The sequence below is a fragment of the Schistocerca americana genome, chromosome 8, assembly GCF_021461395.2.
Source record: "Schistocerca americana isolate TAMUIC-IGC-003095 chromosome 8, iqSchAmer2.1, whole genome shotgun sequence".
Taxonomy (NCBI): domain Eukaryota; kingdom Metazoa; phylum Arthropoda; class Insecta; order Orthoptera; family Acrididae; genus Schistocerca; species Schistocerca americana.
This window is the reverse complement of record NC_060126.1, coordinates 160,747,469-160,819,557: the sequence shown is the minus strand read 5'-3', so window position 1 is coordinate 160,819,557 and position 72,089 is coordinate 160,747,469.

The following is a 72,089-nucleotide window of genomic DNA, read 5'->3' as shown; positions in this document are numbered from 1 at the left end:
AACACTGTTAGGGGAAGAACATATTTCGATATGCTTGAGAACTTTCTTTTCCCACAGCTGGAGACTGATTCGAACGACTTCATTTACCAACAGAATGGGACACCACAAAACTGTTATCTGGAAATGCAGGAATTTTTAAATCAAAGGATTACTGAACTATCGGCTGGCCGCACTGGACCAAATTATTCAATCTTACATTAATGACCTCCAAGGTCACCGGACCTGACTGTATGTGATTATTTCCTGTGAGGGTTTACAAAAGGCTCTGTTTATGTGCCTCTGTTACCGACAACAAAGTCCGCCCCGGTAGCTGAGTGGTCAGCGTGACAGACTGTCAATCCTAAGGGCCCGGGTTCGATTCCCGGCTGGTTCGGAAATTTTCTCCGCTCAGGGACTGGGTGTTCTGTTGTCCTAATCATCATCATTTCATCCCCATCGACGCGCAGGTCGCCGAAGTGGCGTCAAATCGAAAGACCTACACCAGGCGAACGGTCTACCCGACGGGAGGCCCTAGCCACACGACATTTCCATTTACCGACAACAATGAATAAAATGAGACATCACATAACAGCGGCTGTGACTCAAGACATGCTCGCCGAAGTGTAAGAACAATTTGAATAACGCATTGAATACGCCGTGCTTCTCAAAGGGAGCATATTGAACACGTATGAAAAGATATGAAAAAAAGGTTTTGAGGTTCCTGCTAGTCAAACAACAAAATTCATTGTATATGTTTATTAGTTTCAGAAATATAGACATGCCAAGTCGCAAGATTCTTTTGAATACACTCTGTAGCCTACATTGATTTCATGTGGAGCAAGCATTAAACTGTCGATTTGAAGCGCTTTCGTTTATTGTCTCGATGGCTTACTGAGTGATAAATGAAATTAATAGCAAATAGCGAAAAACTATTCGATGGTTACTACTCAACCGTAATTTTTTTCTGTCTTCCAATGGAAATCGATAAACTTGTGAATGCACTTATAGATTTCGTTGAAATAACTCCGTTCTCTGTTTCAGTAGTTTTTCCTTCGCCAGTTTAATCAGACTGCCTTACTCAGACATTATATTACTGAACAATGAAATATTCAGTATCCATCCCAAGAGATTGCAGACTTATACTGCAATGAAGATCCTTATTTTTAAAATCATGCAATATATTGCCTCTAGGGGCGAAGTAATTTTCCAGCCTGCAGTAACAGATTACTTGGAATTAGTTTCGATGCACATAGAGAAATCCACTCAGATACTAAATACGTCCACATTCGTATCACGTGCCGATACCGTCAGACGTGAACGCGGAGAATTTAATTTCCTTTAACGCATTATTCTTTCGGACATTTGAAAGTGCCTCCATCAGCGCTTCTTGATGAGATGAGCGTAATCTGAGCAGGTACGCTCTTTAATGGCCCAATTACAGAGAACGCACAGCGGTGGAGAATTTGCACAGCTCTCTGCAATCCTCTCGTCACACCCTTTACTCCACGACTGCTCCGCTCGGTACTGGAGCTCCGCACGTGCGTCATTTGCAAAGCACATCACTTCGACCATGGCACTAGTGCTGCGTGTTAGCAGCTCAGCAGAGAGAAATGAAAATTCTGGTAGGTCTCTTTATTTAAGTTCTACTTCACGTCAGAATTAATCATACCAATTTCGTACAATATCAGAAAGAATGATATTTTACAGACGTTTAAATTCTACGCAACGCTAGTGGTTTCCTGGAGCGAAACAACAGCCTCTTCAGTAGATTCAAAAATAATTTTGCATCGCAACAGGACAGTATGTTCTCATCGATTTTCACCTAACGCAGTCGCCACAAGATCTGTACATCTACAAGCAATATCTCCAGTAAACTACTGCACGCTATGTCAATATCGCAATATGGAGTATTTCCACCCTTCACCTTTATGACTTCTTGAACTCTGCTGGGGACACTTTGAATGAGGTGTCGGACTGCGTGTAGAAAAAGGCATCCATCCTTCCTTGAGAGCCGAAACCAGAGAAGGTAGTGGTGTAAGATGCTGGGGTATGGACCTAAGTCGGCGTCCTGACTCATCCCATAGGTGTTACATTAGGTTCAAGTCCGGACTCTGGGTAGACCATTTCAGGAATGTTATTGACTACAAATGATTGCATCAGAGGTTGTACTTCATGACAGGGTGCAATGTTGTGCTGACACAATCATACTCCATGAAACGACTACTATGTCAGTGCGCATTTATAAGAAAAAGGAAAAGGTAGGTCGTTAGAGACGGATCACAAGCACGGATTGAGTCAAGGACGGAGAAAAAAATCATTCTTGGATTTTCAAAGGAAAATTATGGCATTTGTCTAAAGTGATTTAGGGACATCACGAAAAATCTAAATGTAGATGGTCGGACGCGGGCTCGAACCGCCGTACTCGCGAATACGAATCCACTGTGCTAAACACTGTGTCACCTCACTCGGTATACATTGGTGTAAACTTTTATCATATCCTTCCAGATTTAGCGTTTTCTTAAAAGCAATAAGGGGTCCATGCCTTAACCACGGAAATCAGCCCTGTACCTAACACCACTTCCTCTTTACTTCAAAGTTGGTCCCGTTCATTTTGGCAGGTAACGTTCTGTAGGCATTCGCCAAAAACAAGAATAGCGGAGGGAAAAGTAACAATGGAAGACTAAGAACGAAGTTTTTGTATGGGAAAGAGTGTTACAGACAGCTGTAGTCTTTCGTCCCTACTGTTAAATCTACGTATAGCAGATGGAAAAGTTAGTAACGGAAATGAAAGTATATTTTAAGAGTGGGATTAAAATTCAGTGTGAAACGGTGTCAGTGATAAGATATGTTAATCACAATGCTGTCCTCAGTGAATGTTAGGAATAACTGGAGGTCCCATTAAACGGAATATGTAATATAATATGTACACAATACAGATTGAGAACAAAATCAAGAAAGACGAAAGTAATCAGGAATAGCAGAAATGAGACAACCTACAAGCTTTATATCAAAAATGGAGACCACGAAGTTGACGAAGTGAAGGAATTCTGCTGCGCTGGAAACAAAATAATAAATTACCACCTATATATCGCATTACTGAACAAAAGAAGAGCGAAACATTGGCCTTAGTTGCGGAGAGGAACACAGAGTCGTATCGAAGTTCATCGTGGACTGCAGAAAAACCTGAAAATTAGACAATCGAAGTTTTAACCCTACTGTCATCGTGAGGCCAATATAACGCGTAAAGGTGTTTGTTCTTGTATGATGTTTTTATTTTTAAACGCTAGCCATTGAAATTTCGTGTCTTGGTTCTTCTACACTTTCTACAAAACTTAAGGTTCAAATCAAAAGATAGTTTTTCCCCGCCTTGTTTTAGCTTAATATGTGTCTCTTGGATCTAAGTGACCTGGGCTCTTAAAAATTGACAACATGTACAAATGTCGGTATCAAAATTTTATTTCTTCGTGTCAGACACATATAGAATACTTTTTATAGCAACGTAGATCTTTTCTTCCTCATTGTTTTAATGTGTGAATTCACGCAACATTGCAGATGGCTGAATATGTTCAAGTTGTCAATACATTATCGCCACTAATAACGTTTTCCCCTATTGTTTGCTGCAGCTGTCGTGGCGCGACTATCATAACGAAACGATTTCTTTCTGTCAGGCAGCTGGAAGCATTAGTAAATGCATCTGATCAATGATTACCTGTTTAATTAATGTGAAAAAGTAGCAATGCTTACTTCAGTGTGAATGTGAGACAAACGTAGCTGTAGAATGAAACAGGATGAACGTAGGCATGGCTAGGGAAGTGTGATACGTACAAGAGGAACAATAGAGCAGAGTGGTTTGACTTGTACTGTTAATATTTCAAAGTGACTTTTTGATTGTTTAGTTAAATACTTTAATATTCACAACGTATAAGAGAAACGTATTCAATTTACTCAAATAGCCAGGTTAATTATGTAACGAAGCGTTATCTTTATGTATAGCTCCCATACCTGTGTCTGCTAGTACAACAGCAACAAAAATAAACACAACTATTAATCAAGCTAGGAGTGAGGAGCTCTATAGGTCGACAGTCGCGTCCGGATGCGTCGTCACCCAGGCGAACCGCTTTTCGAATGCGCTGCGCCGCGCACGCTGGCGGGCAGGGCAGTGTTATGCTGTGGGAGACACTTGCACAGGCTTCCATCGGAAGCACCACGACAGCTATGAACTATGTGAACAGTATTGCCGACAGCCTGCATCCATTCATGCTTTCGCATTCAAGCGTCCGGCCCTCCTAGTTTAGGTTTTCCTTTATTTCCCTAATTAGCTTCAGGCAAATACCAGGATGGTTCCTTTGAAAGGGCACGGCCAACTTCCTTCCCAATTCTTTCCTAATCCGACGAGACCGATGACCACGCTGTTTGGCCTCCTCCCCCAAATCATCCCCAACCTTCACGCTTGGTCTCTTACCCTATGCCAGTGGCGTCTGTCAGCAGGCTAATTTCCCGTGTCACAAGTCCGGAATAGTTTTACGGTGGTTTGAGCTACATATGTGAGTTAATGTCTCGGCCACCAAAATCGCCTGAGCCATCTCCTCGCCCAAAAAACACAGGCCCTCAGTTTGTGGGAGTTGCTTGAGCTGTGCGTGGACATCTGGTGCCACATGGCTTCGAAAAGCTTCCAACGAAATTTTGAATGCTTGACACGCAGAATTTATGCTTCATTCCGCTCCAAAGGTAACCAACACGCTACTAATCAGGTGGATATCCTGTTTCGGTTCGTCATTGGCTAATGAATTTGCGGAAGCCCTGTCTCTGCCGGTAGTCAAAGCGCTTGCGTATTTTGCCTGCAACAAGGTTGAATGTATAGTACTCCCACACCGGAGCTCTGTGTCGTTTCTGATGAAACTTCCCCTTAGATAAATTATACATGACTGTGCTTAAACTGACACACAATATTTTTTAGCGCAACGCAATCTGACATTCAATAGTCCCTACAAGAGAATGGCCCTGACTAAATTAACCTATACGTTTCACAAATCACTTACCTCACAAAAATCTTCGTTATTCGAACTACTGCAATACAGCGAGCGCCACTACCGCCAGCTAAATAAAAGATTCAAGCTACTGAAGGCACTAACTATTGATAGGCATAGTTAGCAAATGAAAGATTTTGATAGAAAACAAACAATGCATTTACCTTAATAGTGTTCAAAAGTCATAATATATATATCAGTCCACGATATCCAATATTACAAATTTATTCTTTCTGATGGACACACGTCCAGATCGTCCGCTCTCAAAATCCCGCCATCTCTCTCCCCGCATCCACCACTGCTGGCGGCTCTCCTCCAACTGCGCAACGCTACGCGCTGTTAACAGCCAACTGCCCAACACTACAATGGCGAGTATTACAACAATGCCAACCAGCCACAGACTGCACACAGCACAGCCAGTGATTTTCATACAGAGCGCTACGTGGCGTTACCAATATAAAAACCTAAACAGCCTACTTACACTGATACTGGCCTCGCACGACTGGTGCTTATTATATTGTTCTCCACATTAATTTGCAGCAATTTCTGTTTGTCGTCAGCACTAAAACTCCACAGACGACCCCGGATTTTATAAGGGACAGTGAAATGAAAACGTGATTTATGGAAAAGAAAGTAAACTGTATATTATTCCAAAAGTAATCGCTATAGCTATTGATACGTTTCACCCACTGTGACACAAAACGCTCAGTGCCTTTATTGTAAAATGTTTGCAGTTGTCTACGGATCGAAGAATTTATCTGTGCATGTATCTCTTCGTCCGAAGCAAACTCACGGTGACAAATCTCTTTCTTCGCTGCTCCAAATTATGGAAATGTCCTGGGCCGATTTTCAGCTCTCGTCTAATGCAATCCGCAACGATCTGTCTTTCCCTCTCATCCTGATGGATAAGTCTCCTCTGACCCACGGCTCTCGGCAACTTTTCCAAACTCTCCCCATTTCCCAAAAGTCAGCCGTACTTTTTCTACACCCCCCTTACTTCCTCATCATCTCTTTGCCAGAAAGTGTCACCGGCTCCAAAAGCTTCTAAATTTCCTTAACCTTGCTAAAAGTGTGTTGTCCTGTCGCAGCTTTGTGAGTAGATTTTTTATCTCTCCATTTCAATTACATTTCCAAAAACTGACAATTGATTACTTCTGAAGATATAAATTTTTGAAATGATATTTAGATTTTATGTACATACTACAGCTCAATACATACTGCTCCCGTAAGAACCAAGAATTGAGAGGTGAAGTTTAATCGGCCACGCGCGCACTGTGGTTTCAGTAGTCATTCTTCCGGCACTAGATACTCGAATAAAACAGGAAGCAACCCTAATATATTCTCTGTATGCAATTCCCTGTGGTCGGCAACCTATGGATGTAGATAAGGTATTCTGCTGCTCTATACATGCAACACCCATCTGGCGATTCGGTCATAGATGTAACAGCCCACGATTGGGTTCACTCCCCTTCCTACTTTACTTTCAACCGAGACTTGATGGTAAATGAAATGATAATAAAATAGACACCCTAGCTGCAAACAGGCGTTGATATACTTCATTGGGGACAAGTTGAAGATGTGTGCCCTGACAGGGACTCGAAACCGGGATCTCCTGCTTACATGGCAAACGCTCTATCCATCTGAGCCCCCGAGGGCACAGAGGATAGTGCGCCTGCAAGGACTTAGCCCTTGCACGCTACCCGTGAGACGCACATTCCCAACATGTCCACACCACTACATTCGTAGTGCGCCTAATACTGAACGGGATAGTACTTCAGGAGGTGAACAATCCTTCATCACTGTAACAGTGATGCAACTAGGCTATCTGATTCTCGAGAGGCTTGAGCATCATGTAAGAAAGAATCGGAGCTTCTTAGAACTTCTCTCAGACGACCTAAGAGAAAACCATCTACCAGGATCATAGAGCACCCACACTTTACTACATACTGGAAAACTTGATCAATTAATGGATGTGTTAAAAAGAAGCACCATACCCATACTAGCACTTCAAGAAACCAGACACAGTGACGATAACGCATACAAATCAGGGGGCTACAGGCTATATAAAGGAAAACCGGCAATAAAGAGTAAACAGAACGTCACTGTGTTTGAAAGAGCGCTCATAGTCAAACGGAATCTAATAGAATCCATAACAAAATTTTGCGTCCCCATCGGAGCGAATATCATTTCTCTTATTTAGATCTGCAAAGTATCATAAATGCACAAGTACCTTCCAACAGCGACATAGGAAGAAATTCAGAAGTCTATCAGTTTGGGAAACACTAGAAAATTAGCCATCAAAAGTATCAATGCACCACAGAAAACTACTCGTAGGACACTTCAGTGAAAAGATCACCAGAGAATAGAACCACAAAACAATACTAAGAAATTTTCCTGTACACAAACGCAACAGTAGGAATAGAGCTAGACCCGTCAACTTTTGAAGACAATTCGAATTAAAACAAATTTCAGCCTTTTTCAGAAACTGCCAAGGAGAAGAAGACCTGATCTACTCCTAATACTAGGCTCATATCAACTGGACCATATGGCAATAACCAAACAAAGCCATAGAGAAATCATGAAGGTACGGGTCACAAAAGGACTAGACATAGATTCGAACCATTTTTTAACAGAAATCAAATTCAGATTTCAATCTAAAACTCCAAATTACTAAAGTGCATAGAACTGACACAAAATTTCTCTCAGACAAAAGGAACGAAATCATTAAAAAGCTGTACCCGAAGAATATGGGAAATTACGATGGAATTGGAAAGCAATGGTAGACACGGTGAAAGAACTAGAACAACACCGAAAAGAAGGAAAAACAGGCGGCGGAATAAAATATGTGACGAAGCGATAGAGCATTGACTAACCTCTTGGAAAAAATGGAAAACCGGCAAAAAGAAAAGAGATTCACCAAAGAGACATAAAAAATTATTCGAACAGAGAAACGAAATGTAACGGAAAACACTTGGAGGAAATATATAAAAATTTCACACAGAACAATACTAAGGACTTCTACAATGTTTGTAAAGAAGAAATAACAGGGTACAAGCCCATGAGCCTACACTTCCAAAATTCTACAGGAAAACCGTGAGTTAGTAGCAAAATACTTCTAAATTCATCTGAATTGCGAGAAACCAACATAACGACTAATTTTGAGACATCCTGAAAAAGAAAACTCACTTTCAGGACCACCGTCACTGCATAAAAGTGAACGATACGTAGTCCAGCTGAAAAACAACAGAGCATCAGGTGGGGACGGTATATTAGCTGCTGGGAAGCGGGCAGCTGAAACCATTTATGAGGTTGTTAAAGAATGTTGGGAGAACGGAAGAATACCACACGCCTGGAAACAAGCCATAATCCATCCACTACACAAAAAGGGTAACAACACAGACACCAACTATTACCGAGGCATAACCGAGCGAGGTGGCGCAGTGGTTAGACACTGGACTCGCATTCGGGAGGACGACGGTTCAATCCCGCGTCCGGCCATCCTCATTTCGGTTTTCCGTGATTTCCCTACATCACTCCAGGCCAATGCCGGGATGGTTCCTCTGAAAGGGCGCGGCCGACTTCCTTCCCCATCCTTCCCTAATCCGATGAGACCGATGACCACGCTGTCTGGTCTCCTTCCCCAAACCAACCAACCAACCAACCAACCTAAAACCGAGGCATATGTCTCCTTCTTGTCACTTACAAAATTATATTCTAAGCTCTACTGAAAAACGTAGAAGATAAGACAGAACACACAATTGGTGAGTACCAAGTCAAGTTAAAAAATAAAATAGATCGTGCCAGAGCAAATTCTTAACTTGAAAACTATCCTCAGGAGCAGAAAAATACGGAACCTTAACACAACTGCTACATATATTGATTTTTTAAAAAAAAAGCCTACTATTCTGTAAACAGGCAGACAGTATTCTTAGCACTGGAGCAAGCTGGTATCGATAAAGCCACCAGACAATTATTCGAAGAGACACTTACATACACAACTTCAAAAGTTAAATTTGTAGAAGAAGTTAGTGAACCCTTCAGAATTAACACAGGTGATCTGTAGGGTGATGGTCTCTAACCAATGCCCTTCAATCTGGTCTCCGACGAGGTCACTAGAGAGTGATATAAAGACCTACAAGACAAAAACAATGAAGGAATCCATCTAGGGCCACGGATAGGAAGATTTGAGGTGAAATGTCTCTCTTTCGCTGACGATATTGCAGTAATTTCTAAGGAAAAAACAGATGCCATGGTAATGATATAAATATTTCACGAAATTGCAGCTGAAATCGGATTACAAATACCATATGACAAAACGGAATACACTGAAAGTAAAGAAGATAGAGAAAAATATATACAAACTCAACACTGAAACATCAAAGTAGTTGATAAGTTTGAGTATATGGGAGAATGGATACAAACAAATGGATTAGATACTACCAAAAGTAAAGAGAGATTGGAGAAAATGGAACAAGCATACAAAGTCACCCATCTACATCTACATGGATACTCTGCAAATCACGTTTAACTGCCTGGCAGAGGGTTCATCGAACCACCTTCAGCTTCACCTTACAGCGTGCGGAAAGAACGAACACCTATACCTTTCCGTACGAGCTCTGATTACCCTTACTTTATCATGATGATCGTTTCTCTCTTTGTGGGAGAATATTTTCGCAATCGAAGGAGAAAGTTGGTGATTGGACTATCGTGGAGAGAAGATTCCTCTGCAACGGAAAACGTCTTTGATTTAATGATGTATATCCCAAATCCTGTACCCTTTCAGTGACGGTCTCTCCCCTATTTCGCGATGATGCAAATCGTGCTGCCCTTCTTCGGACTTTTACGGCGTACTCCGTCAATCCTACCAGGTAAGGATCCCGCACCGCGCAGCAGTATTCTAGAAGAGGACGGACAAGCGAATTGAGTCTTCCAGTAGATCTGTTACATTTTCCAAGTGTCCTGCCAGTAAAACGCAGTGTTTAGTTAGACTTCCCCACAAGATATTCTATGTGTTCCTCCCAATTTAAGTTGACCGTAATTTTCATTCCTAAGTATTTACCTGACCGTACGGCCTTTAGATTTGACTAATTTATCGCGTAACCGAAGTTTAACGGATTTATTTTAGCACTAATGTGGATGGCCTCACACTTTTCGTTATTTTGGATCAACCGCCGACTTTCGCACCATAGAGATACCCTTTCAAAATTGTTTTGCAATTTGTTTTGATCTTCTGATGACTTAAATAGTTGATAAACGACAAGTCATCTGCAAACACCCTAAGATGGCTGCTCAGATGGTCTCCCAAAACGTTTATATAGATACAGAACAGCAAAGGGCCTATAACACTATCGTGGGGAATGCCAGAAATCATTTCTGTTTTACTCGATGACTTTCCGTTAATTGCTACGAACTGTGATCTCTCTGATAGGAAATCACGGATCCAGTCACGTAACAGAGACGATATTCCGTAAGAACGCAATTTCACTACAAGCAACTTGTGTGGTACAGTCTCGAAAGCCTTCCGAAAATCCAGAAATACGGAATCAGTTTGAAATCCCTTGTCAACAGCACTCAACACTTCATACGAATAAAGAGCTAGTTGTGTTTCACAAGAACGATATTTTCCAAATCTTGACTCCTTGTCAATAGAACGTTTTCTTTGAGGTAATTCATAATGTTCAAACACAATACACGTTGTAAAATCCTGTTGCATATCAACGTTAATGATATGGGCCTGTAATTTAGTGGATTACTTCTACTACCTTTCTTGAATACTGGTGACCTGTGCAGCTTTCCATCTTTGGGTACGGATCTTCCGTCGAGCGAACGGTTATATATGATTGTTAAGTATGGAGCTGTTGTATCAGCATACCCTGAAAGGAACTTAATTGGTATACAGTCCGAACCAGAAGACTTGCTTATATTAAGTAATTTAAGTTGCTTCACAACTCCGAGGATATCTACTTCTAAGTTACTGATGTTGACAGCTGTTCTTGTTCGAATTCTGGAATATTTACGTCGTCTTGTGTCATTCCGCTAGCATGCTTCAAATACGACCAGAATCTCTTTGGATTTTCTGCCAGGTTTCGAGACAAAGTTTCGTTGTGGAAACTATAACAAGGATCTCGAATTGAAGTCCGAGCAAAATTTCGATCTTCTTTAAAAGATTCTCAATGTAGGAGATTTTGCATTTGTTTAAATTTGGCACTTTTTTTAGTTATTTCTGCAACAGTTTTATGACCCGTTTCAGGTACCAAGGAGGATCAGCTCCGTCGTTTGTTACTTTATTTTATATAAATCTCTCAGTTGCTGCCGATACTATTTCTTTGAATCTAAGCCACATCTGGTCTGCAGTTATATTGATAATTTGGAAGAAGTGGAGATTGTCTCTCAGGAAGGTGTCAAGTAAATGTTTATCTGCATTTTCGGATAGGCATATTTTTCTTTTATTTTTGGAATATTTGGGATTACAGTATTCAGTCTCGCTACGACAACCCTGTGTTTACTAATCCCTGTATCTGTTTTAATTCTCGTAATTAACTCAGGACAGGATTATTTGTTGCTAAGAGGTCAAGGGTGTTTTCACAATCGTATACAATTTTGTGGGATCATGAACTAAATACTAGAAATAATTTTCAGAGAATACGTTTAGCGCAATTTCGGTTGATGTTTTATGCGTACTTCCGGAATTGAACATGTATTTGCGTCAACATATCGAGGATAAATTAAAGTCAACACCAACTGTAAGTGTACGAGTCGGGTACGTGTTTGAAATCAAACGCAATTTTTTTAACCTTTCAGCAACTGTATCATCTGAATTGAGAGGTCTGTAAAAGGATCCAATAAATTATTATTTTATTCCGGTTACCAACAATGACTTCTACCGATACTAACTCACAGGAACTATCTGCTTCAATTTCGCGACAAGATAAACTACTTCTAACAGCAAAAAACACGCCACAGCCAACCGTGTTTAGCCTGTCCTTTTATAATACGGTTAGGTTTTTCGCAAAGTCGGATGAGTTTATGTCCGGCTTTAGCCAGCTTTCAAATGGTTCAAATGGCTCTGAGCACTATGGGACTCAACTGCTGAGGTCATTAGTCCCCTAGAACTTAGAACTAGTTAAACCTAACTAACCTAAGGACATCACAAACATCCATGCCCGAGGCAGGATTCGAACCTGCGACCGTAGCGGTCTTGCGGTTCCAGACTGCAGCGCCTTTAACCGCACGGCCACTTCGGCCGGCTGAGCCAGCTTTCAGTGCCTATAACCATTTGAGTATCAGTGCTTTCTATTAGCACATGGAGCTCTGATACTTTCCCAACACAGCTACGACAGTTTACGAATGTTATACCGATGGTTCCTGTATCAAAGTTCTTCCTGTGTTCGGCCTGCACACTTCGTGACTGAAGCCCTGTTTGTGTTTTCCCGAGATCCTCTAACCTAAAAAACCGCCCAGTTCACAACACACAGCCTCTGCTACCCGTGTAAACGCCTGCTGCGTGTAGTGGAGTCCTGACCTATTCAGCCGAAACCCAAACATGCTATGGCGCAGGTCAAGCAATCTGCGTCCTAGACGGTCGCAGAACCTTCTGAGCCTCTGATTCAGACCCTCCACTCGGCTATGTACCAGAGGTCCGCAACGGTCCTGTCAGCCGGCCGCTGTAGCCGAGCGGTTATAGGCGCTTCAGTCTGGAACTGCGCCACCGCTACGGTCGCAGGATCCAGTCCTGCCTCGGGCATACATGTGTGTGATAGGTTAGTTAGGTTTAAGTAGTTCTAAGTTCTAGGGGACTGATGACCTCAGATGTTAAGTCCCATAGTGCTTAGAGCTATCTGAAACATTTTCGCCCCTGTCGACTATGCTGCAAATGATCAACTCGGCTTTCATCTTGCAAGCAAGACTGCCAGCCTTTACCACTTCTCGAAACCAGAGAGAATCTCTTCCGATCCAAAGTGGTACACATCATTGGTACCGACATGAGCCACCACATGTAGTTGGCTGCACCCTGTGGTCTTCATGGCATCCGGAAGGACCCCTTCCACGTCTGGAATGACTCCACCCGGTATGCACATGGAGTGTACATTGGCTTTCTTCCCCTTCTTGGCTGTAATTGAAATAAAAAAGAAAAAAAAAGCTATACGCAATCACTCGGTAATCAAGCGAGGTGGGGCGTGGTCAAGGAACTGGATATCCAGTCTGTTGGATTGGACATTCTAATTTAGGTTTTTCATGGTTTCCATATACCTCTTAAAGCAAATATGATGATATTTCCTTAAAGCGGGCACCAGTCTAATTTCCTTCCCCGTCCTTGCTCTGTAGCTACAGCATGTACTCCGTACTCGTTGTCGACAAACCTTAAAACCTGTCTTCATTTCTCTTTCTTTCTATTGGCGCGAGTAATTCCTGCTCTAACTATTAGCTTCACTGTTAAATCGCCCATGTCTCGCCAAGCCATCGACACAGCAACAAAGAGCCTGAATTGCAGCGCACAAACTACCAGTGTTATCGCCACGCAAACCCGGAGCGTTACAAAAGATACGTGTGTTCATGAGTCTGATAACCATTAGTGTGTGTGTGTGTGTGTGTGTGTAACAGAGATTAAGCCGATGACTTGCCCGGCACACGCTGCACCGGTCGGTGTAAACGGAGTGCTTACATTGCTGCTGTCAAAAGCAAATTCACTGCAAACTGCGGAATGGTGCTTTTCCATTAACTGCCACAGATTTGAAACGTTCGCAGCATCGCTAGTAGAATACTGGGCTGTTGTTTGCAGGCAGCGTAACTCTCGCCTCAGAACGAGTTCTGCATTCGCAGCCGCCTGCAGAAACTGCGAGCGAGCCGTGGAGCTCGGCTTTCAAAGCACGCTGGCGGAGCGTAATGGCTGCGTTCCACAGAGAACGCGACTGTTCTAATTGTCCTTTTCTGTCACCGCCTGCTAGCAGCCACTTTGTAACCATAAAACGTGTAGTACATTTTCACCAATACGAACTGAATTTTAACAAATACGGTTTTACTTCCGTCATATTGTTGGAAATGTATGTTTTTGTTTCTTGTTTCTATAATAGTTAAAAAAGCTGTATCTTTCGAGTGACACGGTAAGTGTATTCTCGTCGAAACTAACGTCTCCATTGTGTACCATCAAATACGTTTGTGATTTCCTGATAGCCATCAGTGACAGATATCATGGATCAGCATAGTAGATGTACTTTTCATTCCAATAGATTGATAGCGAGGAAATTCTCCAAGATGTAGAACAATCCAAAACATAAGACTTCAAAATACACATTTATAAAGAAAAAAAGAATGCTAATGTACCTCCCATAGCACCAAGCGAATAGGTCGCCGTGGATGTGCAGTAAGTCAAAAATTCTTAAGATATCCCGATTTACAAGATAATAACAAACTTGTCACAAGCAATGCAAATGGTGCATATCATATTTCTTAGGTTTTTATAGGCACGTATTATCAACTAGCAAAATCATTTTACAGCGCTTAATTACACGGATCTCCTTACTGCGCCGAATTTGCACAGAAGTTAGATTATACGTAATACAGTATTTCATGTTATTAATTACATGGATACATTAGTCAATTGTGCTAAAAAATTCGTCAGTGGAGGAGGAGAAGTTGGAATGCAATAAATCCTTTACTCTTCTCTTAAAATGATCTTTCATAATAGTTAAAAATTTGCGGATGCTGCATGTTCCTCAAAGACGGACACTTCTGTGGGGTAAAGTAGTGACTTTTAATATTTGTGAAGAATATTCTTATTTGTATTATTGATCTCATGAACTGAGGTGTTGGTTTGAAAAAGGTATATCTGAATGACGATTTCAGGAATAATTACACTGAAATCAGGAAGGAATTGGGAGACATAAATGAAAATTGATAGACGTCTTTCTACGTCTGAAACATGTCTATTCAGATTTCGCGCAGGACGCGTAAAAATGTTGCTAATAGGGTCACTTTGAAGATGCAGATCAGGTTTGCTTAAAATACACGTTGTAGTGGTAGTGGGCTTTAGTTACCTTTGAGACTGGACATCTTGACTTGATGTTACTCGAGAATGTCATTATTGACACCTCACTGAGTTTGAACGAGGTCATGTTATAGGGCTACGAGAAACTGGATGTTACTTCTACTATATTCCAGAAAGACTTGGGATAAATGTAACCGCTGTATATGAATGCTGGCAGCCCTGGTCAGGAGAAGGTACGGTCCCAAGAAGACCGGGTTTCGGACGGCCACGTGGCACTACCGAGAGGGACGACCATACTGTTCGGCGTATGCCTCTGGCCATCGTACGCCTGCATTAGCAATTTGAGCAACAGTTGGCACGACAGTGACATAACGAACTGTTGCAAGTCGGTTACTGGAAGGACATGTACGAGCCAGACCCCCTGTAGCATGCATTCCACTGACCCCAAACCACCGCCATTTACGACTTAAGTAGTGTCAAGCTCAGGATGGAGGTCTATTGCGTTATCTGATTGATCAGAAGGAGGCCAGTTGATGGCCTGCAGCCATATTGTATGCATTCTAGACAAACTGGACCTATACCCGCACTTATAGTCTGGGGTTCGATTTCTTATGACAGGGGGTCGTGGTCACCCCACGTACCTGATGGCAAGTTTGTACGTAAATCTGAGGAATCCATTATGTTGTGCTGTCAGTCATGAACAGCATTCCCGAGGCTGTTTTACAAGTGGATAACGCTCGCCCACATGCAGCAACCCAACAACGACAACTCTAGAGTCATCCACAACTAGCATTAACCGCCTCTGTATTGACCGTCAAGTGTAACAGGCATGGAACTATCCCGCAATCTGACAGCTATACAACACAATGCATGCACGTTTGCACGCTTGCATTCAACATTCTGGCGTTACTAATGTACCAGCATTTCTAATTTATAATGCCTTATCTAGTGCTTATATTAATCCGTGATCTTGCAATCACTTAAATTTATTACCTAGGCAAATGAATTCCCGATGTTTCATTACTCTACATTAATTATTTTTGATATTGCGATGTTTTCCATTAGTGCATTATTTTTTACTACGTATATCTCGCAAAGAGCTCATTTTTCGATCGGTGTATTTTGGAAATCAGCAGTAGTATTTCCAGTTCCTCAAACAGTCCCCTGCAGGACGTTTGTGAGGCCACAACACAAATAATTCGTATCACACGTCTTGCTTTTTTTAACGTCATCTTGATGTAAGAATATATTGGTATAAGAGAAGGTATGTAGCGAGAATTGGTAATAGTTCACTGTAATAAAAAGATTTTACTAGCTTTAATGTTTCTTTACCCTGAACCAATTGCTACATACTTACATCCCCAAAGCCTTGATACACTCCAGGGAGAGAGGAACGGTATCATAGCTAGCGTAGCCCAGAGACATTCAACTGGTCAAACCACCTGGCTGGAAGTCTATGAGTCCAGAGTTAAGAGCTCTAACCTTCCAGCCCACTGCCCTTTTCAAAATAATCTGATGCTGGAAACGATGACCGTGAAATGTAATGACATTTTGATAAGAAAGAGTAGGTGGTGTTTTTACCGGAAGACGACTATGTTCACAGCCTACCATCATTCCCTACAACTCGCTTTGCTTCTGGGATAATCGGAGCTGGAATGTGATCTGAGATAGGGACTGTTCCGGCGTAACACGAAGATGAAGACCGCTAGAGCAGAGAAGGCTGTGGGACGACGTCAGTCAATAGCCTGCCGAGTAGGACCGCACCACGACAGGAGTGGCCTCCTCAATAAGAAAATATAAGCGAAGCTCCTGCCAGCCACCGGCGGACAGTAGAAGACGGAGACTAGCAGAGAGGCCTAGAAGAGCAGTGATATTAACGATAGCAGTGACTTATGAGCGAGTGTGAATAAGCTGCATGGACATTCATTATAGCGAAGGACACTGTTTGCACATCGCCAGTCGCTTGCGACACGTTCTTGTACACCAGTAGTAAAAAAATCCAATAATGTGATTTGCTTGAATTGTTGTATCGCAACTGCACAACCAAGTGGATTACGCATGTCGTACGTCGTTTAAGTGTCGCCTTCACACAACTGAGGTTTCAGATTTCTGTTTCGCTACATACATTTCACCTAAATATAAAAACAGCAAAGTGTGTGTGCTTCTCATGTGGACTGTTGACGAGTGTTTCTAGTGCTATAAGCAGACGAACAGCTCCACCAGCGAAACAGGATGAACACGTGCAGTGCTGAACCAACGCCCATTGTTAGAAGTAAAAGACAAAAAAGGGCCTGAGCCAGTAGTGTTCGTACGTTATATGACAAATATGAAGTTAAAAGTGCTGCTCGTAAACTGAAGCTACTGCAGTAAGTTGACACGAAATACACATGGAGAAACGAAAAGTGCTTTCATTCAGTTGCACACACACACACACACACACACACACACACACACACACACATGTATATACAACCTCAAAATCATTAATGCGTTATTGCTAGTAATTGGTGATTCACAGATCAATTATATTGAAGAAATTTGAATGTTACTTTTACCTGAGGCGCTGCATTTTGAAAAAGTTATTTAAAAACAAACATCTGAGACGGACAAAGAGAAAAAAGTAGAGATGTATATTTGTGCTGCAGTAACAGGGTGAATTTCGTATACAATAAAAAGTTCAAAGATATAACTAAGTATATACTATAAATAACAGAGTTTACAGATTAATAGCAAGCAAGCAATGCGCCACAACTGAAATTGCAAACGGAAATTGCTCCTGGTTGCAGAGAATAGTGAAAACAAAGGGGAATATTGCACGATTTCTGTGGTGTCACCGCCAGACACCACACTTGCTAGGTGGTAGCTTTAAATCGGCCGCGGTCCATTAGTACATGTCGGACCCGCGTGTCGCCACTGTGTGATCGCAGACCGAGCGCCACCACAAGGCAGGTCTCGAGAGACTGACTAGCACTCGCCCCAGTCGTACGGACGACGTAGCTCTAGCGATGCACACTGACGAAGCCTCGCTCATTTGCAGAGCAGATAGTTAGAATAGCCTTCAGCTAAGTCAATGGCTACGACCTAGCAAGGCGCCATTAGTAACATTGCATGTATCTAAAGAGTCTCACTTGTATCGCCACAATCTCCAGATGTACCAAAAGGATGGATTAAAGTTAAGTATTCCAGAAGCTACGTACTTTTCTTTATAGCATTCATTACGTATCCTGTTTCAGACCTCACGCCATCCCGCTTTAACTTAGCGCGTGCCTTTCGGCTTCCTCTCATTGTGTCTAGGCTGTCTTGTCTAGACACAACAATTTCTGGATGAAACTTTAAGCAGATCACGACTTTTATTGTCATAACTGTGATGGTAGCGAAAAGCGCTTCTGGAGTCCCAATTAGAGTCTCTGTAAAGTAGATGTGTCTGATCTGAATTGGTCAGAGGTCGTAACTGTCTTTTAATTATGTCGAATTAGGAGTATTAACAGATTTTTGCTGAGTTGAGCGTTCTGAGTATTAGTATGACAATGGGAGCGTAGATTAACTAGACCTAAGGCCAGAAGTGCAACTCATTTCCTTTTTTTTAAATAGAAAATATTAATTGAGAACAGTTGCAAAATATTTTGCAGCACTTTATATTTTACTGAATTTTCGCAGGAAATCGTCTTGAATGTTGAATCAATGTCAGCGAGTAACGTAAGTTATCAGTCAGGGGCGTCCGCACGATATTTTGTAGGATCAGGTGGGGATGGGGTCTAGAACTAGAACGGTGTGTATGGAACATGGAACATATAGACCATTGCTGGGAAGACGAATGACGACTTGCAAGTAGCTATAAAGAAATTCCAGTTCCGAAACTGTTAAAAAAACTGCGTAATACCGACTTTTAAATCATTTTCAAACGTGTGTGAAATCCTAAGGGACCAAACTGCTGAGTTCATCGGTCCCTAGACTTACACACTACTTACACTAACTTATGCTAATAACAACACACATCCAGGCCCGAGGAAGGACTCGAACCTCGGCGGGAGGGGACGCGTAATCAGTGACGTGGCGCCTGAAACCACACTACTGAATCATTTTCTTGAACGAAAAACACCTTAGTACATAATTTTTTTTCTCATTAGCATGAGAGCTAGAGTGGAGGAGCTTAAAGGTTATTGGCAGCGTTCAGGATATTGCAGAGCGGACAAAGTCTTGAGGCACATCTGTAGTGATATGGAATATGGGACGATTGAGTGTTGTTTATGTTTACGTAAGATGGGAGACAGAGCGTTGCAGTCGCGTGTCCCATCCAAGATATCTGCACGCGTGAGAGTGCGGATAAACGTAGCACGGTTTCACGGAAGTTGCCGAAGATGGCCGATGCTGCCTCGTCTGATGACACAGCCGAGTGGGCGCTGTTCAGACCTTGTCGATGTCTCTTGCTCGCGTTCATTTGCGCGTATGCTGCGAATTTGCAGTGTGTGCACGGTTGATGGGTTTCTCTTGCCATTACATCTTGCACTTCTTTCCTCTTCGTCGTCAGTACAGTTAACATTATAAGCTGTAACGAATCCTATTAGTTCGTTTGTACGATTTTACGAAAGGCTTGTATGTACTGTATGGCAATCGAAGGGTTTTCTGTTGGTTGGTTGTTTTGGGGGAAGAGACCAAACAGCGAGGTCATCGGTCTCATCGGATTAGGGAAGGACAGGAAAGGAGGTTGGCCGTGCCCTTTCAAAGGAACCATCCCGGCATTTGCCTGGAGCGATTTAGGGAAATCGCGGAAAACCTAAATCTGGATGGTTGGACGCGGGATTGAACTGTCGTCCTCCCGAATGCGAGTCCAATGTGCTAACCACTGCGCCACCTCGCTCGGTGTGTTTTCTGTTTCTTGTAAATAAAGTTGTCAAACGTAATCAGGTGTACCGTTCCTCGACGTTTTTTTTTCTTTGTTCTGCCCAAAATGTGTATACCTGAAAGTTTGGTGTTACTTGCAGAGCAGATGCTTGCATTATTTCATCAGCAATTCATTAACGCAAATTTACAGTTTCACAGCTAATTCAATGACGTTTACTAACATTCAATACTCGATAGTCACTTTGTAAGTAGGCTGTTTAGGTTCTTATATTGGTAACGCCACGTAGCGCTCTGTATGAAAATCACTGGCTGTGCTGTGTGCAGTCTGTGGCTAGTTTGCATTGTTGTCTGCCATTGTAGTGTTGGGCAGCTGGATGTGAACAGCGCGTAGCGTTGCGCAGTTGGAGGTGAGCCGCCAGCAGTGATGGATGTGGGGAGAGAGATGGCGGAGTTTTGAAATATGTAATACTGGATATCATGAACTGCTATGTATATTATGATTTTTCAACACTATTAAGGTAAATACATTGTTTGTTCTCTATCAAAATCTTTCATTTGCTAACTATGCCTATCAGTAGTTAGTGCCTTCCGTAGTTTGAATCTTTCATTTAGCTGGCAGTAGTGGCGCTCGCTGTATTGCAGTAGTTCGAGTAACCAAGATTTTTGTGAGGTAAGCGATTTGTGAAACGCATAGGTTAATGTCAGTCAGGGCCGTTTTTTTGTAGGGATTTTTGAAAGTCAGATTGCGTTGCGCTAAAAACATTGTGTGTCAGTTAGCCGAGGATACCTCACTGGAATCTTATGATCTTTTTTCTTGTAGTTTGTGTAATTAGTGTAGCTTTTGTTTATTGCTAGCGCGTAATTGTAGAGAGATTCTCCTTTGTAGTTGCAGTCTTTCACTGTTGTACAGTAAAACAGTTGTGGCATGCATGTAGATTTTCACCAAGTATTTCGCAGTTGCGCTTGCAATTAACTAAATATTATTTTCAGAGCTATGTTAATGTGTTCTCTTATTTTTGCTCTTCAAATTGTGTTTTTCTGTGTTGTCGTGTGAAATATTGTGACAATAATGGCGTGTGAAAAACGTAATACTAGGCTCCAAAGAAAACCGAGAAATGACAGTGAAGACGAAAGCAGTGTGTTAGCGCCACCATGTAATGAATTAACTAATATTCAAAGTAGTAATTTGGTAACTGTGCATAGGGAAATGGAGCGGGCGTCAAATAATGGTGTAGGCAGTGAAACAGGTAGTGAACAGGGAAGCATTATCGATCGATCTGTCGGCAACAGCTCGCCTCAGGAATCGGGAATGACAGAATACAATATTGCAAATACTGTAGACTCAGGTTTTGGGTTCTCACCGTTTTCTCAAATGAGTCAAGACACATTTTCCGCTTGTCAAAATGTGAATGTTGCCGGTGCAAATCCACTGCCGAAAAGCACTGAGGAACATGTTTCAGACACCAGTGCATTGTTATCACAATTAATGCAACAAATGGGACAAAAGCTTCAAAAGTTAGACACAATGGAACAAAATCAGAGACAAACACAGCAAAAGCTTCAAAAGTTAGACACAATGGAACCAAATCTTCAAAAGTTAGACACAATGGAACAATACCAGAGACAAACACAGCAACAGTTAGACACAATGGAACAAAATCTTCGGAAGTTAGACACCACACTTGAACAAACACGTGAAGATTTAACTACTGAGTTACATAACATTGAATCGAAATGTCAAAAAGTCTGTAATGACGTAAAAACACAAATTTGTGAGCATTTCCAACCTATTTTTTCGCGTCATGAAAATGCATTACAGAATCACGAACTGCAAACTACTGTTCATGAAAATCACGACACCTTGCAAGCTAAAATTGACTCAGTTGCATCTACTGATTCGGTTACGCAACTTGCAAAAACTCAGGAAAACTTAAAGGACACAAAAAAATGGCTCTGAGCACTATGGGACTCAACTGCTGCGGTCATTAGTCCCCTAGAACTTAGAACTAGTTAAACCTAACTAACCCAAGGTCATCACAAACATCCATGCCCGAGGCAGGATTCGAACCTGCGACCGTATTGGTCTTGCGGTTCCAGACTGCAGCGCCTTTAACCGCACGGCCACTTCGGCCGGCCCTTGAAGGACACAGTAGATACGATTTCAACACAAATGGACACTCTGAAATGTGGTTCAGAAAAACACACAGAGGAAATAATTTCACTAACGGATAAAGTAGCCGAACTTTCAGATCAGTTCACTAACTTATCTACAAAGGTAGATGATGATCTGAATGAGACAAGACCTGTAGCTATCACGGACACTGAAGAGTACGAACAAATTAGAAAATTCAAAGAAAATCAAAATCAAATCAATACACAGTACAAAAAAGAAATCCGGGAAGTACAAGATCAGTTGGCACAAGTAACACAAGAATTACATATTTCAGAGGACACTCGCGCTCCAGTACGGGAAGAGGGACATAGAAATACGGAACAACCACAAAATAATAACACAGGACACTTCGGAAATTATGAAAGAAACTGGCAAGGTACACCGAATTTTGAGATGGAACCGCCGAAACGACGTAACAATGACCGAAATGCGACTCGCCGACATGATGATTTTGACTATAAGCTGTTCATTACTACACGTAAATTCAAAACATTTAAGAATTCTGGCAACGACATTCATCCACAAGCATGGCTCCATCAATTCTCTCATTGTTTTCCTCCCAACTGGTCGTTAGAACACAGATTAGAATTTATGTGTGGCTACTTAGAGAATGAACCAGCTGCAAGAATGCGATCAGTCATTCACGTTTGTCACAGTGAAGGAGAATATTACCATGCCTTCCTCTCAGCATATTGGTCTCAAGCTACACAAGACCGAGTAAAACATAGCATCATGATGATGAAACACTTTGAACAATCAGAATTTTCCAGTCTTGTCAAATATTTTGAAGACACGTTGCATAAGAATCAATTTCTTTCAAACCCATACAGCCCTTCAGAACTCATCTGCATTTGCTTAATGAAATTGCCTGAACATTTAAGAAATATTATTTTGGCAGGACGTTGCAAAGACGACATTGAAGCTTTTCTGGAACTCTTACAAGAATTAGAAATTGACTCAGACAGTCGCGGGATGCGAAAACAGGAAAACAATCACTATAGGTCACATCCGTCACAATTCTGTGACGACAGAAACAATAACTGTACACGACAAGTCTATTCTTACAACGCAAATCGTGACCAAAACAGACACCACCCATATGACAACCACTGGCAGAGTAATAATAGTTATAGAGAAAGATCGCATTTCCGTAGTAATGAATATGACAGAGGCAATCATAGAAACAGACAATACGGCAACCAGAACTATTTTTATCACGGGAGACAGAATAACTTAAGACGCAACGGTCACCGTGCAGTGATAATTCAGGGAGAAATTCTTCACCACTTAACCGACAAGAAAGAAGCTACAGGAACTACCGACATGACGACAGACGGTATAATCGTAACGATAGACCTGAATTCCATCAGAACTGGCGGAATTCAAACAGAGCAGGGCACTCTCGACAAGGTGAATTTGTACAAGTTAGGTCTCCTAATCCCAGTAACGACGCGCGCCAACAAAGAGACAGACAATGACTTGCACCGCAGGCAGCCACGTGCGCCAGCTGGCTCAGCGAAAAATAACATAGACGCTAACCTCGAGAAAAATTTTTGCATTCCTTACCGACGTATACCGCATGATAATTGCGTTCAAGTTGAAACTTTGAGTACTATGAAGAGTAATGGATTGAACCACACTTCACATGTAAAACCATTTATTGAGAGATAATCTGTTTTTTTAACTTAATTTTTGCTACAAAATTTTTCAATTTACATTACTAGTATGCTTTGTCACACTTAGAATCTGTTACCATGCAACAATGTTTGAAGTTAAATATCCAGTCAAGAACCAAGAGAACTTATTTAAACAGATATTACGAATGCATTGTTATTGTGAACAGATGACACAGTGTTATTGTGTGTGCACATTCTTGCTTGTTAGTTGCACGATTACATAACGACTGTAAGGCTCACATACTTAGAACATTTACCAGTACTGCTAATGAGATTTTAATGCAACATTTTGGTTTACTTGAAAATACATTCTGGATTTAAAGTACTTTCTGTGAGATACCAGATGACACAGTGGTTAGTTTATGTGACAGCTACACGATTTTATCACGACGCTACTAATGAGTGACAATTTACAATGTTGCTTTTGCAGTGTTTCTGTTTTATATCTGCACAGTTTTTCTGTATTATTCTGGAAAGTAAAACATGTTTTGGTAGTAACTTTTGTGGTATAGCTACAATGAGACAGTCTTTTTCGTAGCACAACAATACGTTACATTATAGTACTTTCTTGATCATGGTAAGGTACGTAATAACTACAGTATCTATACGCGAAGCATTTCACTTTCGTTTATGATGAGGTAAGTGCATTGACTTCAGCAGAACTTTGCTTACAGAGGACGATAACTACAACAGTTCCACAGAATTATCTTACAACAAGACGCACAATTTAGCGCTACAGTACACGTATTTGAGTGATTAATTTTGTACGTAAAACATTTATTTTTAAAGATATTTGAAGTACAATGATACAAAGGTTTTCCGTGATACATTTCATTCCGTTGCTGTAATCTCTAACACCTGAGGGTATAATTACATTAATCCTCAGGGGGGTACACGCTTACTTTGTGTACCATGTGTTTGGCAAGCACAAGGAGCCCTAGCTAATATGGTATTTGCTTATACAACTTTACACATCGGTACCACATTTATCTAACACAGAATTACACAGTTATCTGATCATTTAACTGAGAGAGACAAACTTTTTTACTACGGCAGTGACAGATGTTTACGTAATTACACCGTTGGATAACTTCACACTTACGAAATTGTATTTCGTCTGTACTTTGTGAACTGTTCATACTTTTTCGGAACCATTGTGATACTATGAGAGCTTTGAATGATGTATTTGGTAAGGGAGCATGATTTTAAAGTACGTTTGAGGTAGATGACACTATTGAAATGAGCAGAGATTTTTTTTTAGGTTTTGAAATTATTTCAGAAAGCTACGACGATTTTGAGAGTTGACTGAGGTGTTACGATGTTATTATCACGATGACTATGTGTATTATGCTGTTGCGGTATGTTTATGATCAATAAGCTGATGCTATATGAGTTATTTGAGTATGCTACGTATCTGTTATGATGAAATATTGAAGAAGTGTCAACGAATAAGGTAAGGAATAATGAGTAGTGGTTAGGGACTCTGGTTTGTGAAAAAGGTTGTTGGAAACCAAGAATCGTACTTTAAGAGTTATGAAATGTATGTAAATGCGTGAATGTATTACAATGCTGACGAAAATTTTTTGGACTCTGTTATATCAATAGGATTTTGTTTGTACAGATTTGTAACGCAAATTCTTGACCTGTGAAATATTTTTATATGAGACTGTCACTGTAGCGGAAACTGCTGTCGTAAATATTTCGGTAAGAAAGTTAAGTGACCACCTGCAAGTAATGCGTCGTGGGCACCCAGCTGCGCGACAATTGCCTGGAAAAAAGCCATTTGTGTGAGCCTTTCAGAGGCACAGGTGAAAAAAAAATAGGGGACATTATCCTCGCTATTGACATTCCTTTGTAGAAAGCATCGCAAATACGATATGCTCAAATTTGAAAACATATGATAACACTGTGGAGCTCTTAATTTATGATATTTACTGAAATGCCCAATGAAATGACGAGAAATATTTTATGTCTATACACCTGCATTATGACTACTGTCTTTCTAGTTGAGAGATTTTTTTTTACTACCTTATGAAATGCCATATGGCTAGTGAATGATGTTTCATGCCTTCCTTTGTACATATTTGCTCATTTTCTTTAATATCTAGTTTCTAGCTGCACTGCAGCATTGGTTACCATAAAATTTAATAGATGTACTAATATAGATATTTTATGCCTACAGATCTATTAAATAATCGCTTTATGATGTACTTAAAAAAAAAAAACGAAGGAGCACAAAAACATTTCACAGGAATGGCATACAGAATTTTCCCTTCAAGTACTTGGTAATTTCTTTTGTAGAAGAAATTGTGGTGCACCACTTTAATTACATAGACATTAAGATGTGAATATACATTTCCCTTATCTGCATTGTTATCTTTAGTGTAATATTTTTTTTTTGCTTGAACTTTGTCATGTTTAGATATAAGTTATTACATTTGCTACTGCTGTTTGCCAGGCATAGTGCTACTAAATTTCACTTTACATTACTCTGTTAAGCCAGTTTTACTACTGATTTATTTTTCTTGTTGCTGCACATTGGCTCATATTAGTTGCAATTTTGCATTTTATCTGTTAATTTAGATTTACTGCTGCTTGCTTTACAATTTGAATTTTTTGTCATTGCTGTTTGTACTAATTGTTTTGTGCTGCTGCATTGCATCGTCCCTTAGTTTAGCATCTGAGCTCAGTAGATTTAAGTTAGCTTAAGATGGGGTAGGCCATATAAGAGAACAAGTTGTAATGAATTGGAAGAAATGCATTGAGCAGCTATAAGAAAATGGTTTGGCCAAAAAAGTATTTTGAAAGAGGATATGAACCAAAAAAGTAGGGTTTATGGACAACAGGTTTAGGTAGGATTTTCTTGGAAATAAATGATGAGGTAAGATAATGGAAAATAAATAATGAGGTAAGGAATGTGTGAACATATAAATACAGAAAGCATGCTTGGATAGAATTTTTTTGGTGAAAACAAATGTTGAAATAAGAGGAAAAATATATAGAATGAAGTTTTGGGGTGGTTCAAAATGGTTCGAATGGCTGTGAGCACTATGGGACTTAACGTCTGAGGTCATCATTCCCCTACAACTTAGAACTACTTAAACCTAACTAACCTAAGGACATAACACACATTCATGCCCGAGGCAGGATTCGAACCTGCGACCGTAGCAGTCGCACAGTTCCGGACTGCGTGCCTAGAACCGCTAGACCACTGCGGCCGGCAGTTTTGGGGTGGACTGCAGTACCAAATGTCACACTGAAAACAAACGCTGTCCTGTATTTTTGTGTTTTTACACTATGTGAATTTGTGTTTTTTCTGTCTTAATGTGTTTAGATAATAAGAGTTATGTTGTAGAATTTTTCTGATAATATGTTATTTTCTTTGTAAAGATGTTTAGACATTATTTATTCTGTTTTGTTTTAATGCTCATGTGTGATGTTGATGTTTCAAAAGTTATTCTGATCTTTTATGTATGTACTCATGTCATAATTCCTGTAACACTGATGTCTACGTTATTTCGATTCATTTGTAAAGCCTTTACTACAAATGTTATCTGTATTGTTATGTTCCTTAATGATGTATTTTGTACCTTTGTTATTGTATTCCTATGTTATAAAATTGTAATTGGCACCAATTCATCAAATTAAGTAACTTGTAAGTTACATTTCACTGCACACATTTCTGTTGGTCATAGTATATGGACAATATGTGAGAAGTAGGGACTGTTAGTGTTTGCACGTGTGTTAATAATTCAGCAAGGGACTGGATAACAGCATTGCTGGTTCTAAGGACAATTCCAAAAACTGTGTGAGTGCACAAGTGGTGGTTTATGGACTTGCTATATTCTCCGCAAGACTCTTCGATGGTGATTGTGCACCTGCACAGTCGCAGCAGATGGCTGCTGGCCATCTCTACAAGGACTACAGTGGGTCTACTCTGTGATGACCTACCTACCAATAGTCTTCAAAACTTCGAATGACTCTGTTGTGGGTTTGCTCTGTTGTGGCCCATTACCTGTCTGCATGTCAAGAGTCAGCACTGTCTTTTTGTTGGAAGGACAACACTACTTCTTCAAGACTGCATGGAAATCCACTACTTCCGTGTGCATTTTCTTCTACTGCTCAGACTTTGAGAAAAACACTGCTATTTTACTGTGATGAACGATCAGGACTGTCTTTATGGACTGTGAGAAAATTTTAGCTTTTGACCAACATTGTATCAATAATTGTGTGCATTTGATTTCTTTGTTATTGTAATTATGAAAAATTTTTTCAAATCTGTATTGGGCACTGCCCAAAACAATTAGTAAATTTTTTTTGTGGGGAGCATGTGGGCTATGTAAGTAGGCTGTTTAGGTTCTTATATTGGTAACGCCACGTAGCACTCTGTATGAAAATCACTGGCTGTGCTGTGTGCAGTCTGTGGCTAGTTTGCATTGTTGTCTGCCATTGTAGTGTTGGGCAGCTGGATGTGAACAGCGCGTAGCGTTGCGCAGTTGGAGGTGAGCCGCCAGCAGTGATGGATGTGGGGAGAGAGATGGCGGAGTTTTGAAATTTGTAATACTGGATATCATGAACTGCTATGTATATTATGATTTTTCAACACTATTAAGGTAAATACATTGTTTGTTCTCTATCAAAATCTTTCATTTGCTAACTATGCCTATCAGTAGTTAGTGCCTTCCGTAGTTTGAATCTTTCATTTATCTGGCAGTAGTGGCGCTCGCTGTATTGCAGTAGTTCGAGTAACCAAGATTTTTGTGAGGTAAGCGATTTGTGAAACGCATAGGTTAATGTTAGTCAGGGCCGTTTTTTGTAGGGATTTTTGAAAGTCAGATTGCGTTGCGCTAAAAACATTGTGTGTCAGTTTAAGCACAGTCATGTGTAATTGTTCAAAAGGGAACGTTTCATAACTTTAATTTTCTTTATACATTATCATTGTCGCTGTGGTAATACTTGATGTATCTCAAGTACACAAAATGCAGTTTCGTAATAAAAAAAGATGACAAATTGAAAGCCAAAAAGAAATTGTAGCTGTAAATGCATACCAACACTTCCCAGGCTCATTAATTCAGCTACCTACTGGAAGTGCGATTTACATGTCGCCTAGCAAGAATACCGCAAGCGCCATAACCCGATATCTCAGAAATTTCGCTCCGTGGAAGGCGAGTCAAAACAAACGGACACGTGTCCCAGCTTATACGTAGATACTCGACAGTTTCTGCGAAAATGACGGTCGAAGTTTCCGAGGTACTTCATATAGGTTTTAACAAACAAACAGTTCAACGCAAGTGCTGGCACAATGGCTAGAGTCGATGCTTCGCGCGTTTGTACCCCGTGCTCGAAACCCGATCACCATTTTTGTGTCGCGCGGGATTAGCTGAGCGGTCTCGGTCGCTGCAGTCTTGGACTGTGCGGCTGGTCCCGGCGGAGGTTCGAGTCCTCCCTCGGGCATAGGTGTGTGTGTTTGTCCTTAGGATAATTTAGGTTAAGTAGTGTGTAAGCTTAGGGACTGATGACCTTAGCAGTTAAGTCCCATAGGATTTAACACATACACACTATTTTTGTTTTGGTTTTTCATTTATCTGTCTACGCCCGTAGAAGATTACTGCACGAATATTTTCCAGTGTATAAGGAAATAACGTTGTCGTTATTCTTCTACTAATTCTATATCTGGTGAATAAATTAAAAAAGCCGGTGACTGAGAAAATTATTCGAAATTGTTTTCAGTGAAGATTGTGTATCGTGTTTTGATTCATGATTAATTTCAGACGCCAGTTTTCACTACAGTGATCAATTATGCGTGGTTTGCCAACGCCTGGAATCTTCAGTAATGTTACTATGTTTCTCACCCGAGTGTGATTCGTGAAAGAAATTGTCACTGTGGTAAACTTGCTTTCATGCCATGCTCGTGGTGTTCGTCACTTCTACCTATCGAATGTTTCTACAGTCGGTGTGACCCAAGGGAATGCACCAAATCTTTCTCAAGAATAAACATATAAATAAAATATAAGAATTAGTATAAGAATTGATATAAGAATGAAACAAAGCCATATTAGACTACAAAAGTATTCTAACCCTTGAAAATACCGTACACGTATACAATAAAAGTATGCCACATATCGTTAAACGCACTTTTAATTTTACAATTAATATAATGATCTTGTATCCTCTAACTTTGTAAGAACCGTTCGTGTAGTAGCCTCGTACGGACATGGGTCGATAAATGAAAACAAAAAATAAATAAATAAATAAAACGATAACGGGTTTATAACACGGGGTGAAAATGTGAGAGGCCGCAACACTAGCCACTACGCAATCACTACTCATCAGTATTGTCACGCTCTTATAGGGCAATAGAGTACGTCGTGAACTTTGACCATCATTTTCTAAGAAATGGTCGAGTGTCTACGGTTAAGAGTAGGGACGCGTTCGCTTCTTCTGTCTGCTGTTCAACTGAGCGAAGTTTCTGGGTAATCGAGTTGTGGCAGTTGCCGCGTTCTCCCTGTCAGCGAAAGAACGCCAGTGTGATGGAGACTCTGGAAACCAACGATCTCGTGTTTCGGCAGCGTAAAGCGGATCACGGGGGACTAGGTGGGATGCTCTAACAGGACGTGCCGCCCTAATAAATCATCCAGTAGTATGTTAGCACATTATACAGCGCAGTAACGTGATGTTCAAATGTGCGAATTCGTAAGGGACCAAACTGCTGAGGTTTATTTATTTATTTAGCGTATGGCACCTACAGAGTAAAATTGCACATATGCTATTAATTAATGTAATAAACGAATTACAAATATATTATTAAATGATTGATTGCAAACAACAATTTTAGAAAGATTAGAGACACAGCCACTGGAGCTATTACAAGTCCACATCTAAGCAGGTCACCCACTGAACAGCACGTGGAGTAGTATTCATGATATCCCTCCATTCTCGTTCAAACCTCCTCGCAGGGCTTTCAAAGATCAGGTGAGGGATTGTTTCTTCTTCTGCACCACAATCGCATCGTGGGTCATGAGTGTATTTCTATTTGTGGAGAATAGCCTTACACCTGCCGTGGTTAGTGCTCACACGATTAAGTCTGCACCAGGTTCTTCTGGGCATTTGCATTCCTTCCACCGGTATCGCAGGATCAAAATCAGTGATGAGAGGATGGTGATTATTCAGCGACCAGTATTGCCTCCATTCCCTTGCTATGTCGTACCTTTCTGGCAATTTGAGGAATTCATCTACCCATGTGGGTTTTTCTGGATTTTAGGCGGGTAGTTGGTAGATGGTCCAATATTTTTCGGATAGGTATATCTTCAGAGACAGAGGGTCATTAATTTTCTTCCATTCTCGGATAGTTGCTTGTTGCCTTCTGAGGGAGGGGGGGGGGGGGGGGGGGAGCTATATTGCGAAGGACATGAAGCCAGAGAAGCGGAGTAGACTGCAGATTCCTGAGAGAACCCTCATGGTGGTATTAAGCTGGACATCTATTTTCTTCGTGTGTGTGCTCTTGCCGTGCGGGATTAGCCCGCCGGTCTGAGGCGCTGCAGTCATGGACTGTGCGGCTGGTCCTGGCGGAGGTTCGAGTCCTCCCTCTGGCATGGGTGTGTGTGTTTGTCCTCAGGATAATTTAGGTTAAGTAGTGTGTAAGCTTAGGGACTGATGACCTTAGCAGTTAAGTCCCATAAGATTTCACACACATTCGAACATTTTTTTGTGTGCTCTTGTACCAGACTGGGGTGCAGTATTCTGCCACCGAGTAAACAAGAGATTGTGCTGCGGTGCGTAGGGTGTTAGCTTGAGCTCCCCAGGAGGTTCCAGTCAGCTTTCTTAATAATTCGATTTTTTTATCTTTTGACTGGTTATTTCTAGGTGATTTTTATAGGCTAGTGACTGGTCAAGAATGATTCCTAGATATTTTGGATGGCTGTTGTGCTTCAATCACTCATTGCAGAATGTTACTTGTAACGCTCGTCTTGCCTCATGATTGTTCAGGTGGAATACGCTTACCTCAGTTTTATATGGATTTGGGCAGAGCCTCCATTTCGTATAGTACTGGTTAAGAAGTTGAAGGTCCGTTGACAGAGTAGCTTTCCCTTCGAATGTCTTGCTCTCAGTGGCTATTGCAATGTCATCTGCATAGTAGAACTTTTGCGATTTAGTTGCTGGCATGTCAGTCGTGTATAGGTTGAAGAGAAGGGGAGCCCATTGTTTATTGAGTAGGATTTACTCGTAGATTGCCCTACGTTCACTCTGAAGTAGCAATTTTTCAACATGTTTTCCAGAAGCTTAGTTGTCTTGCGGCAAGGGATCGCTTTTTTCAGCTTGACTATTAGTCGGTCGAGCCAGATGGTATCATAGGCGGCCGAGTGGTCCATCAAAGCCACACAGGTTTTTGGGCCCTTTGAAGCCTGACTCAAGGTATGAGGTTAAGGCAAGGACTTGTTCACAGCAGCACCGTTTGTACCTAAATCCTGCCTGGTCTACGGGAATTAGTCTATCTATGTTGTAAAGCAGTGTTTATGATAGCTTGTAGCAAATGCTCAATAGGGCTATTGGCCGATAGCTAGCTGCTGAGGTCATCGGTCCCTAGACATACTCACTACTTAAACTAACTTGTGCTAGAACAACACATGCATCGATGCCCCAGGGAGGACTCTAACCAGCGGCGGAAGGGGCCGCGCAGTCCATGACATGGCACCTCAAACCGCGCGACCACTCCACGCGGCAGTAACGTGATGCTCTTGAGGTTCGCAGACAGTGCTGAAAAAAATTGGCCGCAAGGCTTTCCTTCACAGCACTACGTCAGCGGCAGTTATTTGTGAATTAACCGGGCTGCGGCAGCGGTCGCTGGCGCCCTTCTCCCCCACAGCGCGCCGCCGCACAGCCTGAGACGTCGCCTACTGCCGGCTTTCGCCGCGAGGCGGCGCGGCCGTCGCATTCCGGGGCGCCGCTGGAACGGAGTCGTGGCGCGACGTCGGCGTCGGCCGCTGTCTGCCGCCCGCTCTGTTCTGTCGCCTCGCATTCACGGCAAGTGACGCGGAAACTCCATTAATTTGGACGTTTTGTCGCACGGCGCTAAGCGCTCACAAGACGCCTCCCCCGTATTGTTCCCCGCCTATCTGCGGATTATAATGAGCGCCGGCGGCGCGTAGAATTTATTTTCTAAATGAGGAGTGCACGGCTATGTCTCTGCTGTCGTCGTCACCTTGCGCTCGAGTTTGTAACGGAAGCCTGACTCGCGACGCGTAATAATATTAAAAACTACAGGTGAAACACGACACGGAACAGACGGTGGTTCTATGCAGATGTCTCGTAGCTTTTACGACACCGTACTTTGTATAGTGCGGAATTGAAGCAGTGTGGCGGCGCACCTAATTTGCATACCGGTTCCTCTAACTGCAAGTGGAAGAGATTTGGTTCTGTTTAACTTTCCAAATATTTGCTGTCAATTCTGCTGACAGGCGGGAACAAGCCGGGTTAATTATCAGCGTGCAGGATAACAGGTTGAGTCGCAGCACAGTCGGTAATACGGGGAGGTTCCTGCACTTCAGGCGATATATTTCAGTTATCGCGCCAGAGAAGCTAAAACTCCAGGGAGAGTTTGTCCCGTTTAAACAAATGCTGTTATGAGGCCGAAGAGTTTGTCCCGTTTAAACAAATGCTGTTATGAGGCCGAAACTTGCTGCTGCATGTTGCGTATTGTACGAGTATAGACATAAAATAATAACCGAACTGTCTACGTGAATACAAACGTAAATGTAAGTTTGTTGACAATCGAATGTCTCCAAAAGTAGTTGACCGATTGCTTTGAAATTTTGACACAACTTTGCATTCGAAAAGGTCATGTTTTAATGTGCCACTGGAGCGTCACATGTAGTGTATATATATTACATGTGGCGCTCCAGTGGTACAAAGATAGTTATAAACATTGGGGAAACCTTCAAAATCTTAAAACTCTGAAAATTCTACACTGATTGATTCGAAATTTTGACATAATGTTGCATTAGTATATATACGTGATTTATATACATGTTTTTGAATATATGTAATATATAAATATATATGTACTATGTAAAAAGTATGTCATGTATAAATGGAAAAAGTTATTACTAAAAATCTCGGAACGTTCTTGACCAATCTACTCCTGATTTTTCAACTACGATCTCATGAAGGTTTGGAGAGACGTAGACTATATATTTTTAATATATAAATATATATTTAATATATAAAGGGGAAACATTGTCCTCAAAAATCTCAAAAGGTTCTTGACAGATTGATTTCAAATTTTTACACGTTACTGTAATAAATGTTTGCACAAGTATACACTATACAGGGTGGTCCATTCATCGTGACCGGGCCAAATATCTTACGAAATAAGCGTGAAACGAAAAAAATACAAAGAACGAAGCTTGTCTAGCTTGAAGGGGGAAACCAGATGGCGCTATTGTTGATTCGCTAGATAGCGCTGCCATAGGTCAAACGGATATCAACTGCTTTTTTTTTTATAGGAACCCCCATTTTTTATTACTTATTCGTGTAGTACGTAAATAAATATGAATGTTTTCGTTGGGCCACTTTTTCGCTTTGTGATAGATGGCGCTGTAATAGTCACAGACAGATGGCTCACAATTTTAGACGAACAGATGGTAACAGGTAGATACTTAAATTGAAATACAGAACGTAGGTACGTTTGAACATTTTATTTCGATTGTGATACATGTACCTTTGTGAACTTATCATTTCTGAGAACGCATGCTGTGGCGATTCACATATCACAATTGCTAAACGGTATCATGCGATGAAATATGAAAGTTAATCTGGTTGACAACTTTATTAAAGTGAATGTCTGGCGTTCCACCTCTCACAGATTTCGCAGGTGTTTATCGTAGACCAGTTTGTGGCAGTTTCCCAACTTGATGGATCACAAGTGTCTGTAAGAAATTGTTCGTTTCGACTCCCTCTACACCACTTTGTTAAACTGCAAACAATTATACTTTACGCGATATATGAAAAATGGGTCATACTATCTCACGTGTTTGACATACGCACAATTACGTATTAATGTATATGTTACGTAAAAGTAAAATGATTGGTATATCCTAAAATTTACAGATGCAACATAACATTTCCCATCGTGGTGTTGTAGCAGTTCTAAGTTTCTTATTATATGCATGGACTTCCAAATTCTACCAAAACACGTTGATAAATCTTAACATTTACCTAAGGAAACTGGTGAAAGCTGAATTAAGGACTCCCGCTTCCACCCTGCAGGTTTAGACAGGTTTCTTCGATGGCAATTTTTTTTTCCTCAGTCCGCTCACTGCTGTGTAGGTTCAGTCTGTCTCGAGTACAGTGCGCATGTACAGTCAGCTTTGCGACTCGTTTTAGTCGAAAAAAATGGCTCTGAGCACTATGGGACTTAACTTCTGAGGTCATCAGTCCCCTAGAACTTAGAACTAATTAAACCTAACTAACCTAAGGACAACCCACACATCCATGCCCGAGGCAGAATTCGAACCTGCGACCGTAGCGGTCGCGTGGTTCCAGACTGTAGCGCCTAGAACCGCTCGGCCACCCCGGCCGGCTACGAATGCAGTCCCACGTAACAAAATACCAAAACGTTCAGTTGGACACAATGTGAGAACTAAAGTACTGAATATAGACCGGGCAAAGATTGATGCAAATTCAATAACAGCAGAGGTGACAAACATTCAAGATGATGAATTTTATCAACTTCTTACCAGACCTGGCAAATTTAAGTAATTTACGTTGTGCAAGGAAAATCTTATCGGCGTTGAAGAACTAGGAAGAGAAAAAATAAGTGTATGGCATGTGGTTTCCGAACTGCTTTTGTTTGAAGTACAAGTGTTCATACTGTGTTCAATTCTTGTGCAAATCGTCTTCCGTGTCATGTAATTCTAAGTGCCACAACTGTCAACCTTATTGTAACGAAAACTAGCGTTCACAAGGTGACACTTTACAAGACTATAGCACTTTCCACTAATTTTAACATGGAGTACTCTGTCATACTGATACACACACACTTACACACACACACACGCACACACACACCAGTGAATAGTGCGAATTTGATCATGATCTGCACCATCATCAGACATACCATATAATCATCAAACAAAAGGAATCCATGCTGTAGCTCGTCACATAATTTTAGCCAGTCTGGAACTGCCACCTAATTCTATGTGGTATGGAAACATTTCTGACCGCAAACTACAAATTTCGCACTCTGCAGCCCATTCGCCTTAACTTTTATCAGAACGATAACTTCATTGCTGCCGACTTTATACCACATCAGTTATCAGTTGTTTTACTTCCCGATGTATCGAATGGGTAAGGGTGGCACGTTATCACCTTATATATATCGCAGTTCTTCACCCACTGTTGCTCGTAAGAGTTGGATATTGTCCAAATGTAGAGTTTCAGCAAGTTTCTGAAGCGCTGCCTGCTTAAATATAAAGCCAATGGTACAGTCATAAAAACCCCATTCTGAATGAGTTTCCAATAGTGTGACATTGTATTCATAGACATATACAGGTCTTTTTCATAACCACCAGTAATATCTTAGATAATGGCTACATTTGTCGCTGACAGATGGTGCTGTATCCGTTCCATAGCTGCTGACACCGGACACTGAAATAAATTTTCTGTCTGATACAAATGAAAAATAATGTGGATTGGCTGTTAAAAGTCCAGTGGTCAGGCACACGAATTATCGCTCAATGGAAGTGTAAATATAGGCAACACCGAACGTTACTTGCCACTATAAAAACCTAGGGACACAGCAGAACCTCTACCATCAGTTATTCATACAAATTTCCTAGCTATAAATTACATTAGTATCCTTTAAGAAGTCACATGTGTTCCAATGACTTTTTGTGAAAACAAAATAGTGCTAATGTTAAAGCTCCTCGAATTCGTGAAATTTCTTATTTACTGCTACTGAACAGACGCAAGAAATTTCTGAGTACGACAGGGCTGATGCCAAATCGGCTCATATCAATTTTATATCACCAAAATTTTTTCACATGTTGTGTAGAAGCTGAATTCAAACGACTGTAGGTGGCGCAGTGTCGCTTTGGTTCCACTGTAGTTCCTCACTCTCAAAGCAGTAGAACTAAGTGGATCGAGCACTTAACTAATCGATGTCGAGGCACGATGGATCGTATTGGAGAAAAGCGACATACTGCCCATGTTGATCAAATGACTGACTACGATTATTTTTTTGTATTTCTGTGACATATGGGCCTTTCACAATGTCGTGACTCTTTTCAGCTAGCCAGAGGTCATCTTTAGACTCTTAATGAATAAATATGTAGACAATGACTTCTCGCAGAAAATAATTATATAATCTGCCAAGAAAATATCTCAGCAGCGATACAAAAGAGTAAAATTGTAATCACAGCCACACGCTGCATATGGTGAAGAATCATTCTCGTTACGTTATCAACGGTACTAAAAGCTAAGGTAGCAAGAATAATAGATAAAGAGAGCATCCACTTCGCTTATAAAACCTTAACTTCTGCCTCCTACTATTTAGTCTTGTTTTTAGTATTATGTTGAACGCATTGGTATCGTGACGCTACCGCTTGCTGCATGTGCCTTTAGGAATAATTTTACTCTTTTCTATCATTATATAGAAAGTTGCTTGCCAGATTTCATGTATTCTATATCAACTGACATTCTGAAGATGACCACCAGCTGATCGAAAACTGTTAGTGAATAGTCATATGAGCATGTAGTATATACTAGAGGCGTTCAGTAAGTAACAGAAAACTTTTCTGTTCTTGACGAATTTCGGTTGAAAAACTGCAGAATTTTTTATGGGGTATCGTGGAACGGTCCCGCCTCAGCCTCTATAATTTCATGAAGTCCCGATAGCTGGCGGTGCTATACGTAACCTTCTGTAACAGAGACGCTTTCCAAGCTGAGTATTGTCACTGAGTTTCTGTTGGTGAAAACCAGAGAATTGCAGATATACATAGGCGCTTGCAGAATGTCTACGAAGACCTGGCGATGAACAAAACTACGGTGAATCGTTGGGCGAAGCGTCTGTCATCATCGCAACAAGGTCGCGCAAACCTGTCCCATCTCCCACGTGCCGGCCGCCCGCTCTTAGCTGTGACTCCTGTAACGTTGGGATGTGCGGACGCCCTCATTAGACGTGATCGACGGACTATTCGCTGTTCGATTGAAAGTCTTTGTTGGTAGTGTTGTGAAACTCGTCCACCAGTTGGAGTAAACAAATGTGTGTGCCCATTGAGTTCCATGCCGCTTGCGGGTCATGAAGGTGATCTTGACAATTTTCTGCCGAACATCATCACTGGCGATTAAGCATGGGGATCTATCGAGGTGGACTATGCCTCAACTTCTCCGAACAAAACACCACCTCTTCTCCGAAGAAAATGTTCAAAGCCGCACCCTGTCGGTAAGGTCATGGCGACGGGCCTCTCACACTCTCAAGGGGGACCACGCGAATTAGCCGAGCGGTCTTAGGCGCTGCAGTCATGGACTGTGCGGCTGCTCCCGGTGGAGGTTCGAGTCCTCCCTCGGGAATGGGTGTCTGTGTTTGTACATAGGATAATTTAGGTTAAGTAGTGTGTAAGCTTTGGGACTGATGACCTTAGCAGTTCAGTCCCATAAGATTTCACACATTCGAACATTCGAACTCTTATTCTGTTTGATGACCTACCTCATGGCTCGACAGTCAACTATGAAGTTTGTTGTGCTACTCTTAGGAAAGAGAAGAAATGACTTCAGCGTGTTCGTCACCAGAAAAATGCAATCAAACTTCTCCTTCTCCATGACAACGCAAGGCCTCACGGAAGTCTACACACCCGAGAGGACCTCATAAAAGTTTCCAGAATTAGATTTTCACCCTGCAGCGGAGTGTGCGCTGATATGAAACTTCCTGGCAGATTAAAACTGTGAGCCGGACCGAGACTCGAACTCGGGACCTTTGCCTTTCGCGGGCAAGTGCTCTACCAACTGAGCTACCTAAGCACGACTCACGCCCCCTACTCACAGCTTTACTTCTGCCAGTACCTCGTCTCCTACATTCCAAACTTTACAGAAGCTGTTCTGCGAACCTTGCAGAACTAGCACTCCTGAATGAAAGGATATTGCGGAGACTTGGCTTAGCCACAGCCTGGAGGATGTTTCCAGAATGAGATTTTCACTCTGCAGCGGAGTGTGCGCTGATATGAAACTTCCTGGCAGATTGAAAACTGTGTGCCGGACCGAGACTCGAACTCGGGACCTTTGCCTTTCGCGGGCAAGTGCTCTACCAACTGAGCTACCCAAGCACGACTCACGCCCCCTACTCACAGCTTTACTTCTGCCAGTACCTCGTCTCCCACTTTCCAAACTTTACAGAAGCTCTCCTGCGAACCTTGCAGAACTAGCACTCCTGAAAGAAAAGATATTGCAGAGACATGGCTTAGCCACAGCCTGGGGGGTGTTACCAGAATGAGATTTTCACTCTGCAGCGGAGTGTGCGCTGATAAGAAACTTCCTGGCAGATTAAAACTGTGTGCCGGACCGAGACTCGAACTCGGGACCTTTGCATTTCGCGGACAAGTGCTCTACCAACTTTTCTCATAAAAGTTCATTGGACTTTTCTTCCTCATCCACCCTACTTTCCACATCTCGCACTTCCGACTTCGGTTGGTTTGGCTCGATGAAGGATGCACTCCGTGCGAATCAGTACGTGAATCATGGGGTAACTTATTGATGCAGCAAGACGATGGCGCCGACATTGACCAGTAGAACATTAGCTCCCAGGCAAACACGCTGATACAGTAAGATGGCGTACGTCAGTCGCAAGGAACGAGATTATGTTGAAAAACAATGTTTTGAAGCCAAAAGTTCGGGATATAATACTGTGTATGGTATCCTGAATAAAACCAACCCGCCTTCGGAAAAGAATGTGTTGCATTACTTGTCGAATGCTGCTCCCGTGAATGACAATGAATTATATAAGATACTTAAGAGTGTCACTATATTTGGGACATACATGAAAGGTTTATAATCAATGAAACTGTGTCTTGTATACATGACTCGTTCTCTACACTCAAATTCAACGGTATTTTATTAAAATTGATCCACCACGTTGCAAATATCGTTAATGAAATGGACAGATACAGGACAGTTAGAATTAAACTTTCGCTACTTAACAGGACCCCCATGAAAAACAAGTAACAGTAGGTCAATAAAACGTTGTGTTAACTTTCGTCAGGACATGCGGAAGAGAAATGACGAATAAATCATGGCAATAAATATATTTTAATTACCTCATCAGAATGTAACATTTGTTAATTTCGTACCCTGTTTACGTTGCAGGCAACAAACGTTGCTCAATGTGACGACCGTCTGCATCCAAGACGGCTTGGAACGGGACTAAATATTGCTCTACTGCCGCCGGAAACAACGTTCAGCTGTCTGCACACACCTCGTGCCCTGCTTGAAGATCGCACATTGCGTCCAGCATTCTCAACCGTGCCAACAGTAATTTCTTCAACAATTTGTGGCGCAACTGGTAGTCGGCCTCTCACAGCAATTCACAAATCGCCAAATAGTTCGAACTTTCGAATCATGTTCTTCAGCTGCGGTGCAGAAAGAGGACCGAAGAGCAGCATCAGCAGCCCTATTGCTGTTGTTTTGGTGAAACGGCTTTACGAATAAAGCCCCGCTCACCTTGTCCATATCATGTTGACTGTTTGCAGCTATAACACACATAACACACAATGATGCTTGGTTTTCTATTCTGCGTCTCACTACCAGCACCGGCACCTTGCATCGAGTTTCGACACTAACACTACTAACAATGCAAGTCTTACAGTGCGCAGTCTGAATATCATTCCTGTAAGGTTGCGTACCCATAAAGTAAAGAGTTTTCCAACTACACGGGCTCAAGTAGCGAAAGTTTAATTCTTTATACAATGCACACAAACACACACTCACACACACACACACACACACGCACGCAAAATCACATACACAAACAAACACACGCAACATATGTATGGAGAGAAAGAGAGAGAGAGAGAGAGAGAGAGAGAGAGAGAGAGAGAGAGAGAGACGAGAGGCTCTAATTTTGTTTTAAAGCCCTTCCTAAAACAAAGAGAATAAATTCAATAATTAAACTACTATACCAGACATTTATATGTGATCGACCGCAGTGCAGGTTGTCGTTTGCTGCCCGCTATGGTACAACTTCCACACTGCACTCTAAAACCATCCAGAAGCATACAGTGAAAGCATAAAACTTAAAAGTCACAATACACTCTTTTAAATGTGGTCCACTGAAATGTGCTTGTCACAAGCCCTCCAATTTTGGATAGTCTCTCACTGGACTAGAAAGTTGATTATGAACACCACTATTTGCCAAAGCTTAAGTTATTTTCATGTGTACAGGATCATGTTTTTATGAAACTTAATTGCGGTATTTGGTGTTTTTTCACATTACAGTATGCATGCTACAAAAAGATGATGCTTCATAGCACTCGAACATAACTTTGTCCGTAAAGAAATGCGTCTTTTTTGCGTCTTTTGTTATGATTTTTTATAAAATGTTAGAAAATGGTATGTTGGTAGATAAAACTGTTTTCTCTCTCCCTCTCCCTATCTTTCTCTCTCTCTCTCTCTCTCTCTCTCACACACACACACACACACTCTCACTCTCCCCCTTCCTCTCTCTACCTATCTATGTACCTCTCTCTCTCTCTCTCTCTCGTTATCAGCTTTCTGACTAGTTTGAGTGGCCCGCTACGAATTCCTTTACTGAGATAACCTCATCTAAGAGTAGCACTTGCACTCTACGTCCTCAGTTATTTATTGTATGTACTCCAATCTCTGGTCCAGCTATTGCTTTTACCCTGTACAGCTTCCTTTAGTGCCTTGGAGGTTATTTCCTGACATCTCAACGTATGTCCTGCTGTCCTGTGCCTTCTGGGTTACCAACTGCAAATACATATTCGTAATTTAATATCTCTGTCTTCAAAGTTTTATATATGAGCTATTCTTTTAGCGCCGCAACAGCACAAAGGCTATGACAAATTGGTACAACCCACCGATGCCTTTACACATATAGCAGCCTCACAATGCATACAGAAATTAAGGATTGAAAGAATACTGTTTGAAGACAGTGAACACGTCTGCTTATATAAGAGAACACATTGAAATTTGTTTGTTCCCTCATTACAATCCTGGTATTTCCAAGGTAAATGTAATGATATGGTTTATAAGCCTAACTGGACCTATTCTCCACTGTTTAGAGAACTACAACTTCACTCAGATCCGCTCACACACACACACACACACACAAAACTGCTGATGCTGGATCCTTTGCTCTCACATTATGAACTGTCAAATGAACTTGCATCTTTTCTATTGTTTACTAGCTGCTCCCAACCACGTGTTGCTATGGCTCGGGTTGGTGAAATGGAAAAGAAAGAAATGAGAGAGCACAAATTTCTGATATGTTTGGAATTTGATATACGTCATAATCTCCTTCTCCTCATGTCTCTGTCCATATAATCCTCTCTCTGTCCGTGCCCATCTCCTCCTCATTCCCTTCTCAATATCCATCACATTCTTCCCCAACTCTCTGTCGGTTTTCACCTCCCACTCTCTCTCCATCTCCTCCTGCTCCTCCCTCCCCGCCCCCTGTCTGTCCATCTTCTCCTTCCCCTCTCTCTCTCTCTCTCTCCATCTCCACTGCCCCCCCCCCTTCCCGTCCACTTCCACTATCATCTCCTCCGGCCACCCTCTCTGTCCACTTCCACTGTTACATTTTCTGTGTCCATTTTCAGCCCACTCTACAGTATTGTGTAAAAATTTGAAGCAGATCGGTCCAGATCTTTGCGAGATTTTTGTTAATAACTGTTTTCCTTTATATATTACATACTCCTTCTGTCAGAAATGTTCCAGGACTGTTCTTTTTATTTCCGAGTTTTCAGTATTAAAAAAGAACAAATGTGGTATTTATGTTGCCTGGTATATGTGCGTCATTGAAGTGACCTTGGCGATGTTTCTGCAAAAACTCACTAGGTGGCAGGCCTGTGCTTAGAAATACACTGTTTAGGTTCTCGGCGCCTTGTTATGGTGACACAATACATGCTAATTGTAAGCAAAGTGTGTACTTTCATGTAAACGTAGGCTTCTGCGGCCGCTGTCACTGTCAATAAAATTCTTCTAGGTTTGAGGCCCCATTGTCAACTATAAAATTCCGTCGTTCCGGCGACTGTTGCAAGGCACCTTCCTGAGGACCCAGAAGAATTTTATTGGCAGTGTGCTTTCAGTTCTGCGTTAATTTCGGGATAACCCCTAGTGAAACGTCGCAGGCCTATTCAGGCGAGGCACTTTCAAGAAGTCTTGTGTTTTAGAGTAGCACAAAAGATTTCGTCAAGGCAGAGATTCAGTGCAATACGATCCCAGAGATGGTCGCCCGTCTAGAGCACATACCGACTCAAACGTGGAGCGTGTAAGGCGGTTATTGCAAGAAGACTGTGATGTAACTGCGCGTGCGATATCAGAAGAACTTAATTTGAATCGTGATGTGCGTCATAAGATTTTACGCAATGATTTAGGGACACGGAAACTTAATGCAAAACTCGTCCCTCACACATTAATAAACGAACAGAAAGAAGAAAGACAAATAAGTTCTGCTGAACTACTGGATACAGCTAGAAGTGATCCCACATCTTTTTTTAAAGATCATTGCTGGGGATGAAAGTTGGTGCTACGAGTATGACCTCCACAGGAAGCTTGAAAGTGCAGAATGACGGAGTCTTGAATCACCTGCCTCAAAAAAAATCTAATGACAACCTTCGAGAACAAAGATAATGTTGATCGTATTCTTTGATAGTAAAGGATTAGTTCACCATTAGTATGTTCCTCCATGTCAAACAGTGAATCAAACTCTTATTAACGAAGTGTTGAAACGTTTGTGACAAGCAATTCGGCGTCACTAACATGATTGGCATTCTCAGGACTGGTTCTTATTGCACGACAATGCAAAACTCCCATACTGCTTTATCTGCTACAGAGTATCTCGCCAGACACTCTATTACTGTCATCCCACATCCGCCATATTCGCCCGACCTCTCGCCTTGCGGTTTTTTTTTTTTTTCTAGTTCCCGCGGGTGAAAAGGCGACTTGAAGGAAAGTTTCATCAAGATATCGCAGACATCTAAAGGGCTGTGACAAATGAGCTTACAAAGGTTGCGGTTGAAAATTTTCCTACTTGCTTCCAAGACCTCCGAAAACAGTGGCAATTTTGTATAGATAGCCAAGGGAACTACTTCGATAGGAGCTGGGATCATTACTCGGTTTGTCCAATTTTATATTAAAAAAACTGGCCTGGACCTTTCCTGACAACAGGAGTATTCACTTGTACATCATATATAATAAAAATAAGAATGTAAAAATACTCGTGTAGTCGAATGCAATGTTGTGCCAGTATTTTGAAACAATCGTTGAAGAACTTCCGGAGATCTACGATTCTGAACAAACGAAGATTTACAGTTTTATTTATATGGTCTGTTTAGTACTCATCTTCTCGCCACATTTCCCATACCTTACTTCTCAAGTCGTCAACACAAACGAATGTCATCTATTGCTCGTAATACGCAGAAACACCCATTACTGTGTGATTATGCAATTGCAGAAAATCACTTGAAGCTGCTACTTCTATTAAATATCTAGGAGTATGTGTACTGAACCTGTTCGGTGCGTTTGTCAAGCCACAAACAGGTTCAAGACGCCTGCTCATGAGGCATTTACGGTCTGTGACGATTTGTCATTTAGTTATATTATCTCAGCTACACTGAAGATACCACGAAAGTATTGGCATCGGGAATCCGAATGCTTGTGTAATCTCCTGTATGGTACGAACCATGAGTCTTCCGCGGATTTTCATCCCACTTACAGAGTCGGTCCACCTCGCTGGTGACTCATGTTCGCTACACACAAGCCTGTGACAGACCGATCAGAAATCATGTGTGCACTCGCGCCATACACCGCACATAGCCGTAACGTCCGGGTAGCACGCAAGTCACATCTTCGTACGGGACAACCCTACTCGTGAAATTTGGCCGCCTCCGTTAGGCAGACAAAATAGAAGCAGCCGGAAATTTCATATACTTAAAGACAGTCGACCCTATTCACTTCATTCGACCCGGTCGCGAATGATGTTTGTTCAGTTGAATATCTTAACCATTTGATTACCAGTTTTTTTTTTCAAATGTGTTATTATATGATTATTTTAATTAACGTAATAAGTAACAATGCGAAACTAATATTTCCCGCCGTTTCATTTTGCAACAGCGCGCAAAAACTACAACACATACATACATCATCAGACAGAACATCTACCCAATTTTGTAACTTATATTAGAGACCTCTTTAATGGGTTTCGCTTCTGATGTGGCAAACATCAACATGGACGTACAATTCGTCGAGAAAAGATGTCATGGAGGATGCAACGGCGGTTCACCTCGCAAATCTGGTAATTGGTTTGCCTACCTGCAGGCGTGGGCTAATTCGATGCGAAACGAGGATTAACATTGAAACTTGAGGACAGCGCAACGAACCTAGAGCTGCAACCTGTAACTACAAGAATACGGGAAGTGCTTAGCAAGTTTCCCTTTACCTGTACGACTGATACACGTCAGCAACGCATAGAGAATTCCCGCTGATTCTCTGACTAATTCTCTGAGACATACATCCCGATGGTTGTTAAAAGGTTAAAGTGTATGAAATACACTCTAAGACAAAACTAAAATGACCGACGACGAGGGAATTATCCGAATCGGACGGAAATCGGCGGACGTGAAGTACATGTGCAGACAAACAAGCGATTACAATTTCAGAAAAATTGTATGATTTACTCAAGATAAACAGCTGCAAAAATTTAGCATCTCGACACATGTGGCCCTTAATGCAAGCAGTTATCAGCTTGGTGTTGATTGATAGTGCTGTTGGATGTCCTCCTGATGGATATTGTGCCAAATTCTAACCGGCTCGTCAAAATCCACCCATAATCCTCCAAACGAAGGAGAGATCAGGCGACCGTGCTGGCCACGGTATGATTTGGGAAGCACGAAGATAACCAACAGAAATTCTAACTGGGTGCGGACAGGCATTATATTGTTGAAACGTGTGCTCAGGATAGCTTGCAATGAAAGGGTAACAAAACAGGGCGTAGAATATCGTCGACGTATAGCAGTGCTGTAAAGATGCCACGAATGACAACCAAAGCGTTCCTGCTATGAAAAGAGTTGGCACCCTTCACCATCACTCGGGCCTGCTGGACGGTATGGTGGATTACAGTCAGTTTGATATCCCACCTCTGTCTCCGGAGTGTCCACACACGTCTTCGCTGGTCGTCCGGATTCAGTTCGAAGTGGAACTCGTCACTGAAGACTATTATACTCCCTTCAGAGAGACTCCAGACCGAATGTTCCCGACACCATAGCAGACGGGTTTGTTGATTTACAGCATTCAACGGTAGTCGACGCAAGGTGTACCATAAGCTCAGACCAGCCGCCTATTAATGGTCCTTGTGGTCAATGGAGCAACAAATGCACGTAGCATCGCTGATAATGATGAATAGGGGGCTGTGAGCGTCCCTCTGACGACTGGTCGGTCGTCACGTTCTGTCGTCTCTCGGTCAACCAGTTCCTTCTTGACGTTGTGTTCGGCCATGGTTCATCCATTGCTGTCAACATCGTCGAATAGTAGCATCGCTCGTGGCGAGTACCGAGCTATTCGCCACTTACTCCAACCGTCTTCTTTGAGCCCAACTAGACGTCCTCTCTCAAATGCCGACATCTGCGTATATTGTTCATTAGCCTGTCTGCCAGGCATAGTTACCAACTGAGTACACGGAATTAATTTCGCAGGGACCTAATGTATTGCTATCGACATGTCCCCTGTTCACTATACTTGTCAGCTGCGCTGTGAAGCTGCGCTGCAGAGACACACATTCACCCACCTTCCGCCAAAGTTTGCTGTTTTGCATTTTCCGTCGATACCTGAATGAACAGTTTGTTACCAGTTTACATAACTGCTTCGTGGAGCGTCGCTTTTTGTCGTCTTAGTGTGTATTTTCTTTGCCCGTTTCATTTGCCTACCCAGCATATATGCGGATTCTGCTGCCCTTTTCGCTATCATTTCATGCAACCTGCAATGTGATATCTGATAGTGCGCGAGCTTTTCATATTCCCATTCTGCGCGCAAACTATTAGTCTTACAGAAGGAATGAAACGTACATGTTTGGAGCAAATTTAATGCAGTTAAATTTTGTGATTGGATACGTTTTCACTGGAGGCCACGGTTTTCGAGTTATTCAAGGAAAACGCACCAAACTGACCTTCAAATCGTCTCCGCCCCCACACTCATTCCTCACCAGTCAGGATTTGTAGTACGTTTTTCGTAGCACTCCCTCTTGGCCCTGTACAAAAATTTCTCGAGTACCCGACCTATTCCCGATAATCGACCACTTCTGATCTTCGTTGACAGGCCTTATTACTCCACCGGTTTAGTCGGACACTTAAAAACTCTAAAATTTACGTTTGTGTACGTTTTACGTAACAATTTTGTGAATTATAACAGAGTGAAATAAACTATTACAGTGGTGTAATAGTCAGAACTTTTAACGAGTAAACTACTGTGCATGTAAGGGTTAAATTTAGATCGATAAATCGACGTGATTAGCTGTAGCATGACGTTTACAAAGTCATTTTTCATTCATTGGTACCGCTTCTACACAAGTTTATTGCGCTTAACAGGTACGTATAACAGAGATTTCAGTCATCAATAATGTATTCTCCATCACTATTGACAAGAGTCTGCCAACGCTGTATTTACTTTTCGATTCTGCGACTGTAAAAATCATGTGGTTTTGAGGCGAAGAGTTCGTAAAGCCGTGTTCGGACCATATTTTCATCCAGAACGGAAATTCCTTGAAGGTTGTTCGATAGAGAGCGAGAAAGGTGAAAACATGAAGGCCAAACGTCGGCTGAATAGGGCCGCTCCGGAATGACTTCACGACTCAACTACTGCATGGCTATCAGAATGCGGATGGGCGTTATCAAGGGGTAGGATCACTTCAGGCAGTCTTCCAGGTTGTTCTTCTTGGATTTCGTCTGCAAAAACTCAACTGTTGACAAAAAATGTTATCAGTGATGGCCACACATCGGAGAATCAACTTGTAGTACACCAACCGTCGCTGTTGCACCAAACACATGACATTATCTTTTGTGGAAGCGACCAGGTCTTTGTAAGGGGAGCTTTGTTAGATATAGCTATTACTTTCTTTTCCTTATGTTAGCGTAAAGACGCCATATCTCGTCACCTGCAACGATGCAGGATAGGAATGCTCGGTTTTGATCACGGGCCAATTAATGACGATCAAGGAGAGATGCACATACGGCCACCCGCCGATCCTTGTGATTTTGTCTTAGAGTGTGCAGTGCTGTACACCCGATTTTTGAACCTTCTCCACTACGTGCTAATCTCACACGATGGTGATCACAGTTCATCACATTTGTCAGTTCTCTAATACAGTGACATGGATAATAGTGGATTAATGCTTTTAAACGAACTTCATGAAACCCCAAAAGTCTTCCTGAACATGGAGAATCACTAATGTTAAAATTATCCTCCTTAAAAAGTGGTCTGTCCAGTGGCGTTATCGCCCTATACGGCGCAAATGATTATGGTTGCCTCTGCTGCTATCACCTCAAACAGAAAAAAATGTTTCGAATTACCCGAGTGGTGCTACATTTTCTAGCGTCCACAGCTCCACTCACTATCTCCAAACGACAAAATGACAATATGTAATCTCATACAGCAACAACGAACCACAAATAAAAAATGGTAATCGCTAGATAAACCCATAGCAAGTGGAATTTCAACATGCACAACAAAAACACTGCGAACTTGTGCACTAACCTAATACATTAGGCCATCAGAAAACTTCACTGTAGCGTCATGGTTCTTGAACAACGTAATGCCTCATCGCTACCATTCGGACAGACGCAGACAATCGCATACCTCTCTAACTGTTCAGCTGTCGAATAAAAGATTTTCTTTTTGTATTTTTCCCCTTCCGATTTGATGAACTAGGAACCACCTAACAGTTTCAAATTTATAATTCAGTACCCTAAATTGACTTGTGTAGTGGCATTCTTGTTTGACTACCGTACTGTAACACATCACCTTGCATTTCTCGATTTGCAGTTTTTACGGTAATCATTTTTTGTTATTCCATATGCCGTTCCTATTTCAAGAGTCTTTCATTGTATGCCATATTTTTCTAATGAATCTGACCATGATATTTCAGCTTCTTAATGTTCTGTATTTGACCAATGTCTGTGTCTAAAAACGTTTGGTACATTTTTTATGCTACTGATAAATTTTGATTTTCCTGCCGAGATATTTAAACCGACTCCACTAGGTAGTGTACTGATTCTTAAGACATGTGTACCTTTGGTTTCATTTTTTAATAATTTCTCGCTTTATAACACTGGTTTTTTCCAACTTTTCTGCCTCCTAATAATCTGACATTTGGTTCACATACTACATTTCCTATATTATCCCCTAATGGCGACTCAGCTACAGAGCGAGGGATGACTTACACTACGACCTATACTAGAAGGCTCTCGTAACGAGTCAATTGGTGCCCTCAAATTTAGTGCATTGTAAGTACACGGACTTATTTTGATAAATGGCGAGAACCACAAAGAACGATCCCTAGAGGATAAGGAGCAAAGAATGACATATGGACATAAGGCCGGAAATGAATTCCAATCTGAAGATGGAGATAAAACCTCTTTACATGAAGACAACTTTGTAGGTACTGCAACCATAGCTATGAGTATTCATCTTCAGTGTTAATAAACCGTTTAATATGCCGCTTCTTCCTTTCAAGTATGATTTAACAGTTTTATGTCTACTCCTTTTTTTATCTACTCATAATAAGTATCAAAATTCACAACAGTCTTGGATCATTTTAACTGTAAAAAAGCGAAGAATTTTTTAAAATATTTTAGGAAACAATAATATTTACAAGTTCTTAATTTTTTTTTCTAAATTTTAAGGTTTATTCGGAGGATATTTCCGGCAGATCTCTTTCGTTGCCGTACTATATGCATATGAGGTTCCTCTTTTGCATCACTACTAACTCAAGCCTCAGCATAACTTATGGGCTTATGGGCGTTATTAACGGAAAAATGTCAGCTGTCACTATCATATTCTACAGACTGTTACTCTACAAATTGTTTTCCAAAAAAGTTTTTGTACTTTTTATCGCAATATTCCTTGCTCCAATTCACCATCTGCGTATCCCCCAAAAGACCATCAATCATTCGCTCGAGCCCACCCATCATCAGCAAGTGCGCGAACCGTCTACGGGCAAGCCGTTTACTTTCCTGCCGTAGGTATGACGTAGCACACGCCCGCGTCCCCTGTTCGCGATTGCGTACAGACCGGAAAAACGGTAAGTGTGGTTTTCAGGTCCTGCTTTTCCGTAAGTAGCTATTTACTTGACGGGTTTGGTCAAGGTGGAATATCCCTCCATTTTGTGGCAACCACTTCTTGGTTTCTCATTCTGGCCCAAAATTAGGTCTTAAATCCAGAATGAGATTTTCACTCTGCAGCGGAGTGTGCGCTGATATGAAACTTATTGGCAGATTAAAACTGTGTGCCCGACCGGGACTCGAACTCGGGATCTTTGCCTTTCGCGGGCAAGTGCTCTACCAACTGAGCTACCGAAGCACGACTCACGCCCGGTACTCACAGCTTTACTTCTGCCAGTACCTCGTCTTCTACCTTCCAAACTTTACAGAAGCTCTCCTGCGAACCTTGCAGAACTAGCACTCCTGAAAGAAAGGATATTGCAGAGACATGGCTTAGCCACAGCCTTGGGGATGTTTCCAGAATGAGATTTTCACTCTGCAGCGGAGTGCGCGCTGATATGAAACTTCCTGGCAGATTAAAACTGTGTGCCCGACCGAGACTCGAACTCGGGACCTTTGCCTTTCGCGGGCAAGTGCTCTACCAACTGAGCTTCCGAAGCACGACTCACGCCCCGTACTCACAGCTTTACTTCTGCCAGTACCTCGTCTCCTACCTTCCAAACTTTACAGAAGCTCTCCTGGGAACCTTGCAGAACTAGCACTCCTGAAAGAAAGGATATTGCAGAGACATGGCTTAGCCACAGCCTTGGGGATGTTTCCAGAATGAGATTTTCACTCTGCAGCGGAGTGTGCGCTGATATGAAACTTCCTGGCAGATTAAAACTGTGTGCCCGACCGAGACTCGAACTCGGGACCTTTGCCTTTCGCGGGCAAGTGCACACAGTTTTAATCTGCCAGGAAGTTTCATAGGTCTTAAATGTTTTTCATTTATTTTCACTTTGTCCATGGATCACTACGGTATGATTTGCTTAGGGCCCATCCACTATATCGGAATCCAGATGTTTTACTCAATGACATACCACCTGTTTGTTCTGACGGACAACGAATGTTGGGTACAAAGTTCCGACTTTTCAGCTCTAATTTTTTAATTATGTGAGTAGTAACATTTCAATACTCTCATGTAAAACTTAATAATAGTTTTGAAAGTTATTTTTAAAAATCTTAGAATAATTCAGCATATCTAGAAATCGAAGTAACTGTATGTGATCAACGGTCATATAAAAGCCTTTCACACTATTTTCATAACACATAACTGATGCAAATCTATCTGCATCCAATACAGGCTGTCATATACATAGTCAACAACAAAGAAGAAAACCAGCAGAAGACATCACTGACTTCGATTTATAGATATACACTGCCCCCCTCCTTCCCCCCACACCAGCAGCTACAGTAAAAAACAAATTGTTCTAGATTAACCTAGTTTAAGACTGTTTATTTTTAAGTAACAATCCTCGATGTATGAATGTATGTACAAACGCTTGAAGATGAACAAAACATGTTCGAAACGCGTTGCATTATGTTGGATTATGCATAAAATAAAAAGTAACTGGTAGCAGAAACTTGAAATAAATAACTTGCATCACTTACTGAACACACCTCTTATTTCGCATATAGCAAAACTGTGTGGTCTTAATTAAGCTTATTTTTCAGAAACTAGAACAGAATGAACATTTACTTTACTAGAGTTCCTAATGAAGCGCCAAGACCTCGCCGCAACACGGAGGCTGAATAACAGACGTCTCTGTGAAGCGCTGAACGAATCTGAGATCTGCGAAGGATCGAATGGCAATACAAAGAGGCGGCAAGGCACGTTCGTCATCTACATTTCCTTTAATACTCTCAATTTCGCGGTGACTGGATAAATTCGAGAATGAGTCGCTTAATAGAAGTTCAAATTAAGGGTCTTCCGGGTTTCATTTTCTGGGAGGAAATGTTTGAGACACGAGTCTGGTTAAGCCGCGCTGTGAAAGAGCTCGCAGCGACAGATGAAAAGAGGGAAGTGGCGGCGCATTCGTTCAGCCCTAAGCTGGCACCCACCCCACTAATTAAGGGAAAAGCCGGCGCAGACGCAACCGCAGCCGCGGGCACCACGGGCTGCCGGTCGGGCGTCGCTGGAGTGGTGACGCGTCACGGCCGCTCTGTGATCCACGAGCCAGCAGCGCAGGGGCCAGAAGCCACCTCACGGGAACACGTGGCCCTTGCCGCTTTTATGCGGGAGGACTGCTGCTCTGGCCTCTGGCATTGCTATCGAGACTAGCAACTGCTGCTCCACGTACAGTGGGCGGGCAAAAGTATGGAAACACAAACACTATACGTTACCATGCCTAATATGGCGTAGTAAACGCATCGGCAATCAGAAAAATTTCCGTACAATGGATAAATACAAGCGCTCTATGGTTCTAAAATAGTTAAAATGGCTCTGAGCACTATGGGACTTAACATATGAGGTCATCAGTCCCCTAGACTTAGAACTACTTAAACCTAATTAACCTAAGGACATCACACACAGCCACGCCCGAGGCAGGATTCGAACATGCGACCGTAGCAGCAGCGCGGTTCCGGACTGAAGCGCCTCGAACCGTTCGGCCTCTATGGTTCTCATTCTTTCTGAACAATAGGGGCAAGTGCAGGTAACGATTATACGGCCGCTGTTGTGTATGCGCCAGCTTTTCCCGTAATTAGTGGCGTAGGCGCCAGCCTATGGCTGAACGAATGCGCTACCACTTCCCTGTTCTCATCCCTGTGGAGGCCAGTGCTGCTCTCATCTGTTACTTTCCCCTCTTTGGGGAAGTGTGAGGGAGAGTTTGTAGACTTTCGGCTTTTGCTCCCCTGTGTACGTGTGTGTGTGATTATATCTGTAGTTCTTTTGTGTCTGTGAAATCTTATGATTGTTCTGTTTGTGTCTGGTACTTGCCTGATGTTGGCGAGATGATTGGTGTTATATGGGAAGGAACAGGATTAGGGATTGGATATTGGGATTTTCTCTTCGATTTAATCGTCGAAGATCGTCATGGGGCGCTTGTGCTTGTCGCGGGACATCTCATACCGACCTAGGGAGTGGATGAGGGCGTTTCCTAATCTGGAAGAACCCTCACAGAAGGCCCTTGCCAGATCTTGGAAACGCTCTCTCAGGAGTGGAATTTCAGCTACGGCGTCCAGATCATCTATAGGGAATCCAAGAGGTAAACACAATGCTCTCCTGAGGGCGCGGTTCTGCAGTCTCTGGAGTTTGTCCAGGTGTTGCTTTCCCGCGCATCCCCAGACAGGGCACGCATATTCCATCACTGGCCGGATCAGGGGTTTCCACGTAAGACGAGAGTCCAAGGTTACGCCAAGGTACTTGGCGGTTCTGCGCCAGGTTGGTTGGTTGGTTGGTTGGTTTGGGGAAGGAGACCAGACAGCATGGTCATCGGTCTCATCGGATTAGGGAAGGAAGTCTGCCGTGCCCTTTCAGAGGAACCATCCCGGCATTTGCCGGGAGTGATTTAGGGAAATCACGGAAAACCTAAATCAGGATGGTCGGACGCGGGATTGAACCGTCGTCCTCCCGAATGCGAGTCCAGTGTCTAACCACTGCGCCACCTCGCTCGGTTCTGCGCCAGGGAGTTGTGTTCCGTTTAGGTGAAGGTGGAGGGGGACGTTGAGGAGGTTCGCGCCTTCCGAGCCTGCAGGTAATCAGCATAGCCTGCGTCTTTTCAGAGTTGATGGTGATGCCCCAGCGACGGCCCAAGTTTCTGTGTCTTCTAAAACCCTTTGTAGCCTACGAATGACGAGGTCCTTGTTCGCATTTCTCATGTAGAAGGCTGTGTCGTCCGCGTACTGTGCAGTGTGTACCAGGGGGGCCGTTGGTGTGTCCGCAGTGTACAGACTGTACAAGACGGGCCCCAGGACCGATCCCTGTGGCACCCCAGCACGATGGAGGCCAGTGGAGATGCAATAAATCATTCTTGTGCTCACAAAACAAGTCGTCGATTATGCGAGCTGTGTGACCAGCGGCCCTGTCGTCCTGGCACATGGCAAGGCACCACCATTGGGAAGTAAACATTGTACTATGAGGAGGGCCTGATGAATCGAAAAGATCATACAATACTTGACGGTAATGCGACCTTGGGGAGTAACCATGGGGTCCATGAAATATGGCTGCCAAATCATTTACTCCTGGGACGTAAACTCGATCAGAAGTCAGACCGAATGACTGTGCCACTGCTCCATACATTGAAGTGACACAAGTTAAGGTGTACCTCCTGATATCGTGCTGGACCTCCTTTTGCACGGGGCGACATCTCGATGTGGCGTGGACTCAACAAGTCTTTGAAAGCCCCCTGCATAAATATTGAGCCATGCTGCCTCTATAGCAGTCCATAATTACGAAAGAATTGCAGGCGCATGATTTTGTACACTGAATGAGCTCTCGACTCTGTCCCATGGATTAATGTTGAGCGATCCAAGTGGCCAAATCATTCGTTCGAATTGTCTAGAGCTTTCATCAAACCAATTGCTAAAAATTGTTGCCTAGTCACATGGCCTATTGTCATCCATAAAAATTCCATCGTTGTTTGGGAACATGAAGTCCATGAATGGCTCTGAGCATTATAGGACTTAACATCTATGGTCATCAGTCCCCTAGAACTTAGAACTACTTAAACCTAACTAACCTAAGGACATCACACAACACCCAGTCATCACGAGGCAGAGTGAAGTCCATGAATGACTGAAAATAGTCTCCAAGTAACCGAACATAGCCGACTCCAGTCAGTGGTCGGTTCAGTTGGATGACAGTCCCAGTCCATTCCATGTAACCGCAGCCCATATCATTATGGAGAGTGCACCAGTTTGCAAAGTGTCTCGTTCACAACTTGGGCCCATGGCTTAGTTGGGTCTGCGGCAAACGTAACCATAAGCTCTTACTATCTGAAATCGGGACTCATCTGACCAGGTCATGGTTTTACAGTCGTCTAGCGTCCAACCGATAACGTCACCAGCGCAACAAAGGCGCTGCAGACGCAGTCGTGCTGTTAGCAAAGGCACTCGCGTCTGTCGTCTGCTACCATATCCCATTAACAACAGATTTCGCCACATGTCCTAACGGATACGTTCACCGTATGTCCTACATTGTCTGTCGACAATGACAACATCATGCAAACTCCGCCGCTCTCGGCTGTTAAGTGGGAGCCGACGTCCACTGCGTTGTCCGTAGGTGAGAGGTAATGCCTGAAATTTGGTATTCTCGGCACACACTTGACACTGTGGATCTCGGAATACTGAATTCCCTAACGATTTTCGAAACGGAATGTCCTATGCGTCCAGCTCCAGCTAGCGTTTGAAGTCTGTTAATCCCCGTCGTGCGGTTATAAACACGTTGGAAACCTTTCCACATGAAATACCTGAGTAGAAATGACTGCTCTGCCAATGCACTGCCGTTTTATGCCGTGTGTACGTGATACTACCGCCACCTGTAAATGTGCATATCACTGTCGCATGACTTACGCCATCTCATTGTAGTCCAGGCTTTGCGGCTTCGGCAACACGTTTTCCTGTTACGGGCGTTTGCATCACTGATGAGTGGTTTTGGAAACCCAGCGTGCCCTGCAATTGCTCGCTTCTGGACGTTCCTTCCTGTTCTTTTAGTGCTGGCACGGTAGGCCAGTGTGACATCCAGTTCTCCAGTGACTTTTGCACCTTTAGTCCTCTCATTTTTTGACACAACCCTCTTCAATGACCGTCTGTCACGATCAGTGAAAACACACGCTTCCGTCCGCTTTGTGACTCAGCTGTTGATGTTCCTCCATTTTCCCTGAACGCAGTATAAATCTTCGATAGTGTGCCGATTGAAACACTAACCACTGCGGTTACCTCGGTTGCGGAATGACCCACTATGCGGACACTAGTTGTTTGCCCACGTTCGAATTGTTTTAGCTCCAACGTAGTGCACTCACAACTACACAGAACAGTGCAATTAAGAACCGTGCCGCTAGATTTGTTACCAGGAGGTTCGATCAACACGCGAGAGCTACGGAGATTCTTCGTGAACTTAAATGAGAATCCTTGGAGGAAAGTCGACGTAAATGAGAATCCTTGGAGGGAACTCGACGTTCTTTTCGCCAAATACTGTTGAGAAAGTTTAGAGAACTGGCGTTTACAACTGACTGCAGAACGGTTCTACTCCGACTGACGTGTATTTCGCATAAGGACACCGAAGATAAGAGAATAAAAGGCTCATATGGAGGCTTATGTTTACGACATTCTGAGGACATTGCACATGTAGCTCTCGTGATAAAATACAATAGCACAACATGCAGTATTGGCTACCATCTACATTACGTTCAAGAATGCGTTTCTCGCGGAGTTTCCGTATTTTTGCCCAGTCGCTAAACGTAACTGTGAATGGCCGACTCACAAGGATCTACATGCAAGGATTTGGGTAAGGCCGTCGCTACGCTTCGCCACTACCCCGAGAAAAAAAGTCCTTGGGAGCAGAAGAGGCCTTTTGCCACGTGCAAAAGACAGGCGTCTCAATTCGCTAAGAGTTTTAAGGAAACAAGAACATGTAATGGCTATCGGGAGCTATACTCAATAAAGGAAAAAAAGAGCTTGGCTGCGCTGTTGCCAACCTTTCGCTGCAGAACGCTGGTGGCACCGCAGCTACGAAACCACAGCGGTCTGAGACTATGATAGTTAACTGCCTTATTCTGGTTCGAATCTAACTTGTTCCATTTATTTAATTTTGATTTTTATTTTCTACCAATGTGGGAATTGTATTGTAGGGGCAACAGTGTCTCTAAAATAATATAAAAGTAGCTATGTATCTAGTATGGAGCTCAAATTAGTAAAATCACTGAATTTCTCGGCATACAGATCGCTAACAGTTTGCACATTATCTTCAAATTTAATAAATCACTTTGCTGAGAATGCATACAGTATTTTGATTTCCATCCAAACAATTTCAGAAAGAGTTGCCGATTTTGTGACGGCATCTAAACTCTTGCTTGTGTTTTCCTTTGTTATAATTATTGACAGATCTCGTGCTTGTGAAGCATCATCAACAATTTCCTTTCCATTGCGGAAGCGTTCGAGACGTTCGCAAACACATTTTAGCTTTCTGTATCTCAGTCAATAAAACAGAATCCTTACCAGCCTATCTGTCTACCTGACTGCTAAAAACCTTTTTTTTCAGGAAAGATGGCAATATGAAGTTGCACGTACCTTGTTAAGATCTATGGTCCCTGTGTGATACTGAAGGCACTAAGTCAATGCAATGAAAAGATACAGCCATTTGTGTCACATATCTCGATATTCGCAAACCTACTCATCAAAACCCATTTGGTACTTCCCGTTCCCTATAATCATGAAACTTGGCAAGAAACATGGGTCACTTACAAGTAATGGAAAAACATCGGAAAATTGTTAATCCGTAGCTGTATCACACGAAAGGAGTATTCCTTTTCCCATTTCTTATTCGACTTCAAACATAAAATTAAAACATTCTCAAGGGTCGGTATTCTCGGGATCGACATCTTGCCAGTATGAGTGTCGATCCCTGGGAGGGACGATCTGCCTGTGTACGTAATTAGATTTGTGTGGAACTTCCAAAGTGCGTCTCCTACTCGAACGTGTGGCCAATTTCTCTCTCTCTCTCTCTCTCTCTCTCTCTCTCTCTCTCTTTCCCTCCTCCCACCCCCTCTCTCTCTCACACACCGTCTTTTCTTCTGTTTCAAAATTTTATGTTTTGTTATTACCGAATAATCGACTGCTGGAGGTCGATTAGTCGATGTTTCTTTCAACAAGGAGAAGGCCACTTTCCTTTCTCACAATGTTCCGCATGTACAGCTATACGATGTGTGGCGAGGGATGCTTATGGTACCCCCATCTACCTCTCCCTTTTCCCTGTTCCATTCGTACCGAGCGTGGTACCCCAGTGATTAGCACTCTGGAGTTGCAATCGGTTGGGTGGCGGTTCGGACCTGAGGCCGGCCACCCCGATATAGGTTTTACGTGATTTCCCTAAGTCTTTTAAGGTAAATGCCTGGACGGTTCCTTCGAAAGGGCACGGCCGCCTTCTCTATCCTTCCGTAATCCGAGCTTGTGAGCCGTTTCTAATGACCTCGTTGTCGACGGGACGTTAAACATTAACCTCCTCCTGTTCCACTAGTGAATCGTGACTGCGGAGAATTATTGTCGATAAACCTCCGTTTGAGCAATAATTCCTCTGTTTTTCTTCTGCTGGTCATTTTGCGTGACGTATGTGCAAACAATATCTTGCCTGAATCTACTTCGAACGTACACTCCAGAATTCTCATCACCAGACATTCAAGTGATACACAACGCCTCCGTTGATATGTCACTGGAGTCTGTTGTGTATCTCCGTAACGCTCCCGCACATTCTAAACGGATCTGGGACAAAACGCGCCACTCTTCGTATAACGGTAATGGTCCCAGACAAAACAACAGTACTCAGGAGCCGGTCTCATAAGTGTTTTGTAAGCTACTTCTTTCTTGGATGAATTACAGTTGCTTAGGTTTCTTCTAGTCAGTCTCAGCCTTGCGTCTGCTTATCCCGAAGGTCAGTTTTATTTTTAAATATCACACATTACTTCGCTCGGAAATGCTGCTTCATTGTGTTTAACGGTAGTTATTATTCTCAGTGGTATTTCGCCATTAGCTTCAGGGAACAGTAACACACCCTTCCAGCTATTTATGCTCAATACTGTTTGAAATACCATATGAAACGTATTTAGCTAGTTAGTTGTATGTTCCATAGATCATAATGGATTCCTTTATCGAAATGTTATGGAAGGAGTCAAATTATAGATATGTATGCTACATGAGTGTTAACATTACTGACACTTGCTCTTTTGTCTTGTTCATGCTACCTCATTTAAAAACTTGTTTTATTTTTTGTTTACTTCCTTTACAGGTTAACAATTGTTAGAGATTCGTCCATGGAACAGAAGAAGTTGTGCAGGGGAAATGATTCTAGCTTAGATTCAAATATTGCATTTAGGCCTGTCGAACATTTTATGGTATTGATCAAATGAACAAAAATTTTTGTTGCTGCATATTGAACTCTTTTCTGAGCCACTGACAGCTCCAATAATGAGTAATAAATGTCACTTTTACCTCTAGTGATCTAGGTATCGGTATTTCCACTCTTCACAAATTGTGTTGGATTATTTATGACGATTTTCGTTGGCGAATATGTTATGACGATCGAATTAAAATGCCTAACTCCTTGCTGAGTTACCTACATGATGAACAGGGGTGAACACCACATAATATTGTTACTGGTCGGTTTTGTGCTGTCAATACTATCTTCTATCTTCCTTTTTTTTTTGGTCATCAGTCTACTGACTGGTTTGATGCGGCCCGCCACGAATTCCTTTCCTGTGCTAACCTCTTCATCTCAGAGTAGCACTTGCAACCTACGTCCCCAATTATTTGCTTGACGTATTCCAATCTCTGTCTTCCTCTACAGTTTTGGCCCTCTACAGCTCCCTCTAGTACCATGGAAGTCATTCTCTCATGTCTTAGCAGATGTCCTATCATCCTGTCCCTTCTCCTTATCAGTGTTTTCCACATATTCCTTTCCTCTCCGATTCTGCGTAGAACCTCCTCATTCCTTTCCTTATCAGTCCACCTAATTTTCAACATTCGTCTATAGCACCACATCTCAAATGCTTCGATTCTCTTCTGTTCCAGGTTTCCCACAGTCCATGTTTCACTACCATACAATGCTGTACTCCAGACGTACATCCTCAGAAGTTTCTTCCTCAAATTAAGGCCGGTATTTGATGTTAGTAGACTTCTCTTGGCCAGAAATGCCTTTTTTGCCATAGCGAGTCTGCTTTTGATGTCCTCCTTGCTCCGTCCGTCATTGGTTATTTTACTGCCTAGGTAGCAGAATTCCTTAACTTCATTGACTTTACGTGACCATCAATCCTGATGTTAAGTTTCTCGCTGTTCTCATTTCTACTACTTCTCATTACCTTCGTCTTTCTCCGATTTACTCTCAAACCATACTGTGTACTCATTAGACTGTTCATTCCGTTCAGCAGATCATTTAATTCTTCTTCACTTTCATTCTGGATAGCAATGTCATCAGCGAATCGTTTCATTGATATCCTTTCACCTTGTATTTTAATTTCACTCCTGAACCTTTCTTTTATTTCCATCGTTGCTTCCTCGATGTACAGATTGAAGAGTAGGGGCGAAAGGCTACAGCCTTGTCTTACACCCTTCTTAATACGAGCACTTCGTTCTTGATCGTCCACTCTTATTATTCCCTCTTGGTTGTTGTACATATTGTATATGACCCGTCTCTCCCTATAGCTTACCCCTACTTTTTTCAGAATCTCGAACAGCTTGCACCATTTCATATTGTCGAACGCTTTTTCCAGGTTGACAAATCCTATGAAAGTGTCCTGATTTTTCTTTAGCCTTGCTTCCATTATTAGCTGTAACGTCAGAATTGCCTCTCTCGTCTCTTTACTTTTCCTAAAGCCAAACTGATCGTCACCTAGCGCATTCTCAATTTTCTTTTCCATTCTTCCTAAGATATGACTAACCCCTCAAAACTATTCCGCAAGACTTTACTGAATGAAAAATTGCAAAAGTTGTCGGGAAGTTAATTAGTTTGTTTCCAAGATTAGCAATTAAACGAAGAGGAAAAGTAGCTGAACATAATTGATCGAAAAGCTTAGCAATATGCTTCTTCCATTTCAACTTTTGATCAATAAGTACATCCAAAAATCTGGAGCATTATACCCTATTTAGTGACTTTTGTTCATGTGCTGCATCAGTTGTTGTTATCTATTAAGTGTTTTTTCCAAAATTTACAGATAGTCCCTTTCCATAGAATCTGTTGTGGACTGGCAAGACAGCCAATCCACAATGACGGGTAGCCGAAAGGCACGCGTTTAAGCCCACGCAGGCTGGCGTGAGGTCTGGAACAGATAAGGGAATTTATAGTAGCAAAGAACGTAAGTAACTACTGGAATACTTAACTTTAATTCATAACTGGTGAACATCGGTCTGACGGTACATGTATCACAAGATAAATAGCAATTTATAATGGCGCCTTGCTAGGTCGTAGCAAATGACGTAGCTGAAGGCTATGCTAACTATCGTCTCGGCAAATGAGAGCGTAATTTGTCAGTGAACCATCGCTAGCAAAGTCGGCTGTACAACTGGGGGCGAGTGCTAGGAAGTCTCTCTAGACCTGCCGTGTGGCGGCGCTCGGTCTGCAATCACTGATAGTGGCGACACGCGGGTCCGACGTATACTAACGGACCGCGGCCGATTTAAAGGCTACCACCTAGCAAGTGTGGTGTATGGCGGTGACACCACAGAAACACTTAAAAATTCTTTGTGAAAAAGTTTATTCTATTGTTTTCTCTCTAATGGGATTTATTATAACACCAGTATCGTTTGCAAAAGTACCAAACGGTAGATTGATGTCTTCAAAGAACAGACAGCACTATACAGGTATGTTAGGACTAGCTGTACCGATCTCCTGCAAGTGAAAGTGTGGAACTGTATCGAATGTCTTTCGGAGAGCAAGGAACATGGAATTAAACATTCCAAAATTCTCAATAAGCTTACTACGATAGACTTGTATAATAATATTATGTATTTTGTGAACCAATTACATAAGCTCGATCCAGCATCTGTAATGCTCCTGGGATGCATAGTTTGTGTTTGTTGTTGCTGTGGTCTTCAATCTGAAGACTGGTTTGATGCAGTTCTCCATGCTACTCGATCCTATGCGAGCCTCTTCGTCTCCGAATAACTATAGCAATCTACATCCTTCTGAATCGGCTTACTGTACTCGTCTACTGGTCTCCTTCTACGATTTTTGCCCTACACCCAACAACTCCCCGCACTTCCCTTCAGTATTAAATTGGTGAATCCTTGATGTCCCAGAGTGTGTCCTGTCAACCGATCCCATCTTGTGGTCCAATGATGTCACAAATATTTTGCCTCCCCAATTCTACTCAGTATCTCCTCATTAGCTAAGTGACTACCGACCTAATCTTCAATATGCTTCTGTACCATCACATTTCGAAGGCGTTTGTTTTATTTTTGTCTAAACTTTTTATTATCCATGTTTCACTTTTACACATGGCTACACTCCAGACAAACAGTTTCAGAAAAGACTTCCTAATAATTAAACCTATATTGCGTGTTAAGAAATTTATCTTCAACAGAAATACTTTCCTTGCAATCGCCAGTCTACATTTCATATCCTCTCAACTTCGGCACTACTAATCTAATTCCCTCACCATCAACTGATCTAATTCGACTACATTCCATTAGCCTTGTTTTGCTTTTGTTGATGCTCATTTCATATGCTCCTTTCAAGACAATATCCATTCCGTTCAGTCTTTGCTGTCTCTCACAGAATTTCAGTGTCATCTGCAGACCTCAAGGTTTTTATTTATTTTCCCTGTGCGTAGATACCTACTCCAAATTTTTCCTTGGTTCCTTTTGCTGCTTGTTCAATGTATAGATTGAATAACATCGACAATAGGCTACAACCATGTCTCACTCTCTTGTCAACCACTGCTCTCCCTTCATGCCCCTCTTCTCTTATAACTGCCGTCTTGTTTCTGTACAAGTTGGAAATAGCCTTTAGCTCCGTGTATTTTACCCCTGATACCGTCAGGATTTCAGAGATTCTAGTCAACATTGTCAAAAACTTTCTCCAGGGCTACCAGTACTATGAACGTAGGTTTGTCTTTCCTTAAGCTACCTTCTAACGTTTGTCAGAGTTCAGTATTGCCTCGTGTATTGCAAAATTTCTCCTAAATCCAAATTGATCTTCCCGGAGGTCGGCTTCTACCAGTTATTCCATTCGTCTGCAAAGGATTCGTGCCAGTATTTTGCAACCGTGATTTATTAAACTGATAGTTCGGTAATTTTCACACTCGTCAACACTCGGTTTATTTGGTATTGGAATTATTACATTCTTCTTGAAGTCTGAGGCTACTTCGCCTATCTCATACAGCTTGCTTACCAAATGGAAGAGTTTTGTCATGGCCGGCTCTCCTAAGGCTATCAGTAATTCTGACGGAATATTATCTGCTGCCGGGGCTTTGTTTCGACTTACATCTTTCAGAGTTCCGACAAGTTCCTTTCGCAGTACCATATCTTTCATCTTATCTTCATCTACACTTCTGTTTCTAGAATACTGATCAAGTTCATCTCCCTTGCATAGACCCTCCATATATTTCTTCCCCCTTCCAGCATTCCCTTCTTTGTTTAGGGCTGGTTTCTCAGTGAGCTGTTGATATTCATACAGCTACTCCTCTTTACCCCAAAGGCCTCTTTAATTTACCTGCAGGCGGTATCGATCATTCCATTAACGAGATATGTTTCTAAATCCTTATATTTGCCCTCTAGCCATTTCTACTTAGCCATTTTGCACTTATTGTGAGCCTCATTTTTAAACGTTTGTATTCCTTCTCGACTGCTTCATTTGCTGAATTTTTATATTTTGACCTTCAATCAATTTATTGTGTCACAACAATTATTTTGTTCATGCGGGAATAAACGGACTATAACACTGTTCCAAGATTTTCTTCAATGCCGACTGCAAAGGTTGCAGTCCGCTTTTCCAGTAAAAATGATCCAACAGTGCATGACACTCGCTTTCACCAATGTCTTTTAAACGTGTAACAGATAGGAGTTAATAAAGCTGTCATGAAACAACTGCGTTTTGCACCTATTTGAAAATTTCAGCCAGATCCTTTCAGGGATCGCGTAGTCAGTTGACTTGTTTGAGTTTCACTGAAAGGTACAACCTGACATAAGGAGGTGTGTAACCAGAAATTTCGGCCCACAATATTGATAGGGCAGCTACTCGATGCCTGATCGACGGAGATGAATTTTTCAGGTCAGCGTTATCTAACGCCTCCTTGAGGTACTCTGTGCTACACGTGTTGTGGCCAGGCCTCACGAACGTCGAACATAATAAAAAGATGAGCAGTTACCCGCCCTCTACCCATGACCTGCTTCACACGAACTCCGTGTACTCCAAGTCACTCTGCAATCACAGACCCACTGGTTCTCAGAAGACCAGCTCAATATGGTAGAATGCTTCGTTGCGGGGACGCTCACAGCTATTATTCAGGTAGTGGGGCAGTAACAGAACGCTGCTGAACGTAACAGCGCAATAGACATGCCACGAGAATGAAGCTGCTTCATCTAAAGCACAAGATGAAACAAAAGACTTCTGTAACAAGATGAAACTTTTGTCAAAGATTTTGTAATATTCTCGACTACAGGAGAAAGAAGTAAATAAGATTAGAGTTTAATGTCCCGTTACCGACGAGGTAGGTCATTACCAACCGGGCACAAACTCGGAGTGAGTAAGAACAGTGAAGGAAATGGACCGAGTGAACTATAGGCGATGTTACTGTTTCTGTTCGGTGATCCGTGCCAGAAACTGGAATGTCTATTCGCACCATACAGTTTTGGCACCTGAACTCACTGGCACATACAGCAACAAAAATGTGATACCTGTGACGTACGTAGTCATAGAAAAATGTGTTCCATTAACCGATGTTTTACAACCGTAGGTGACACCATGTTGCCGAAACGGGCCGTGTTAAACTTAATATCGCTATGAAACCTGACTGAAGCATCAAATTATGTTAAATGCACCTTTGCTGATTCATGACATGAGTAATGTTTCACCTTCGACAACTACAGATGAACGTTAAACAGTGGTAAAATGGGAGACATGAAAGTAGTCTCCCTGAAGATTGTGGAACATGCAGTCGGGCGTCTCACGGACAACGATGAAATGCCGATAAATTATTCGAAGCAGGTGCTGCTACATAGCAACAGAGAATTTGCGTAGAAACACAGGTGCAAGTAGTCTTTCTCAGCATCAGTCGGATGAAGGATACAATTCGATTAACATTGGTTACAGCTTAAGCATTTGTCACTGAAACACAAAGTGGATTTCATCATCAAAAAGCGACTGCTTCTTGCATCTGACACTTGCAAATCATGGAGATGTTACAGCAGTTTGGGAGACCCATGCTAAGGACGATACGGATCTATATAGTAGAGTAAAAATGTAAGGCTGTACTATTGGTGGGGCAGTTCATGATGAGCAGCATGGAAAAACTGCACACTGATTCACGAAGATATGAAAATATTTTAATACGTTATTTTACACGTAAAACTAAAGAAAAAAGTTCATATTGAAACGGTACAGTAGTTTCCGCTCCATAAGCAGCAGGTTTCGCTGCTCGCCCGCACCGGGAAATACGAACAGAGACGGCTCCGCCGCCAATTTTATTGCACGACGCGGTCGGCCGCAGGTGCAACAGAACGCATGTGGACGGGTGGAAAGAAATGTGTCAGGCTTCATAATACGTATTTACATGTGTCGTGTATTATGGATTTCTTGTACGTGAATGTGAATCTGCACTTGAACTTTCCTAATCCTCCTCACACCTTTCCATAAAGCGTGGCCAAATCTTAGTTGGGAAGTAGTTCTGTAGTATAGTAGTGCCAACGCTACTCCTGGGTAGGGGATCAGAGAGGCAGCACAGGCAGGTAAAAGTCAAAGACGTTCCAGTGTCACAAGATTTGGGGTGGAGGGGATGGTCGCGGCCAAGTGGTTCGACCACCCCCTCCACCGGGGCCCGATATTCTGAGAGTGTTACAGAAGACGGGTAAGTGAGCATACATGCCCTCAGTGCGCCTGTCTCGATATTCACGCGTGGAATATTTGCACTAATTCTTTTATTTCCAGCTTCGGATTGTGTATGGAAATGAATTTTCTCGTGTAATTTCGGAAATTTGACCCCCTGTGTTAATGTATCTGGTCCCCAGTTTGCCCGTTGTCCTCCTCACATAGTTGATGTCCCATGTAAAATATTGGGAGACTTTGGTGGTTTACATTTGGCCAACGCAATTCCGTCTTGCCTGTAGAAATGTGCATGCAGATTAGTATATAATATACCCGAGCTATAAATTGCAAAATTGTAATATCTGTAAAGTGGAACAATTGCTACAATAGCTGTTAAGTTGAGTGATAATGTTTAAAATAAATAGGCAATCAGTTGTCAATCTTTAACATACCCCAAAAATCACATAGGAGTCAAGTTACATGAATTCATTTAAAGTAAAAGATACAGAATGCAGGGGCCCACACATCAGCGTGTGAGCCCTCCAGCCCCTTGCCTAGTATCGTACAGTAAGGACACGTTCTCTAGGCAACGTTCTCAAGCTCCCCTATCCAGTTATCCGTTGCGCAATTTTCATTCAGGACTTGACGATATCAACTTTCATCTGGCGTCCCTAGCCAAGGAGGTTTGACGGTAATCTTTCAATATAAACGTAGGTCCACAAATGTTTAGTTATGTACTTACAGCTAATAAAAGATTTTGCATGAAATTTAGCAAATTCGCTAATATGAAGCCATCGCAAAACTGTGCGAGGTTAAAGTAAAGCACGATTTCCATTTATTTTGCTGTTACTGACATGGTGAATGTAATAAAACATGTCCCAGACGTGTATCTGCAGTAGTTTTCCAGAACATCTAGAAAAGCTAGAAGGTCATTGTTGCGCATGGACGTAATGCAACATGTCTCCACAACATCCCACACGAGCTCGAGGGGATTTAATTTGGGGGAACGGACAGGCCAGACCGTTTGCCAAATATCCTCTCGTACTAAGAGCTGCTGCACCTGCGATGTTCGATGTGGTTGCACACTGGCATCCACAACAGTACACTACTGGCCATTAAAATTGCTACACCAGGAAGAAATGCAGATGATAAACGGGTATTCATTGGATAAATATGTTATACTAGAACTGACGTGTTATTACATTTTCACGCAATTTGGGTGCATAGATCCTGAGAAATCAGTACCCAGAACAACCACCTCTGGCCGTAATAACGGCCTTGATACGCCTGGGCATTGAGTCAAACAGAGCTTGGATGGCTGCCCATGCAACACACGATACCACAGTTCATCAAGAGTAGTGACTGGCTTATTGTGACGAGCCAGTTGCTCGGCCACCATTAACCAGACGTTTTCAATTGGTGAGAGATCTGGAGAATGTGCTGGCCAGGACAGCAGTCGAACATTTTCTGTATCCAGAAAGGCAAGTACACGACCTGCAACAATCGGTCGTGCATTATCCTGCTGAAATGCAGGGTTTCGCAGGGATCGAATGAAGGGCAGATCCACGGGTCGTAACACATCTGAAATGTAACGTCCACTACTCAAAGTGCCGTCAATGCGAACAAGGGGTGACCGAGACATGTCACCAATGTCACCAATGTCATTCCATGCGTAAAGCCTGGACCTATACTAGGAAACTTGGTACAGGGCCAACATAAATGTAAATGCAATTTCTGCTGGTCTAATAAAAGTTTCAAAAAGTAAACTGGTCAAGGCACTTATACAAACTGTTTGGAAGCTCGCCCACGGAATGAATATGACTTGGATGTGCAAAAGCGTTGGTCTGTCCGAAGACAAATAAAACTACGGGATTTGATGGAGTGTATTCAGAATTCATTAAAGCTATGGGTCTCGGAAACATTGTCCCATAGAATATTTCAACGAAATATTGCGAACTGGAAATCTTCGAAGGATGTTTAAGAAACCTAAAGTAACTGCGGGCAAATATGAAGCTTATGCTATTAAGTACCAACCTATCTGCTTGCTGAATATGACATGTAATTTACGGGGAAGATTAAGTTTTAAACACATACAAGAGGTCTTTAATAAAATAATACAAGCCGAGCAGGGTGGCTTTACAGAAATCGGAGGTATTGCAATCAAGTGATAACGCTTACAGCAATAGTTGAAACTGGATTTCACAGTGGTCTCAAATCGGCTGCAACTTTCTTCAATCTGGTGGCACTTAACTAAACAGTATGCAGAGGAGGGTCAATTATAAAGTGTGTTGTTGTGAATCCATATCAGAAGCAAGTAAGTGTACTCCAGCACATGCTCTCTGATCGAAGATTTTCAGTTTTTCTGAATGGTAAAATTGGCAGATGGAGAACCTTGAAAAACGGCCTGCCACAAGGAGCAGTCCTTTCTCCCATATCGTTTAATTTGTATTTCTACAACATGTCAACTACTACCTCAAATAAAACCTAATACGCAGAAGATCTGGCATTAATATGTCAGAACAAGGACGTCAAGAATTGTGAAAGCTCCTTTCAAGTGACCTTACCATACTGAACCAGTACTTTTGAAAATAGAGATTCCAACCAAACCTAAGTAAAACTGAAGCTGCAGCATCTCATCTCTATAATAAAGAAATTTAGAGGCAGTTACACGTGTTCGTCTCACCGTAAGTCGGACACCGTCATTTTAGTGGCACTGCACGAACCTGTGAATGAAGCTTCGTTCAGAAGTAAACGTATTCCACAAATTAGCCATAATTATCTGGAAACAATGGGGCGCATTGGCAGATTCGCAAGGCTTATGTGAGGTACTCTAGTCCAAATACCAACTGTACTCAGTTGCATGCGGAACCAGCAACCATGTAGGTAAGGTACGGCTGAATGGGCCCAATAGGACTATTACTGATTTTGTCACACCCATTCCAAGCTAAGAAAAGCTAACAGGTTTCAAATTCTTAGCAAGACAGATTCGTAAGAACTCATTACTAACTAGTGCTTTCCAGAATTCATCAGCTATAAATCTAAAATAAATCAAGCCACGTTGGATCAGTTTTCACATAACAGACGTTTTCGATACCACCGAGAAATGGAAAGAAGCTAGGAATGAACATTGAGCACGAAACGCTCATCTAATTCAAAGCCCAACGACGAATGACGGAGGATTTGCTCACCCCTTTCGCCAATGGTCGCAACGCAACTGTTTCCGAACAGGGTAACGGAGACGTGGCTACAACTTGAACAGACAGGGATATTGTGAATGAGTTGCATTTGAGTGTGGTGAAGAGGAAAACACAAAAGCTCATATTGTCGAGAACTGCCTGCTCTCTGCTTTTAAAGGCGGTCTTAAAGACTTGCATTGAGTGACACCAAGTGCTACGATCAGAATACCCAATTTAAACACTAAACTGTAAATTAATTCTGTATATAAATGTATGTGTACATATTGTCTTAGTAACATTGGCGACTTACATCGCAGACGACTATGTATTGTTTTTCAAAGTAGCGCTGGCAACTTTTCTCCGGTAAGCAGTTATTGTTTACGAAACGTAAACAGTTTAAAAAAGTGTACTTCTTACGCACTAATCTCTCAAGACCTCCTACCGACTGAAATATTAAATTCCGGCCATTGGTTACGCATAACTTCCTTATCGCAGTGATAACACAGGTTACAGTTAGATCACCGAACTTAAGCGCTGTCGATCATGGCTAGCACTTGGATCGGTGACCGTCCGGATCAAACAAATCACTGTAGGCAAGTGGGGTGCACTCAACCCTTGCGAGGCCAATTGAAGAGCTACTTGATTGAGAAGAAACAGCTCTGGTCACGAAAGATGACAACGGACGGGAGAGCTGTGTGATGACCACATGCCCATCCAGTGACGCCTCTCGGCTGAAGAGGACATGCGGTCGGTCGGTACCGTTGGGCCTTCCTATGCCTGTTCAGACGGAGTTCCTACAGGTTTGAGACACCACACAGAAGCGAAAGGAAAACGAGTTGAGGACGGTTTCTTTGAAAGAAAAATATACAGGGTGATTCAAAAAGAATACCACAACTTTAAAAATGTGTATTTAATGAAAGAAACATAATATAACCTTCTGTTATACATCATTACAAAGAGTATTTAAAAAGGTTTTTTTTCACTCAAAAACAAGTTAGGAGATGTTCAATATGGCCCCCTCCAGACACTCGAGCAATATCAACCCGATACTCCAACTCGTTCCACACTCTCTGTAGCATATCAGGCGTAACAGTTTGGATAGCTGCTGTTATTTCTCGTTTCAAGTCATCAATGGTGGCTGGGAGAGGTGGCCGAAAGACCATATCCTTAACATACCCCCATAAGAAAAAATCGCAGGGGGTAAGATCAGGGCTTCTTGGAGGCCAGTGATGAAGTGCTCTGTCACGGGCTGCCTGGCGGCATCAAGTGACGCTGACGCCTAGTCAACAGCGCCTCAAGCGAACAAATGTACAACTAAATGAAACTTTATAGCTCCCTTAATTCGCCGACAGATAGTGCTTAGCTCCGCCTTTTGTCGTTGCAGAGTTTTAAATTCCTAAAGTTGTGGTATTCTTTTTGAATCACCCTATATATATATATATATATTCTTTTTTCGAGACAATCACTGCGGCAAACTGAGCGAATATATATATATATATATATATATATATATATATATATATATATATATATATATATTCACTCAGTTTGCCGCAGTGATTGTCTCGAAGGAAGAAAGCCAATTACCTACAACCCGATTTCAGAATCATATTCAGGCGGATGTGAAATAGAATATATACGCTGCACACGCCTTTCTCCCGTATTTTATGGGTCATCAGAGACGAACTCCGATAACGTGCTCGGCCGCCGATCGAAGCCACGCGGCCGCACGCAGCAAGTCGGCGATACTTCTGCCGCCGAGTACAGCTGCAGTGCGATTCTTTTCCCCTGGTGTACGTCTGAAATTTTCATTTCAAATCGTTCACACAATATTCTGAAGAACTTTCACGTTCACGTTACAATTATCTAAATTACACTCTTCAGGGCGAGGTTGCAAAAGACCAATGATCTTTACGGCATTCGACGCTCCACATTTGTCTAGCACGCTACCACAATATTGGCTGCCAGTGGCTACAGGGGCGGAACTGCAGGTATACTATAGTGAGCTTAGCCTGAGGCTATGGAGCGCAGTTGAACTGCTTATTCGACGAGTAACAATTGTGCTACCGTGTTAGTGGTATCGATACAAAACAGGTCAGTGGCAATCATTAACAAAGCTAACACTGCGTTACATCTACAACAACAGTTGCCGAAGTTGTCATTTTGCCAGAAAGGAAGTCATGGAATTCCGGAGAGTGAGAAAGAAGTGGCAGATATATCAGCGTTTCTGCAAGATCAGTCAGTGGACTGTGTGGTGTCGTATACCCTGACTGGGCGGAGAATGTACATAAGGAGTACAATGGTGACGATACGTGCTTAACAAGTGAAAGTGATTTTGAAACATCTCTCGAGATGCGTATTTCGTCATTCTTTTCAGACAGGGAGCCACATTCCCATCTCCAGTGCAACGTAGTAAAGGACAATCGTTGTCCAAGAAGCGGGTACTAAACATAATTACGTACATGGAAGATCATCCGCAGCAATGTTAAAAAACAATTACGTGCAGATTTCGAACAATTCCGCAGCAATATGAGAGTGTAGCGCATAAGATAAACTACAGACATTCAAGGGAGGACAAGAGGCATACGTTACAGAAACTGGTGTTTGCGCGTTTCAAGGATGCTCTATACAATTTATAGGATGTGCATGCGACCTGTTACGTTATGCACATCAAATTACACGTGACATAGATTACAGTATTTTCAAGGGAACCAGTGGATGGCTGCATAACTTCAAGCAATGCTACGGAATTGGAAGTCGTAAGATAACGAAGTTTCAAACAAAGCGTCAACTTGACGCTGCACAGCCAACTGCGGAATCTCTCGAAAATTTGTTGGTGAGATAAACAAACTTGTACCATAGTTCTGTAAGGAATTTGCTTTCAACTCTGACCAGTCGTTTAAAGGGGAACTACATATAGAAGGAACCCTGGAAGTCTAAAGTAGCAAGAGAGTTATACCAGTACCAACTGATATCAGTGCCTTAATGGATTAGTATACAATTATGCCGACGGTTAATCTGGATAGTAAATTGGGTGGAAAGCTATTTATTGTCTTGCGAGAAGTTGGAGGTGCTGTGCCTCTACGATTA